General features: G+C 38.4%; 4 protein-coding genes across 4 annotated transcripts; 3 read left to right on the top strand and 1 right to left on the bottom strand.

The window, feature by feature from the left end:
* The first annotated feature begins 6,142 nt into the window (after positions 1–6,142).
* Positions 6,143–15,622, top strand: LOC104609353 (omega-amidase, chloroplastic-like). The gene is made up of 10 exons (XM_010275644.3): positions 6,143–6,477; positions 7,097–7,213; positions 9,005–9,229; positions 9,317–9,410; positions 10,437–10,511; positions 12,616–12,694; positions 13,950–13,965; positions 14,745–14,825; positions 14,997–15,079; positions 15,306–15,622. Exons 1-10 carry the CDS (start codon positions 6,202–6,204, stop codon positions 15,391–15,393), a joined length of 1,134 nt encoding a protein of 377 aa, XP_010273946.1. The 5' UTR covers positions 6,143–6,201; the 3' UTR covers positions 15,394–15,622.
* A 16,766-nt stretch (positions 15,623–32,388) lies between these two features.
* LOC104609352 (protein BIG GRAIN 1-like A) lies at positions 32,389–34,335 on the top strand. Its single transcript, XM_010275643.3, has one exon. It carries the CDS (start codon positions 32,887–32,889, stop codon positions 34,234–34,236), a length of 1,350 nt encoding a protein of 449 aa, XP_010273945.1. The 5' UTR covers positions 32,389–32,886; the 3' UTR covers positions 34,237–34,335.
* Positions 34,336–51,723: 17,388 nt separating this feature from the next.
* VPS2.1 (SNF7 family protein) lies at positions 51,724–56,237 on the top strand. The gene is made up of 5 exons (XM_010275642.2): positions 51,724–52,040; positions 52,923–53,053; positions 54,259–54,363; positions 55,568–55,828; positions 55,968–56,237. Exons 1-5 carry the CDS (start codon positions 52,004–52,006, stop codon positions 56,103–56,105), a joined length of 672 nt encoding a protein of 223 aa, XP_010273944.1. The 5' UTR covers positions 51,724–52,003; the 3' UTR covers positions 56,106–56,237.
* Positions 56,238–59,584: 3,347 nt separating this feature from the next.
* On the bottom strand, positions 59,585–60,121 carry LOC104609350 (RING-H2 finger protein ATL1-like). The gene has a single exon (XM_010275641.3). It carries the CDS (start codon positions 60,119–60,121, stop codon positions 59,585–59,587), a length of 537 nt encoding a protein of 178 aa, XP_010273943.1.
* Between the last annotated feature and the right edge of the window lie 2,456 nt (positions 60,122–62,577).

The following is a 62,577-nucleotide window of genomic DNA, read 5'->3' as shown; positions in this document are numbered from 1 at the left end:
AAAGGCAAAGGGTTCGAGTGGACCCAAGACTGTCAGCTCGCGTTTGACGAGCAAAAAGGTTACCTCGCCAGTGTGCCAACCTTAGCCCGGCCCGAGGAGGGCGAAGTCTTAGAACTGTACCTCTCGGCAAGCGACGAGGTGGTCAGTTCGGTACTAATAAAGGAAACAGACCGGGTCTAGCGACCCATATATTATGTTAGTAAAATTTTGCAGGGAGCAGAGACAAGGTACCCGCAGATAGAAAAGCTAGCATATGCACTGGTAGTAGCAGCTCGAAAACTCCGCCCGTACTTCCAGGCTCACACCGTCATCGTCCTGACCGACAAACCTCTGAGACAAGTTTTACTCAAACCCGAGGTTTCCGGTCGATTGACGAAGTGGGCCATCGAACTCAGCGAGTACGATCTCCAGTACAAGCCAAGAACTGCCTTTAAGGCCCAAGCCTTGGCAGATTTTATCGCAGAATGCACGTTTAGCCCCGAAGCCCCTGAGCCGGTCGAGCCCGAGGTCCCCAGTTCGGGTGAGCTCGGAGCTCCCAAGCCAATCGAGTCCGAACCCCGTGGAGTAGCAGCCAGTGTAGCATCTCTCCTGGTTAGACCAAGCGCGAACTGTGATGAGGAGCCTTGGATCCTTCACGTTGATGGCTCCTCGAACCAGCAAGGCAGCGGGGCTGGAATAGTGTTATGCGGCCCGAGCGGGACAAGGTTGGAATACGCACTACGCTTTGAGTTCGCGGCGTCCAACAACGAGGCGGAGTACGAGGCACTGATAGCCGGGCTGAACCTAGCACACAAGGTTGGAGCAAAGCACATAGTTATCTGCAGTGATTCCCAGCTCGTGGTCAACCAGGTTACGGGCGAATATGAAGCACGCGAGCTCACTATGATTGCATACTTGGAAAAAGTAAAGGAGGCTCTGCTCAACTTCCAGTCACACTTCATCAAGCAAATCTCGAGGTCAGAGAACTCCGAGGCCGACACCCTGTCCCGGTTAGCCAGCACGAGTCACAACGCCATGAGAACCATGTACATAGAGGACTTACCTCGGCCCAGCATTCTCGGTGGGGCAGGAGAGGTCGCTCCTGTCACTGAAGCAGAGCCGAGCTGGATCGACCCACTCGCGAGCTTCCTGCTAGACGGAACCCTCCCCGCAAATCGCAACACAACCAAGAGGGTGCAACGCCAAGCAGCCAAATACGTCATGATAGACGAACGGTTGTACTGACGATCCTACACGTTCCCCTACCTACGGTGCTTGCGCCCAGCTGAAGCCGAGCTGGTACTCCGCGACACTCATGAAGGCTTGTGCGGCGGACACCTGGGGGGTAGAGCCCTCGCCCAAAAAGCACTACGACAAGGATACTATTGGCCAACGATGAAGACAGAAGCCATCGAGCTCGTTAGAAAATGCGACAAGTGTCAGAAGCATGCCAATATCCACCATCAGCCCGCTGCCGACCTCAAATACCTCACCAGTCCCTGGCCCTTCGCCCAATGGGGCATCGACCTTCTGGGGCCATTCCCACCAGCGACAAGTGGGAGAAAATTCCTAGTGGTGGTGGTAGATTACTTCACAAAGTGGATAGAAGCTGAACCTTTGGCAACAGTTACAGCACGAAACATACAAAACTTCTTTTGGAAGAACGTAGTATGTCGCTTCGGGCTACCTCGGGTACTGATCTCCGACAACGGAAAACAGTTCGAGGATATCAAGTTCCAAGAATGGTGCCAAAGTATGGGAATTAGTCAGAACTTCACGTCGGTTGCACACCCGCAGGCAAATGGCCAAACAGAAGTAATGAACAGAGCCATCCTCCGCAGACTGAAAGCACGACTAGACCGAGCCAAAGGGTTATGGGCAGACGAACTACCAAGTGTTCTATGGGCTCACCGAACCACGGAAAAAACCGCCATAGGAGAGACCCCCTTTAACCTCACCTACGGCACTGAGGCGGTGATCCTGGCGGAAATCGAAGTACCTACGCTGCGACTAGAAGCATAGGACGAGCAGACAAATGAAGGCGAGTTACGCACCAACTACTGGACGAGGTGAGAGACCTCGCGCACATCCGAACTGCGGCCTACCAGCAAAAAGTAGCTCGGTACTATAACGCCAGAGTAAAGAAGAGGAACTTCCGCGTCGGCGACCTGGTTCTCCGTAAGGTCATGGTGCCCAAACCCGGCATAGGGAAACTTGGACCAAATTGGGAAGGACCCTACAGAGTAAAGAAAGCAATCGGGGGGGCATACGAACTTGAAACTCTAGAGGGAAAACAAGTACCCCGAGCATGGAACGTTGTCAACCTAAGGCGATACTACCTATAGACCAACATGTACACCGAAGCCGAGGTAGAAAACGAACTAGTAGAGGACTAAAATAGTCTGTTTGGCAAAAAACACAGCTCGAAGACAGGACAACCAACACTTAAGCAAAAAGGCCATTTCATTTCAGATAATGAGGTGTACAAAAAAAATGATGATGAGCCATTTCATTTTTTACTAGTCCGGGGCTACTTCTTCGTTATCAAAAGCCACTTCGACGATTCCCGAAGGCCCTGCCTCCCCCTCGGAGTCTGGTTCACCATCCGCAACGTTGGCCATCTCCTGAGTAATACGCGAAGTGGATATGGCGCTGATGTCGAGCTCGGGGTACGTATTCCAGATCATCCACCGGCTTAGCTTGAAACCCCTCCTGTAGGAGTCCACCATCAGATCATCGAAGTCCGGCGAAGCAATATAATCACTAACAGCTTTCTTCTTCGCATCTTCGATGCCTAGAGAGAAGATCTGAGTCCTCTCCCTGATATCCTCATGAAGATACTCGACCTGATGCTATAGGTCCAGCTTCAATTCCACCATATGTTTCACAACCACTCCCATAGCCTCAGCATCTTTCTGAGACCTCGCCTGCCTAGACCGCGCGAGGTGAGCCGCCTCAGCAGCAGCACGAGCAGCCTCCTCAGCAGCTCACGCCTGCCTTGAGCTCCTCTCCACCTGGTTCACCAAGGCGTGAATAGAAGAGTTCACCTATCGAAAGGAAGCAAGTGATCAGAGGAACGAATAGAAGAATAAAAGCCGAAGAACTCTAAAAAAGGGAGATCACTTACCACCATGGCATGGGTAACGGCACGACAGGCCACTTGGTGCAGAGGAAGATCGGTCCACGCCACGACTTCCTCGGGGAAAATGGCCTCCTTACTCCTCTGAAGAGCGTGAGTAGGCGACAACACACTCCTAAAGTCCGCCGGGGCCCCCGAGCCTGATGGCCCAGCTCGCGTTTGGGCAGACCCAGAGTAGGCGGGAGCCCCCGTGTGAGTAGTTTCGGCGTAAGGAATCCCCGACGACTCCTGCATAGGAGGAACCATCTCGAGCTCCATAGGTTGATCCTCCGCCGAATAGTCCGGCACCTCGGGCTCCGCACCCTAGGGTAGCTCGGCGCGAGTTCGCTTAGCCACCCGTTTTCTCCTCTTCATGCCCTAGAACAAGTGCCCACCTCGGGTCCCTCGAGAGTCCATCGCACCTGCGAAAAGGAGTTCGGCATCAGTAAAACAAGCAAGAGAAGAGCAAGACAGGATCGCTAGGGGAAGAACCTACCCGAACTCAAGCCAGCAGCAATGAGCTTGGCCTCCGTCAGATATTGTTGACACTTCAGCCCAAGCCGCACCCATTGACGGAGGCCCTTCACCGTCTCTTTGTCAAGTGTGACGCCAGAGTCGGGAGCGGCCATCCCCCAGCCAGTCTGAAACGGCCACCCCAGCGCACTTCGCACCCCGAAATAGTCCCGCTTCCACGCCGGGACCTTATTAGGGAGTTCGTGTAAGAGCTTGAAGCCAGGGCAAGGAGACAGGTAGTATGCCCGCCTACGCTCAGGAAGGGGACCCACTTGCTTTTTAAGCATTAAAATAGAAGAAAAAATCTCCAAGTCCAAAGAAAAGTTCTCCTCGCAGAGTAGGGAGATTGTCCCCACTAAATTCCTAATGGAGTTCGGGTGAAGCTGGCCGACCGTCACACCGAAGTGATTCAGGACCTCGACAAGAAGAGGATGGAAAGGCAGCCGCAGCCCCGTAGCGAGCTGCTCCCGGAATATCACGATCTCATTAGGACCGTGTTCCCAAGGAAAGCTACCCGTAGGGATAAAGTAGGCGAACTCCCCGGGCAAGTTATAGTAGTTTATGAGGGATTGGAGTCCCTCAGGCGTCATGGTCGAAGGTCCGAACTGGTTTGGAGCCCGACCCCGACGAGAGGTGGACGCAAAACTACACGAGGTCCCTCGACCTATGGGTTCAACCTCTTCCTCAAGATCTACATTAGGCTCGCTAGAACTACCGGGGGATGCAAAATGATTCGTAGAACCTGCATCAGACCCGCTTGGACTGTCTGAACCATCTGAGCTAGACATCAGGGGGTAGAAGACGGGTTCCAGGAAAAGAACTCACCCGGGAAGAAGATTGGAGTAGACCACGAAAGCTCGAACAAGAGGAACCTGGGACGCGAGCTGAAGAGCCTGGACGCGAACTGAAACTTTGACGCGAGCTCGAGAGGTACAGTAGCGGCGACTGGGGTCCCCCCTCGCTATTTATATCCACAGCAACCGGAAAATGACGATCCAGATCGAAGCCGATCCAACGGCCCACAATCGCGCTGACCGCACGTCCTCCGTAGCCGAGACGTGACCAGCGCACGCCTTTTCGAAACTGACAGGGTGTCAGCGCACGTCTCCTCACAGTAAAAGCGGCTATAGCACGATTCCCAAAATTTGAGAAAAACGGCTACCATCACGTCTCCCAAACGCACGCCTTTTTGAAAAATCAAACCAAAGTGCGCGCCACCAGTTGAATAAAATTCAAGTTACGGGCCAAAATCCTCCCGCCTTAGGAACTCCCCGCATCAAGACCCTTGGCGCAGGGAGTGGGGGGCAATTGATGAAGGAAAATTTGGCCCGACCTCGCCATCACTCGACGCGTGGCAAAAGCGAACAGCTTGGGGCAACAAAGCGCCCAAAAAACCAAAAGAAAAAGGAGCACGAGCTCCCTACTAGGAGCCCGAGCTCCCTACTAAGAACCCGAGCTCCCTACTAGGAGCCTGAGCTCGCTACTAAGGACCCGAGCTCCCTACAAGGAGCCCAAGCTCTTTGGCCATAAACCTCGAGGCCGTGACCCGAGCTGGCCCATGGAAGCTCGGAGCACTCCCCAAACCAAACTCAAGACTTTGTCCCCCCCCGTTACTCCGGCACTTCGCCTCCGAAACGCCAGACTAACCAAGCGTACCATACCTGACACCAAGGATGTCCGTTTCCAAGGGCGGCGCACCTAACTGATTTGGGATCTGACGCTTGACAGCTGCACTTCAAACGGCCTCCTGCCACCGCCACCTGCCACCGTCGTCACCAGCCGCAGAAACAGTTCCGACAAAAGGTGCAGTGGCGGTTCTGCCCGGCCAGAAGGGATGACATCCAAACTGGCAGGAGCTCAGAGATAGTCAGGCCCGATCTGACAGAAGCCTGGAAGTAAGTGTGCGAGGTGGTTATAAAAGGCTCCCTACCTCCCAAGAACGAGGTATGCAAACTTTGCGCTATCTGGTTTATCTTGCCTTGTGAAGGATTCTAACTTGAGCTTCGGAGCCTTTACACCGGGTTCTCCCCGGAGCTTCTTCATCTCCCCCGTTTCAGGTTCCCAGTTACTCAATTCAGAGGCGAGGTCATTGACAGTTAAGACCGGCCGGATTGCGCATCATCATGTTTGTTGAGAAGCTTAGATTTATTAATTAGCCATTCAATTGGTAAACAGTGGATGCATTCCGGGGCATTGTAGATTTTGGACTAACTCTACTATTTACGGAGCGAAGTCAATAAATCTCTAGAGAAAAATGAAAGCTACCCGTCGAAGGCACACATTTTGGATACACCAGGAGAATGGCAAGAAAAAAGAAAATAGAAAAAGTTTAATAAGATATTTTGGTAATTTAAAGCCTTCCGTGATCTAATTTAACGGCCGGGGCATTTATCGCAACGTAAAAGTTAAAGTTGAGGGGTCTTTGTCGCAAATTAAAGTATAGGTTTTTGTCCCTGACCCTATATTATAAGGGGTTTTTTGAAATTTACCCTAGTTTATTTGTCGTACTGGGGCCCATTTCTCTTAATGCTTTTGTTCCTTCTGGTTCTGGATGCGGGGGCGGGAGACGTATCAGGTCCCACGATCGAAAAATGAAAGCCGGACTGGCCTTGTTATCGTCTACCTTCAATTACAATCTCTCTGCTTCTATTTGTCAACTGAAAACCAGCGTCACTTCCTTCTTTCCCTTGTTCCGCTCAAATATTCTCTTCAATTATCCCTCTGCTTTGAGGGCCAAACGCAATACCAGCAGCAATAATCTCTCGAGGTCGATCAGAACCGTATCTGCAAAAATGGCGTCTGATTACAAGCCTGAGCAAGCTAGGGTTCCTCCTGCGCTTCCTTTGCCTGTCCTTCCTGTAACCAAGGCAAGATTTATTTATTTATTTGTTTACTTTCTTCTTTCTTTCTACTCCGTTGAATTTTTTTGTTGGATCACCTTCGGTTTAATCTCTTACTATTCTTCTAATCTATTTTGTTTCTCCATTTTATTGTTTCTTTATTCGCGTCATTTTTTCTTTCAGTTTGAAATCCCTTTATGTAGCTTCAGGTTTAATTTGTAATCGTAAAAATTGCTTCTCGAGTGGTAGTTGGAGCCGGCAATTAATTTTCGGTTAATAGGTCGATTTGAATTAGGACCGAAGAACTGACGCTGTTACATAACATGTCGGCCCGATTTGCTCTCCTACATTTTTTTAGTAGTCTTGATTAGCGAGATTTTTTTTTTTTTTTTAAATTTTCAAATTTGTGAAATTTATGATGATTTTTATGAATTCATTTGTACGAAGTATTAGCTGGGAGAAATCGCGTGATTATAAACCCATTTGGTGGTGACAATCGTCCTTTTTTTCTGTTTTTTTTTTTAGATTTTGCTTCTTGTTACGCAATGATAGAGAATATCTTCTTTAAGAAGCCTCGGCAAGCCTCAGCTTAGATTCATTCTTTCTGAAACTATGTTTTTTTTTTTTCTTTTTTAAACAATTTCAGTTCAAGATTGCTCTTTGCCAACTGGCTGTGACTGCTGATAAGGAGAGGAACATTGCTCATGCTCGCAGCGCAATTGAGGAGGCTGCTGAAAAGGGTGCTCAACTTGTTCTCTTGCCTGTAAGTTAAAACAACGTATACAGAAGTACAAGTAGCATAAAGAGAACTGCTAAGGAAACTCAAGTGAATTAGTGATTTCCTGGTCGAGATCCCTATTTGTTAATACGTCTGCAGAAAGGACGGTGAACCAGGGAAACTTTGGTTAATAAAAGTGCCTGCTGTTTTTGTCCTTTTTCCCAGACGTCACACTGTTTTGGCGCCACTGAAGTTCCGGTAGCACACTCCCCATTAACCTAAATAACGTTTCTGCTTCTGAATTCTGTTTTGTTTCTGCTATTCATTAGACGACAGTGCTATTGTTCTCATTTGAAAATGTGGAAAATAGTAGGGATGATCATCTCTTCCCAGGCTTGCATTGCCTGGCTATGGTAGGCCCGGAAAGCCTGGCCAGCCTGGAAGTTTAATATATTTATATATAGTATTTACAGTTTACGTGTGTATATATATATATTTATTTATTTATATATTAACATTTAACATATGTATAATAAAATTTTATATAATTTTCTGTAAATTTGAATGTAAGCTTAGATATAAGTTTTCTTTTTTAAAATGGTTTTATTAACCCATGAGCGCAAGCACAGATGGTTGGTGGGGCCTGGCCCAGGTCCAGGCCCGGACATATATTATCAGGCCCGGGGTGCGGGCCAGTCTTGAACAGCTCAGAATTCTCTCTACTATCTTTAAAAACTCAGCATAACCCATTATCATCCCTAGAAAATAGAATATGCTATCTAACTGTTTTTTTGGATGCTTAGTAGGTGGTAATGCTATATTAGAAAATCTCTTTTTGGACTGGCAACTGACCTTTGATGGTGCATATTAATACATTAGCTTCTTTCCTTAGTTCTGCCTGGTTTGTGCATTTCAAAGTCAAGAGAAAAGGTTGTGTCATGCTGTATTCTCTAGGGCCTTTAGGACCCTCTGCCTCATCAGATATTCTCATGGTTTTCTTGACCTATGAATAGGGCCTGGTAGTTTTATTTTGGTTGTGTTATCTTAATTTTAGTTAATATATTTGTGTTTTTCTAAAGAAGAAGAAAGTCTGAATCTAAGCTTTGTTCCAACTATATAGTGTTGGCTACAAGAATCCTGTTTCACAATTCCTTTCTGTTCAGTGAAGGGAAGGAAATTTGGAGCATAGAAGTTTACCACTTAAGTAAAATCTTTACCATTGGGGGAGCTCCTTGCTGATTGTTTGTGGTGGTATATAGTACAGTAGTAGAGAGATCATATTGAAAGACCAACAATTCATTCATGTGCAAACAGAGTGATAAATATTATCCTTTTATATAGGAAGCTGAATGAGTTGAGATTTAATGTGTAAATGCTAATTTGAAATTCTACCTCTCGCAGAATGCTGATTAGCATGTATTTAAGCCAATCACCAAAAAGCTTTAGAAGTTTGAAAAACTGACCTCAACTGCTGACATATTGGAGATTTTGGTATTGATATTATTACTACAGGAACACCTCTCACACTACTTGATAGTTTACATTCTATGCTAACATGCCAAGGCTTCTAAGCATATCATCTTTCTGTCTCTGTTCTACCAGTGCCACTGAGAATAACAATTGCAATTCATTTTTCAAAATCGGAAAAAAAAGAAAGAAAAGAAAAAATGTGCTCTGGTTCAGTGTTTCTAGAAAACACTCCTGAGGCTGGTTCATGTTGGCAGCTTGGCACTGTCACTGTTGCCAGTATGTTACATGTCTGATGTGTTTTCTGTGCAACAATAATATCATTCCACTTCTTAATTGTTTTGTATTTTGTGGTATGTTTGATCTTAGGAAATATGGAATAGTCCATATTCAAATGATAGCTTTCCAATATATGCGGAAGATATTGATGCTGGTGGTGATGCATCTCCTTCAACTGCAATGCTGTCTGAGGTAGCTCACCGTCTGAAGATCACAATAGTTGGTGGCTCCATACCAGAACGTTATTGTGATAGGTTGTATAATACCTGTTGTGTCTTTGGTACAGATGGGAAACTGAGGGCTAAACACAGAAAAGTATGTTTATCAGCATGTTTATGGAGTATTTTCTTGGGGAATCAGGTTGGTTTAACAAAATTTCTGACTCAAAGCATCTCAATACAGATACATCTATTTGACATTGATATCCCTGGGAAGATTACATTTAAGGAATCAAAGACTCTCACAGCAGGAGAGAACCCTACCATTGTGGACACAGGTATACTTTGCTTGTTTTCATGCATACCCACTCTATATTTTTTTATTAAATGTTACTTAGTAACAAAGGCAACATTTTTGACACATTTTCTCCAAGTATTCTATGTTAGAATTGAAAAGATAAGCTATTTTCATATTGTATACTTTTCTATAAATGTGTGCATGAGTCCATGTTTTCTCATCTTGCTGAGTCAGACTCTTGGACAAATTTGATTCTGACTCTCTTGTCCATGTCCATGCAAAATTGGTCTATGACTGTTGTGCTTATCCTGTTTCAATGTTCATATCATTAGGGTTTCGTTTTAAGCACCAAACTCCAATAAGAACTTAGAAAGGCTCTCTACAAATGTTTATGATCTAAGAAGAATAATTTATCTATTTATTTTCTGATTTTAGTTAACTTCTGCTGCTTTGTTGAATCTCTGAAACTTTTGATTTTAAACATGTCCTTTTTACACTCGATACTCCTTCAACCACTTGGCAGATAAAAGTCAATATTAGATGATATCTCACGTATAAATGGTTCATCACAATTTTGATCTGATCAACCTTTGCTATTCCTGTCACAACTTAAGTTTCAATCTGATTGCGTGTTTTTTTTTTTTTTGGGGGGGGGGGGAGGTAAAACATGATTTGTACAAAAAGCATATAACCCATGTACAGTGAGTGACTATAAACTGGGAATGCAGTCCCCAATCTCCCCACTTCACAACTTTACAAGCACACTATTCACAAATAAAAAAAAGGAATACATTAACAATACAATAAAAGACCTCATATAAGAAATAAGCGTGGTGTTTTCTGAAGGCATTGTGAAAGGGGAAAAAGGAAATAAATATTAACATACATAGATTGTATAGCTGTGAACATTCCCCTTGCCTCTATGTTTTTTTTTTTTTTTTTTTCTTTTTTTTTTCCGGTTTAGATATTTGAATCATTTTCTGGATGGAATTGTAGTGCATGCATGTTTGGTGCATCCAGCTAGTATAATATCAGTTGCAAAATAACCATGGACTTGTTCATGCAGATGTAGGACGTATTGGTATCGGTATTTGTTATGATATTCGATTCCAAGAGCTAGCAATGTTGTATGCAGCAAGGGGTTAGTTTCATTTTTACCTTTTGTTTTCAATATCAATTTGTGTGATATCTAACTAGTTACTTCTAGCTGTGGATAGTATTCTATTGATTTATTTTGGCAGTTATCTTTGCAAGCAGATCCTCTACTACCACAGTAATCATATTGTTTGGCCTTTTAAGATATTGGGATTGGTTGCAATGCTATCCCAGTGGTTCTTTGCAATTTCAATTCTTAGAAATTGGCTAAATTCTAGCATCTTGCTATATTAATCTTATGGAAAAAATGGATCGTTGGGGATGTGCTACCCCCTGTATTGTGTAGCCTTTTGTTTATTTCCAAGATATCAAGAAAGGGACATTAATGATATTGTCAAGGGTTTGATGTCCATGACGAACTCTTCCTTGTTGAACAATGACATAGAGGAGGTGTAATATGTTCCTTAGGAGAAATAACTGTTTGGAAAATTCTCAATTTTATCTGTGGAAGGTGTTCACAATTTTGATACTGAAAAAAAAAGAACTGATGGCACAAGGTCTTTGAGCATCAAATTCTCTTTGAGGATTAAACATCTCTAGAGGGTTTCCTCTCTTCACAAATGGTTTCTGTAAATCTGTTAACTTGGGCATCCAGAAAGATGTCTCCTTGAAGTCTCTCTTATTATATTTGATATTTGAAAGTGTTATGGATATTAGTGTCGTTAGTGTAGTAAGACAATGAATGGCCATTTTAACCTCCATGGGTAATTTGGTGGCTAGTTGGTGCCTAGCTTCTGGCTAGTTGACCACAAAGCAATAGCTTCTTATGTCCTTAGGTTAGTATGGACTGAAAATTCCTTTGTGGGCTAAACTTAGTTAATTCTTTGAAGAAGTAAAATTTATGAGGGAAATCACCAATACTTGGGAGTGTTAGGCTAAATTAATAGGAGGATTGAGGGCCAGCACTCTATTCATGAGGTAGGTTTCAGCTTGAAACACTTGCCAGATGTCCTTGTTAAGGCCTTTTTTTTGAATAACCTAAGTGAGCCCTAATCCCAGCTATTTCGTTGGCTGAATGCTGGAATTTGGAGATATCGTAGTGTAATAGGACTTAAGGACAGTTGTGTGTTTTTGGGCATATAGGTACTTAATGAGAGAAGCACTACAACTGGCAAGGGAACTACGAGCTACATTTTATTGACTGAAGATGTGCCAACAACCTAGCTGATGCATTATTTTGGCAAGTGGTGATTAGAAGAAATGTTGTTTGGAAATTATTCCCCATGAAATCATGAATGTATAAATTGAATGAGGGGATAGGCAGCTGGGACTGGGCTATTATATAAAGGGGTGTGAAACATATTTGTATTCTATTGTAAATCATTTTTTTCACATATTAATAAAATTTCAAGTTACAAATAAAAAACTATTTTGTTGGATGAACAAATCCTTTCATGCCAGTGTGTTCTATCAAGAGCCATGATATGGCAAATTGTTAGCTAGCCTTTTGGTTCCAAGACCGGAAAAGGAGGGTTATTTCAGGCTGTATTTGGTATAAGACCAATCTTTTTGGGTTCATTTTATATTATAAAATTAAATAAGTGGCTAAAATTTATGGGGGAAATCACCAATACAAGGTAGGTTGTTTGGATAGGAGAATTAGGTGCTAAGCCAATGATCATACATATGGGGGATGGTTTAGATCTGCCATGCCATCCTTCCAGGTGACACAAATAGGGTTGAGCATGTGGAAATTTCCCTTCTTTGATGTATATAAGCTTTCCTGCATGGTGTACTCTATTTTATCCACATGGACAAGTGATCAATCCAGACTGTTGAGCATTAGGTGACATTCCAGACTGGCTATGTTTTGAATCAAGCAGTCCATGTCAGCTCAATTCTAACCTTAGGTTGGAGTATTGCTCAATTAATAGTATCCTTCTAAATTAGAAAGCTATATTATTTTTGTTGTTACTGTAAACTTCCTGCCATAGTTGATGTGCCATTTCCTTTTGTGATTATATATGTTCTACATGCCCTGCCTATATTTTATTCCACATAAGCTGATTATCAAATTTCTATTACTTACCTATGATTCTCATGTTGGTATCATTTAGTACTAATTGAGGGTATGACAATCTGGATATCAGGGGCTCACTTGCTATGCTATCCTGGAGCATTCAACATGACCACTGGTCCCCTGCATTGGGAGTTGTTGCAAAGGGCAAGGTAATGATGCAGTGAATAGTTAAAAGATTTGGAAGCTGAAAAGAACTAAAGTAATTGTTCTAGAAAGGTTTAATTTCTAAATTTTACTGCTTCTAGGAAGATTGTATGTAAAGTGTTAGAAAACATTCATTTCCCTTGTTAATTCTGAATGTTTATTGAGTGTCATGTGACTTATATCTGCAATTACATCAAATAGTAATTTTGAACATGTTTCAAGAGAATGATTTGAAGCGGGAATATGATTCACTCATGGAGTGATAACTACATTATGAGTAAATAACCATGCTGAATTCTTAATGAGTTATTGTCATATCTGCAATTGAGGCAGGAATATGATTCACTCATTGTTTAGTAGTATCCAATTATTTATATTGGATACTCTTCTAGATGGCAGGCAGTGAGGCCTTATAGCTCCCTTATTTGCATTTAGTCCCTTTGCTTTGGTTCCATTTTGACATCATGTGGTGCAATCATGTAATCATCTGTCATGGTATGTTGTGCATGGGCTGCATATTTCAAGTTTTATGAATGTTGAGTTCCTGTTGTTTGAGAATATGATGAATATCCTCCCCAAATTTATATATTTTTCATAATTACTTTTTACTTTTCAGATGATTTCAAGTTCTGATAGTCTTTGCATGCCATCTATTATATTGAGCATGTGATGTAGGACCAACTCAATTCTAGTCCTGAGAGAATGTTGAATGGTCTTGAAGGGATGGAAAGTTATGGCTGTTGATGGCTGTAATGGCTTCTTGAAGGGATAGAAAGAAGGGAGAAAATACCCGGAATGGCTGTAATCGAATCAATTCAATTGAGACCTAGTTCTTTACTTTCGTGATTCCTTTGTTTCTTTTAATCTTTTCAAAGGATACTTGTTTTGCAAGTATGATCTTATGCTTATTGCATACAAGTGGTAAGCTCCATTATATTAAGTACGTATATGGTAAATATGGATTAAAAATGGGATAAGATCAATTGCCCCCCCCTCTTGAAAAATTTAAGAAAAAAAAAACTTAAGATTTTAAATATAGTTCTCAATTTGATTAGATTCAATGTTCTCTAGGATTTACGATATGATTGTGATTCTCAGAAAATTGGTTGGTTTCTTTTGTTATACTGTTGTTTAATGATTTGGATCTCTATTTATGAAATGTTTCAGTGTTGAAGCATGTGGCTTAATTAATTTATAGCTTTTCTAGGATTGTAGTCACTTAATTTTTACTGATACAAGTTCCCATGTTTCCGTTTGCAGGGCTGTTGATAATCAGGTATCTCAACAGACTACTTCTGTGTATCTGTTCAAGTGATGTGCTTCTTGTGTAGCTGGTCTTGGAAATTTATAATTCTTGATAAAGAATTAGAGTCACACTATCCTGGTTGGATTTTAATTGAGATACATGTGTTTTTTCCAGTTTTCTATCTATATCTACACAACTACTTAAGTCATCCGAATATCAGAAACATGAAACTTTGGTGCACATCCTTTTGTTTGATAGAAGTCCCTTGTATCTTGTGAATTATCTTTTAACTTTTATGTTAAAGGTATGCTAATTTTTATTTTTCTGATTGATATATTTTCTATATGTTAATTGCCTAGTCTTAATAGAACTTGAACAGTTTTTTAATTCTCTTTGCTCCTCTTATTTAACTAAAAGGAAAATTTATTTGTGAATTTTCTGCAAGTTTCTAAGTTCATATATTTCAGATTACCTTGCTGGTTTGATGGTGTCTTGATACTTTTTTCCCAATAGAGGGTTGGAGGTATTCTTTGAAACATTGAAGCATAGTATGTTCTCATTTATCAAAAAAACATGGCCTGTTCTCTCGAGCTTCTAATCTGTAGATTATTAAGTAAAATTTCCTAGCATCTCATTCTTTCTTTTTCTTTAGAAACCATCTGGTCACTTTTTAAGAGAAAATTGTTACATATATTTATATGTCCTTATGAATGAATAAAACAATATTTGAGTCAAGGTTTCTGCATAACAATGCCTCTTAACCTGTTCTCCATGTGAACTTGATTGGTTGCTCATTTCTGAAATCTCAGTTATATGTGGCTACTTGTTCACCTGCTCGAGATGCTGGTGCTGGGTATGTTGCATGGGGCCACTCCACCCTTGTTGGACCAGTAAGTACATAAAAGTCACTCCAAAGTCCAGCTTTACATCACATCTCTTAAATTTTCATGAAGTCATTCCTAGACAAAGGTGGAAATACCTATCTTGAGGCATTTGCAAATTGATAGGAAAATGCTTGTATTAAAGGTATTTCTAAGTGCTGAAATAATGAAGTATGGCAGTTTGGTGAAGTACTTGCAACTACGGAACATGATGAAGCTGTAGTCATAGCAGAGGTTGATTATTCATTTATTGAGCTCAGAAGGTGAGACACCTGCTAACCTAGAAGACTATTTTGTTTTGAAAAACAAAAACCGTACATCTTGGCAAATAGCCCCTAAGGTGTTCTTAGAATCAACGGAACACACACAATATACAGAAAAAATTCCCATAGAAGCAGCAATTATTATTATTATTATTATTGTTGTTGTTGTTTACTTTCTATGCTTGTCATTATTTTCTTGTCAGTTATAATTGTTTTGTAATTGTAGAACAAACCTTCCACTTGAGAAGCAAAAGCGTGGTGATCTCTACCAGTTAGTAGACGTCCAGAGGCTGAATTTGCAATCGACAAGGTAAGGAAATTTCAGAAACTATGGCTCAGTTTGGGAGGAGCACAAATACAAATATGTAGAGTACAAAACTTTGTATTTTGTATTATTTTACATGTATTTTCACTGTACATATTTGTTTTTGTACTTCTAAACTGAGCCTAAGGTATTATGTGGTGGGTTGGATTTTGATGAGAAAGGATGCTCACATTTTTTGTGCTTATCCAGAAATAAGAGTAGTTATTGGGCTTTAGACATTTTCACAAGAATCTTGAAATACTTACTCTCCTGCTACCTTTCCTTGTGGGCACGTGATGTACAAAGGCAGGTTGCCTCCATGCATCCTATATGGTTGATATGGAATAATAACATTAATTGCAGTAATCAATAGGCCTTGTAGTGCCCATATGGGGCCCCCACGAGTTCGGATCAACAGCTGAGATACATGGGTGGAGATGACGTGCATTGGCATTCCTCCTGATACTCACTTGATCTAAAAAACGGGACCCACACTAATATAAGGTATTTGAGTTAACCTAACCTAAATTTAGCACATAGATGATTTATGTCTCGTGTTTTTTTTTTTTTTTTGAGTTAGGAAACCTAGTATGTATAAGATTTCTTACCATACCCACTTGATCGATGATTTTTTTTTTTTGAGGTAAACTGGATCGATGAATTGATCTAAAAAACCTGACCCACTATCCATGAATTATAATAACATTTTTGTGGGATCTTTTATTTGATTTGTGGAATCTAATATCAAGGTTCTAAATATCGACACTGGCGTATTGGCCTGTATTGGTGTTTTTTTTATATGTTTTATTTATTTATTTTGTTGAAATCGGTTCAGAGGGGTTGGTTTAAGGCCAGGTTACTCTCTGAACCAGTGGCTGACCTGATACAACTCTTATAGGGGCATATCGGGAAGCTACCGGCATGATACGTATCGGCCATATACGTGTCAATACTTTGAATCTTGTCTAATATATCAGATAGGCGATACTCGATGTCTGTGTTCATGCGCTTACGTTACTTTCTTTGTAAGAGCAGTTGCGTTGAAATGTTTCGTTAGTAAAAGTGTAAAACCAGTTTTGTTATAATATTATGATTTCCATTAACATACACATGAAGGTAGTATCCAAGTTTCCCGAAAAAGGGGGGATGTGGCCATGTGGGGAAGAAATGTCCCAAGGCCAAGTGAAGACCGGGCCAAACGGGTGATTTTGCGCAGGCATATCAAGGGAGAAATGTTCCTACTCCCTAGTCCCAAAGCATGACGGATTTAGGCTGGGATCCAATAGACAACTTTGAGGATATGTGTAGATGTTATGCGGATGATGGCGTATGCCTTGCAAGTGATAAAGGAAGCAAAGGGCCAGGAAGATTTACCTTTTGATTGGCTTCAATTGGAGATGTGCTTCATAAAAAAATTATCGGTGGCAGGTGTTATAGAGAAATTAGTAGCCGAAAAAAAGGAATGTAGAGAAAAAACTACATACTATATATGTAACTCAGTGCTTGGTGTGGCAGGTTGGTTTCAAATAGATATTTGTCCGGGTGAGGTGGAAGTGGAATTGGATCATAGGATGTGATCCCTGGTCCACGGTAGGCGATGTTTCACAGTTTATACAAATACAATAGGGAGTTTTATGTAGGGATGCCCAAATTCGGATAATAAACCAAAAACCGAATCTAATCAAACTGAATAAGCTAGTTTAATTCGGTTAATTTGGGTATTAGCTTGATTTGTTTTTTGTTTTTTAATCAGTTTGGTTTGGCTGAGATTTTCAACCAGACTGAACTGAAAACTGAACTATGGGTTTTTTTTATTTAATTAAGTATATTAAATATATAATTTTTTATTTAATATTTTATACTTATTAATTATTATTTTTTCTAATTTGGAAATTCCCCATTGGGCTTTGGGCCCATTCTAACTTTTAATTAATAATAGTTCATTAAATTATTTAAATACTCTAAATGACTAAACCCTGAACAGTAAATAAAAACAATGGTGTACCACCTAAGCCTAGAGTTTGGAGAACTGCATTTCATGATTTCATCGCTGTGAGCGACTGTGAGCTTGTGATCATTGACCAAGTGAGTGAGTGGCCAAACGTGGGGTGCATTGTGGAGACACTGCTGCCTGCGATTCTCTAAAACTCCATTGCCCATCTTTTATTCTTCATTTATGCTTTTATAGCCATTGAGAGTGAGTCATGAGAATCCGAAGACCTCATTGAGTAATCTTCCTTCAGTCACTAGAGATTCCATCATTCCAATTTTAGTTCAGTGTAGCTGTATTTTATTATTTTATATTTGTTTAATCTTTATTGTTTAGTTCATAGTTCGCAAGAGGGGTTAATTGATGAAGCTTATTAGTTTAGAATCCGAATAATTTAATGTTTTTTACTTTAGTTCACAGTTCACAGGTTTCCAAAACTGTGAATTGGAAGATCCTTTTATTCCCCTGATGGAGGGAGAAGGTAGCCCCATGGTCTTCAAAACCGGACCGGACCGGATGGTCAGACCGGAAAACTGGTCACCTGACCGGTTCCATTTTACCCCAGAACTGTCATTTTGTCCAAAAACTGTTGATCTGGGCAGTCGAACTATAAAGTAGTTTTTGGCCGTTTTTATTTTTTATTTAATTTTTTTGTCAGAACGGGGACCGTTTGACCCGGGAACCGGACCCCTTAACAGTTCATTGTCCGGTTCAGTTTTAAAAACCTTGGATGGCTCCTTTGGCGAAGGCCTAACCAAACCGAAAACTAAACAAAAATGAACTGAATTTGGTTAGGATTGGTTTGGTTTTGAACTCCAATTGGATTTGGTTCCATTGGAAAAATGGTCAAATCAAATAACTGAACCAAACTTAACTGATTGATTGTACATCCATTGTTGCGTTGTATGTGAGCCCTTCTATGGTTTATAGTCTTTTTTTTTGGTGAAAACTGATGCCATTTCATTAAAACCAGAGAAAGGAAAGGAGATACATCTGAGACAGGCAAAGAAAACAAAACAAAAACAGAACCTACTGACACAAAAAAACTACTACAGTCGATCACAAAAAGCTATATCCAGATTTACTACATTACATAGACATAGAGGACTTGCAATACTAGACTCAAAACTTCCAGAATAACCACATTTGGCCGCAGCATGTGCTGCTTGATTCTTGAATATCCTTGCAGCAAAAGAGGATATCTGGGTCTTCACAACCATCAGAATCATTTAGCATTTTAACTAGATATTCACAATCCGATTCAAATCAATGATCTGATTTGTTCATTTTATCTGCAAAAGCAATTGCTTCTAAGGGGGCTTGAGCTTCCAATTTCAGAGGCGACGGTGCTTTAACTGGCCCAAAACTCGCACCCCAAGTGATCTCTAATTATGAAACCAAAAGAAGCCTGTCTAGATGATTCCAAAAAACCACCATCAACATTGATTTTCATATGGTCTTGATCTGGTGGTATCCAAAAATTGTTCTTCTTGCCTTGGTTAGTCTTGGAAGAGCTTTCTGATCTTTGCTGCCAGAGATGATATCTATCCACTATTGACCTGTAAATGAGAGAGATAACTACAAAAGGCTTTGAATTTTCATTTTCAAAGTAAAAAATATTTCTATCTTTCCAAATGCCCCATAACACTAGGGCAATATCTGCTAATTTTTCCAGATAAGTCTTTCCTAACTGGAGGAAAATATGCATTAACCAATCTTTGAAAACTGGAAAGTTTTGACCACAGTTTGGGTTGATACCAACACTTGATCCAAACCAGATGCATTTTGATTTATCACACGGGAGCAAAGAATGTAGAACTGATTCATGTTCTTTTCCACATCTTTGACAAGTACTAGAATCTCCCAATCCTCTTTTAGCAAGATTTTCTTTGACTGCTAATACATTAACGCAGCATCTCCATAAGAATTGTTTGATTTTTGGTTCAGTTGGGAGGCTCCACACAAGATTTCAGAATTTTTTATTTTGCATGAAATCCACATTGTCTTCTGAACTTTCTTCTTGCATTTGCTTAGCTAGGAAGTAAGCTGATCGAACTGAGAATTTTCCATTTTTACTACCTAACTAGATTAATTTATCATCCTAGGGGTTAGAAAGAATCTCACTGAATTTTTTTGGGCAAAAGCAGAAGGAATAATGGAGTTTATCATTTCAGTATTCCAACTTCTGTTATCTTGATTTATTAGGTCAGACACACCCCAAGGTTCTCACTATTTTCTTGCCTTGGGCTCATTAATTTGAATTCACTTATGTTTGGTATCCAAGGATCATCCCATTTCACCCATGCAAAGCTAAGAAATTAGCAGCCTTCATGGGGATGGAGGAATGTCTTAGAAGGGAAAAAAATCCTAGTACTGGAAAGTGGGCAGTGGAACCAGCATTGAAATCTATGGTTTATAGTCATACTCATACATATATGAGTGATGAACACTTAAACGGGTTTCCAACTTTGTTTTGTGGGCAAAAGGATGACTTTTAGGATTATACATGGCATTTGGATAATGAAGACCTACGAACAGTTTCTAAAAGAATATATCGAAATGTAAGCAGGAGATAAACAATAATTCCTCGTACAAATGTACCTACTTATTAGTTGACACTTTACTGGGTAACGTTCAATCTTCTGATACTCTTATTCGTAGACTGGTTGATTGGTGTCTTGCCACCTAATTGTGTACCACAGGTATGAAATTGCTATTGTACATTCCAAAGAATATATATTTTTCTTTTTTTTATCGATGTCCAATAATAGTTGATTATAGGATTGTAGCTAACAGTCACCAGATCACAAGCTAGCTTTCTTATATTTTCGTCTATGCAATTTTTAGACCGTTTCAACTTTAGGTTGTGTTTGGTTGGATAGATAGTAAGAGAAAAATAGTCTGTTAATAATTTTTCCTATCTTAATTTTTTTATGTGTTGCTGTTTGGATAGGGATGGCAAATCCCCCCCCCCCCCTCCTTCCCCTCACGGGAATGGGGATAGGGAAATTTTCATCTTCATTGGTGAGTATGAGGTGGGGAGGGGGAGAGCACTCCCTGCCCCGTGGGGACCCCAATCTCCACTAATATATGTATATATATATACATACATTTATATATGTTTATATTTATATATGTGTCTATACTCTATATATTAATATTTTTAAAATAATATGGTTGGATATGTTTGAATCTTTTCTAATATGATTGTAATTTTTAATTATTTTATTTTTATTTTTTTAAATAAAATAAAAAACAAAAAACAAAATGACTGACATTATAAAAAATCATAGGGACTGGGGGATGGAAATCCCCGTAGGAATGGGGATAACGTTGTCCCCTTAGCGGAGACGGGACTCCCCATCCCTGCCCTTCCCCGTTGCCACTCCTATGCTTGGATATGCAACAAGTATGAGATTGAAAATGACCTTGAGATTATGATGATCTACGATTACAAGAACATTAGTCCTCTTTATTCAATTGTCGATTCCATCATAAATGTTACTAATCTTGTTGTGCATCGGTGAAATCCATCTCACCACCAGCTTGTTGCCACATGGCATCTTCTGACTCGTGGTCGGTTTTGCCATGCCACTAGCAAACCAAATGTAGCCTAAAAGCAAGGACTAAAATATCGATATGACTGTTCGGTATTAGTATGTATTGATAAGAACGATAATCACTTTTTTAAATCTTATATATAACCATTACAGGGTTGGGATAGAATCTTGGGTTGTTTTAAATGTTAAAAGAACTAGTGTATCACTGTATCCAATCATATATAGGTGCATCAATTTGGACATAATACCTGGTATATTGTATCCATATTTTAATCCTTGTCTAAAAGTAATAAAAAAAGCGTAAATGATTGGTTCAATTTCCTTATGATGTACACGTTGCATGAACTACAGATTTTTTACCTTTAAGAAATAAGAATATGGTATTCGTTAGTCTAATGAATTCAAAAAAAAAAAAAAATTCCTTGTTTGTATTTTGGTGATACGCCTAAATCCCCCATAGGGGGTCATTTCAATAACGCAGATCCACTCCTTCTCTCCCTTTCACTTCTTTTTTTGGAGTTTGGATCTTTGAACCGTCGCATTAGTGACTTAGCACATGCATCTCCTCAGAGTCTCTTTCTCATGTCTCTAATCACAAAGGCTAAAGAGGAAAGGCCCCATTAACAGATAAAGAAAATTTTATAGATTCTGAGTGAACAATGCCAGTGTTACTAACCAGACGCTAGGGTAGTAGGCGACAGAAAATGGGTGGGGGCTAGCGAGGGGGGATACCATCAATCTCTTTAGAGCTGTGAATGGAACACATTGAATCAGATATAGATTTGTTTATACTCGAATTCTAATTGTCCATCAGATTTGTATTAAATTCAAATCAAAGTTGGATTGCAAGCAGATATTGGATAGTAAAAAATTAAATTAAATTAAAAATTATTAAGTACTATATTACTAATAAAATGAACTAAAAATGATTTTGATATTGTATTTTAATGAACAAAATGAAATGAAAATGATTCGTATGAAACTTGATCCAATGACAATTTAATAAAAACATAACCACAACATTCAAACCAACTTCACCATCATCATCCATGCCTTCTCCCAACTATATCCCAACTGAGGGTGTGGCTCAGCATGTTAGTTGGTTTGTTCCGGCAGTGACATGGATTCGGTTCCCTCAGGCACCTACTCAGGAGTCTGGATCTGCTGAGCATGCTTCTATGACCATATGGCGGTTGACCACGCATGAGAAGATAACATCTGTCCATATACATGCTAACTTTTTCTGAAATTTGGAGACAGAGACGGGGTAGAGGGATGAAAAAAAGAGAATTTTTTTTGAAATTGAGTTTGATTTTTTTTTTTTTTTTTTGTAGCTAACGGTGGGGCTTAACACCCCTCCATTCAATCAGAATTTATAAAATTTTCTTTATCAGTTAATGGGGCCTTTCCTCTTTAGTCTTTGTGATTAGAGACATGAGAAAGAGACACTGAGGAGATGCATGTGCTAAGTCACTAATGCGACTGCTCAAAGATCCAAACTCCAAAAAAAGAAGTGAAAGGGAGAGAAGGAATAGAAGAGGGAAAAAAAAAAAGAGAAACTGAGAAGATGCGATCTCGTCCTGTGTGTTGTGTGTTTGTGAGGGGAAAAAAGAAAAGGAAGAAAAGAAGTGTTGTTGTTTCTGTTCTCTTTGATCACAGCTTCCTTTCTCGGGATTGCTAACCACAACTTTCTCGTTTTTTGCCTCTCTCAAACCAAAATACTTTAGCAAAAGCTGACCCCCTCTCTAGTTATTTTTATGGTCCTACGTTTCATATATAGATGTATCTTAAAACAATGAAAAACTATTATCTTGAGTTGTGCACAGCCTCCAGAGTGTACAATTGTTTATTTTGGACTCCACAATTACTTAAACTAAAAGAACTTCTCAGTATAACAGGCGGCACTGGACACCCTGTACCTAAAAGCAAAATCTATTGTAGAACACCCACATTCTTCCCAGTATTTCACGGGTCTCATCCCTCTGCTGATAGCTAGTTTGGACTCATTTACGTGTTATGTTGATTAATCATTGGTAGCAACTTGATTAGCTGAGTCAATTCAGCTCAATTCAACCAAATTAGGGACGTTTTATTAAACAATATCTACTCCACCGTGCTGTGTTTGATTTGATAGAAAATAATAGAAAAACAGAAAGTTGAGGCCTTGAGGGGAAGTTTTTAGGGATTTTTTTTTGGGAGAATGACGGTTTAACCCAGGGTCAGAATTTTTAGGCTCAAAGTACAGTTGAAGTGGGTGCTAACTCAGAATTGATGCCAATTCACGAGCCAACATTAATGTGTAGAGTGAGAATTTTTGACATTTTAAATGTTTATAGCTCTACAGTGGAAATCAGAAATCCTGTCGGTACTCCATTTTTTTTTTTTGGCATAGTGGTGGCACGTGTTCTTTCAAATGACAGCTGACAACCAACCGGATTGTTATAGGGTATAGAAGTTAATATATGATGATATGGAGAAGAGAAAGAGGAGGATAAAGACAGAGAAGCAAGGTGAGACGTATTACAGAGACATGTCTCAGACAAGAGGGGACAGTGCTTCATCTGCTAGTGGTGCTGTTGGTGGTCCTTGTCTCCTCCCTCCCAAGTCCCAACCTCACCTTCCACTCGGATTAGTGTGAAAGAACAAACAGAACCAATCAACCCACAGGCCACAGAGCCACAGAGCCAGAACCCCCTCTCTTTTGTTGATTGCTATATTGTCATTCTTATTATGGTCGTCGGTCCATGTACAAACAAGTATATTGTTAATGGAACATCGTCAAATACAGCCAGTCACATTACTCATCGTAGATGAGAGTTAATATGATATAGGAATCCAACGGTTCTAGCCCAATGAAGGCAGCCTATGCACTTTCAGGGTTCTAAGATTGACCCCGATGGTTGGACTGTTTGGCCTGGAAATCATCTAGACAACTGGTTCTGTTTTATTTTAATCCTAGTCTCTGGCTAATAGCTGTTGAATTGGTCAATGACTCATTGATCCAAACAGTCTAATCGTTGACTCATTTAACCCGTTTAATGGTTTTGACCTTTTTTATTTTAATTATTATTATTTTTGGACAATCACACTATCAACCGATAAAACGGTGACCAGAATAATTCTAAATCCGGGTCAGTTTTTAAAACATTGATCCCACTTAAGACATTACCTGTGCCTATAGTAAACAGGACTGAAAATCATCATCTTCACCGTCTAATGTTTTACTTTTATATCCAAGCTTTTCAAGGCCCAAAAACACATATTTTCCTATTTATAATCTAACGAACCTTCCCACTCCTTGTGACTTGAATCCTGCCTTGCCTTTACTCGGATTGGAGTACAGCCTATTACCAAAAACAAAAGATTTTTTTTAGTAGGAGTCGCGCAAACACGTACTCCCACTACCACAAATTATATGGTACATTCTCCCACATGGGTATAATTTAGATAGACACCCTTCCTAACTAAGTGCAACGGAAGCCACCCACCTAGGCCATGGGCCCAGTGAATTGAGGAAGTTATTATCTCTCTCTAAACCTTATATTAAATAAAAAACAATAATGCTTAGTTGGGGGTGGTTTGTTTGTTTACTAATATACATGCTGGAAGGGTCCGGATTCATGTGCTGCTGCTCGAACGTGCCCTTCAAATCGAAGGTTTAATCCGAATGTCAAATCTGGTCTGTTTTTTCGGAAACAATTAATGGAAATAATCACCGGCTTTGGCTAGATCCTACAAAGTAAACGATAATAAAACTGTTAATCCACTAAATGCAAAGGAGAAAACAACAAAGATGAAAACGTGGAATATTTCTCTACCTTAATTTGATTACCTGCCTAATTTGGACGGTAATTAACTAACTCATCTTGTGGTTAGTAATATCTGATGGGTGTTCGTTCCTTTTTATTTTTTTCTAATTAAGGGTGTTGTGTTGAAAGTGATAGATCAATCACATCGATGAGAAGCGTGGTGATGATTGATGAGGGCAAAGAGTGAGTCGGATTAGGTTTGTAGTATTGCACAGTATGAAATCTCAAAATTTGGCTTTTTATGAAGTTAAATGTGGGATCCCCATTCCCCACTGAGGCCTGTGGGCTCCCACGGAGAAATGGGGGGTTGACAAGAATAATGAAGCTGATTCTTTGTCTGCATTCTTCCAAAGTCTGTATATGGGTGGAAATAATAGAAGATGGCCCCTATCTTCTCTAATTAAGATTTATATAAGCCACCAAATTAATGATATTTCAACCCCCCCCCCCCCACCCCCTTTTTTATTATTATTATTATTATTTTTAGTTTCCTGTCTTCTGGACAGATGATACGGTCAATCAACACTTACCATCAAATAGAGAATCCTATAGAGATTGGCCATGATTCACATCACTAATTCAGTGATGATCGACATTTTATGCGAGTAAAAGCAGTTTTAGTGCTCTAAAAGATGGGAAAAGAGAGGTAAGATTTGATCAGTAGATGAGGTTAAGTTGTTTGATCAATTTAGAGTGAATATAATTTTGGTAGTAAATTAAGCACTGGAAAAGAAAAGAGAGGATTCGTTAGTTAGGGAGGGTGAAGCGCATGATGAAAAAGTCTTATTGGCCCACACTCCACAGTGCTCTAAAGTCTAAACAAAGCTCATGTAAAAATTAGTTATAAGAACAGGACGCAGATCAACCTGCGGGTGGATAGGCAAATTGATAATTGCTTTCTGAGGACAGCAAATAGTTTTCACGCAGATTAGACATTTTGGATGCACGTCTGATTGTGTTAACAACAGCTATTTGATTTAATATCTTGTCGTCTACCAAATTAAGCCTAAGCCTCATGTTATGGACCTATGGTGGTGTTCCATTATCCACCTCCCATCAACGATATATATGCTTCCTAATATCTGACCTGAATTCCTTTCCTCAGAAGGCTAAGGGTATGCTTGATGGGTCCTCCCTTATTCCAACATTGCCCATGATCTGAATGGAATCTATCTACTCAATTTGGCCTCTCTCTCACAAATTTTCAATAATTGTTGCCAATGAAACAATTTGTATACCACATTTTTCTTATTAAACCCACGCTTTATTCAATTAAATGCTCGAGTACATCTCACCATCTTTGTAGAACATGTTTTGCCATGATATGGGTCCCCAATAACCTTTACAGCAAGGTTTCAAACTATGGATAAGATACATACCAAATACATCTCTTTTTCGGACTCAGTGTCATGATACATCCATTGAAATATTCCAGTATGTTAGGTTAGGCCCATTCCACCGTTATATATATATATATATATTAATGATTTAAAAATATAAGTAAGAAATAAATATCTTGCACATTATATATGCTGATGTTGGTTTTTTGTTTTCTTGTACAAATAATAAATTTATCATCATCATCTAAACCTTATTTCAACGATATGACCATATGAGATCGGCTACATGAATCATGTTTCACCATTATAATGTATTATTTCACATGAGTGGTCAAAGTATATATGTCGTTTCTTTTGTGTTTATTCCGTAACATTCCAATATTTTTCCAAATGTATTAATTTTATTAGGGGTGTTTTGAACCGTGGCCATATATAATAAATTTGATCGCTATGGTGCGTTTTAGGCTATGGTATACTTGTAGTACAGTGGTGTGGTATGTTTCGACTTTCGAATCATTGAGATTTGAGATATAAATTCCTTTGTCAAAATTTATATTAAATCAATGTATATTGAATATCCCAAGATATGATATTATGATATGGTCTAAAACCACACTCAAGTACTAGTTATTCCAACATATTTGCCATGATACATTCCAATACCAAATGAAATGGGTATAAGACCACCATTTATGTTTTGCTTGACACTTATACTGCATTAGGCAGTAGGTAATTAAAATGAAGGTGAAAAGAATCATCTTCTTTAAATATGATATTCAATAGGAAAACAAATATATTTTTCCTAACTTTCTAGATATTTAGTCTAACTAGAAAGGCAAAACATAAATGGTTGAGAAGTGCATGGATAAAACAAGATTTGAACAGTGAGAGAGAAGAGTGTGTATCAATTACTGAAACAAAACAAAAAAAAGAGAGGACCCAATTTTTTGTTTGGAAAACAACTTTTGTAAAATCAGAAAACATGTCATTTTCCTACAATCACTAGTCAGCTTTTTGTTTTCTACTCTTTGATTTTCTTTGCATAATCCATGACAAGCTACACAATGTCCCTACAGGATAAAAGAGTTGTACCACAGATTAGAATGCCTTTGAAAATCATATATACAGGAAAATTGGATCTAGGTGCAATTCTATACAGAATGGATTGGATTACTTTTTTTTTGTTCTTCTAATTACAAACAAACACAAACCTCTTCCACATTTATAAACCAGTAAAGTATCATGGGCTGTCACCTGTGAATACCATAATTGAATCATGTATTTACCCTAATGGATGGAAATCAAGTGTGTATGTGTTAATGGATGAAAATGCAGTCATTTTGACCACATAAAACATCTTGTATTGTCTTGCTTGTCTTTAGTTTATTTAGAGACCTTTTTTGTTTTTTTGCTTAGACTACAAAACCCAAATTTCAGAGTCGTAGTAGAAGTTTAAAATGAATTTACAATTAGTTTTATAATATTAAAGGGTGAGCTAGTTAGGATCTGCTGCCCATAAATATAAGATCACCATGCATATCCATGAAACACTACAGAATATTTTTCCATGAATGACAATTGAGATGTACTCGATACCTGACTGTACAACGTCTTGCTGGTAGCAGATCTGGACTCATTAAGGGTCCCTAGACTAGCTTGGTCTATTCCATATATGCATGGGAAGGGTGTGATCAAATCGGGTCGGATTCTGGTGGTGACAATGCTTATCATAACCCGACCTGTTTGATTACTTGATCATGGGAGGTTGAATGAATTGTAAATTTTATATTAACTTGAAGGAAGATAATAGGTAGGCGGCAAACAGAAGATAAATGGATTGTGGAAGTGAACAAAGAAGACGAAGGCCCAGCTCATCCGCATCTCTGCTTTTACAGACTTCTTTATATTCAAGTTTTAGTTTTTAAATTTCATTCTCTCTTTCTCCCTCACACACAAACACACAAAAGAAAAAGAACGGTGCACACACATATAATAATCGCTCTTCTCTTTAATCTTAACACATCTCTTCTAAATCCTCTCTCTCTCTTCAAAGGAAAAAAGGATGAAGATTAGCCACGAGGGCAATCATTAGTGCATCTAAACCCACTAACACAAATTAAAAACCTGACTCCTCTTTTCTCTCTCTAGACCCGAGGAGGGTGCAGGAAGACAAAGACTCAAGTTGTGAAACTCTGTATTTACTCCTTTTAGTTAGTCTTAACGGAACCTCATCATCACAACTTACTTTGGTTTGAACATTTCTCAACAATCAAAATCTATCTCTCTCTCTCATCCCATCATCTCGTAATTAGTAAGTAGTAATATCGCACAGTTTTAACAGCATTCAATAATTATAACCTATTTTGGCTCCCTAAAGTAATATTTACAATATGGGTAATAAGCTGGTGGAGTGGATTATATATAGTGTGTGTAAACCATTAAATGTATCTGTGCCCTGTTATCATAATTATTCATAAATCACACATCTTCTTCACCTTCATTATTTAATCCTAAAGTTGACAGGTAACTGTCTACTCCTTTCTAACATCAAATTTGCAAAGTTCAAGCAAGTGGAGTAACCCTTCTTCCTCCCTTTCTCTTCCTAAGTAAGTGCAACATGTAACATAAAGAGTCTAGATTTGATAAGCATACTTTGTAAATATACCGAATAATCAAGGATTAAAATATTGATACACTTATACTAAAAATTGGTATTGATCCATATCAATATATCTGATACATTTAAGGTATTTATTTAATTATTTTTACTTTTTTTTTTTCATTTTAATCGAATTAAAGGGATGAGATTAATCATCCCAAAATTTTAAAACTTTTAAAAAGTTTGTCTTAATGTATCCATGTGCATTTGGATGTATCGACATAGATAAAAAATGTATTATATCGATATTTTAATCCTTATAAGTAACTACATAATCAATGTATGCCACGCGTATTGTTACTTCTTCACTGGATGTATCAGAAAGTATATATAAATACGGGTCATGTATTGTACACAGTATGTGCTTATTAGACATGCTCATCAACGTCTGCCTACGAAATCCAAACTCACAAAAGAAAAATAAAAAAGAAAAAAAGAACAAAGGTTATTCCCCAGCAATCAATCTTGACACGACTATCGTCACCCACTGGGACCATTAACTATAGATGAGGCAACGGAGGACTAAGATGGAAACTACTTGGCTTCATAAATTACATTTAACTCCAAGAAAAACTTGATAATAATAATTAATAATGTTAAAAGAAAAGGAGTTATAATTTGGATCTCACCAAGGCCATTGGAATGCAAAATGTAAATAGGAAATAGTATCTCCATGTTCTAAAAGGCAGAAAGATTATGTGGGTCAGCTGTCCCTTCACACAGAGATAACATCTTCTTCTCTCAAAAAGTAATAAAGGGAGAGAAGGGAATTAAAACTTTTTCTTATTTACGACAAACCGAAGAGAATTTTGGTTTGGGTCCTTCCCTAAACCCTTTTTAACATCCGCACTATGTATTGAGTAATTCAGTTTCTAGGCCCATGGGCGGGGCCTTCTTTCAGCCTGTCTAATTCACTTTTGACACCGCCCTTTTAACTTAAAAACTTCTCTCAAGCACAGCCACAGCGCTACAGCGCTACAGCACTACAGCGCCACAGCTCAGTAAATGGGAATCTATGAATCAGGGAACCCATTATTCTGTTTATGGGCTATCCGTTGATTAATCCAATGTCTCAGCTTTTATTTTTTATTTAATGGATATGATTTTCGTCCTGTGGGTCCATGTACATCAGAGAGGGGGTGAGACACCAAATTAACGGTCTTGGTCAAGTGGACCACATCTTGCTCTTTTATTTCCTAATTTCTTTTCTTTTCCTTTTTTTTTTTTTGAATGGTGGGCCTGGGCCTGGGCATGGGCTACCACCTCGACACAAATAATATGTGTGTAAGAGGTAGTACCTTAAGTAATGATGAGGTGGCTAATTAAGCTAACCCATGGGTTTGGAAAGTTAATTAGTCCACTGAGAAATGAGAAATGAGAACTCCTAGCTCCCTCGTGTGTGCTGGCGTCGACACTTCCCCCACTATCTCTCGTCTCCTCCTCCTCCTCCTCTGTCTTCTTAGTTCAAACATTGTGTTCTTCTTTCTCTAATATAATATCATAATATCTTATGTATATGGGAATACAAGGATTGGTGAATCGGTTAGCACGTGAATACGGTACGGATGCCTTTTTTCTTTTCCTTTCCCCCCTCTCTCTCTCTCAATATATATATATATATATATATTGATAGAGATAAGACAGAAGAACTTGTTAATGAAGATTTGTTTCTGCTCACAGTTTATTCTTAGCTAATATTAGCTAAGTTTGTTTACGATTTGGCATAAAATGTGGGTGCGCCAGCTCAATAACCCCATCTCTCCACCAAACCAAACCAGAACCTTCCTAGTTCCTACCGCTTGTTCTATTACCGCCTCAGAGAGAGAAAGAGAAGTATGGGTTAGTTGATATTGCGTCGTCCACCACAGTGTATTCCACATAGAGAAACTCTGGAGGAGTATGGGAGTCAGGACCCACCTCAAATGGGACTCCTCTCCAGTCTCCTCACCTTCTCAAACAGTTGATCATCATTAAGACTTTGTAACTTAACTGGTTTTATAATTGTTTGTATGGCATGTAAAGCAGTCTAAATAATTTCTTGGATTTCGTCCTGGGCAGAGGGTCTGCTTCTAGACCTAAAGCAATTTGCATATACCTAGCTACCTATTTAAATATGTATAAACGGCTAACGAATTAAACCGTTTTACTTGATGGTCCCGTTGTCTTGCCCCCAAGTAAAAGATAAAAGATATGGTTTACTTGAAACGGTACGTGTACGTCTATCGTATCGAGCATGGGATAATGAACCATCACTGTTTCAGCTTCCAACACGTAGAGTTGCTCACGCATGTAAACACTATGCATGTATAGGCCAAGCTTTTATATAAAAGTACAAAAATATTAACAAGTTAAAAAACAAGCTACGTACCAATACCCCCAATGACTTTTTCTAACTACCCCCGATACAGTAAATCTCTTGGGAGCCAGGCCGGGGAATTACTTTATGGGTTGTTCATATTTTGGCATATCGAGCACTGATGAAAGGGTTGAGATTCTTTGTCTCTGCAACCAAGAATTGATCACCTTTGCCCAAATCATCTCAATTAATAAAAATCAGTGAACCAAGCAAAACAATTCTTAAATAAGAGCAGTATATATATAAGAGTATGAAAAGGATAAAAACTATGTAATGTCTCATGGCGGGGCGGTTGGGTTGTTGTAATCTGCTATTATATTTTTTATATACTTCAAAGATTATTGTAAGTCAAGAATAATTAGGTTTGTTCTTGGGTGTGTATCCCCTCTACACATGTATACTTTTGTTAATGGGTAAATCACTCATATCTTTCCTAGGTTTTTGTTCAAATATTTATGTCCATACCTTGGGTTGGGTTTATTTTCTCATAATTTATGTAGGCCGACCCCATATTATAGGCCTTGTGTTGGGGTTTACTATTAACTCACCCCAGCCCCTTTTACCAAAGTGTCCTTAACAATAATAAAAAAAAAAGTAAATATTTACCTCTAATATATTCACAAAATTACTCTCACTTATAAATATTAAATAGTGATAACCTTATCAAAAATTTGTTCTCTAACTTCTCATTCCCACTTTAATATCATGGCAATAAAAATTGTCCCCTCTACAGTCTAGACTACTAACATAATATTTAAAAGAATTAATGTTATTCCTATGCAACTACTACTCGCTTTTTGAAAGTTGGGAAACACTGTAAATTAATTGACAAATTTGAAACCAAACAGAGCTATAACCTTCCTTAAAAAAAAAAAAACAGAGCCATAGATGTAAATCATTTTAGGTAGATCTTCGAAAGCTATCGAAAGCTCTCGATAGCTGATTTTTAAAGATCAGCTAGTGTTTGGTAGTCAGTTCTTTTTAAAAGATGTGAGGGAGAAGATGAGGTTCAAATTCAAATTGAGAGAGTGTATAAAGAGAATAAAACTTTAATAAAAAATAATACAGTTACGTCATCTGCAGAAGGCTCAACTCAAACAAGGGGGGGGGGGGGGGGGGGTACAGTGAGTAGAATGTAAAAGGAGGGAAAATGTAAAATGAATGTAAACATGCGCGACGTCATCCAAAGGCCAACCAGGAGGCAGGACTACACAGTACTGACTACTACACACACGCGCGTGTGGCCACGAGGCATGACATGAGCCTTCCCTTCCTTTAAAAGGACACACCGCTCACTCTCTCTCTCTTGCCTCTCCTCATTTCTCTCTCCCTCGTCTCTCCCGTCTCTTCCAGTTCAAGGCGTGGTATATGCCTTTCATTACTTTTCTCTCTTTCTCTCTCTCTCTCCTCATTTCTCTCTAAAAACCGGTAAAAGAACAAGTCCTCAAGCACACCATCAATTGCACTGTCTGCCCATGTTTCCTTCTCCTCCACATTCTCTCGCAGTTAACAGATAGAATTAGACAGAGAGAGAGAGAGAGAGAGAAAAAAAAAAACAAAACAAACAACTGATACTCTGCTCAAGAAATGTCTACTCTCTCCGTCTCTGTTCTTTCACATGCCCTCGTTTGATTAATCTCTCTTGCAGCTTTTGACCCTTCCGCAGCAGACAGCCAGACACTAAAGCGAGATTAGCCCCAAGGCTTCTCCTGTTTGTTTTCCCGTCCTCTCTCTCCCTATTTTTCTCGTTTCTTTTTTATTATCTTTTCTCTCTATAAATCTTCTGAGGATGGATAGGTGGCATAAGTCGCTAAGAGAAGACAGATTTTGTCAAGAAAGGAAAATCCCATCTTTTTCTTCCACTCTCCTTGACGCGATTTACCGTTCCATAGACGAAGACGAAGGGGGAGAAGAAGAACTGGTTTTCAATAGAGAAGCCATGAGGAAGAAACAGAGCATCGCAACAGACAGCAACGTTAGAGGAAGCAGTTTCTTACAAGAAGATAGGGCGAGTCTTCGACGAGCCTGTATGATCGAGAAATGGATGGAGAAGAAGGTGACCGAGAAGGTCGTTTTCAGGCGGAAGTCTACCCCGGATTTGGACCCGAAGCTACCGAATGATCGAAAGTCTGTGCTCCTCAATTCGACTTCATGCTCTTCCGATTCTAGCTCCGCAGGTGGGTTTTCTTCCTCGGAAGCGGAGTCTGTCTACGGAGCAAGATCGAGGTCATCGGGTTTCACGGCGCAGAGGCCGAAACCGGTTCGAACTTGTATTCCGGCTTGGTCGGAGAAACCTCTGCAGTACTACGGTCATCAAGAGCAGAGAAAATTGCATGCTTTTGATGAAGCTAATCTTCGTCATCACCAAGAGAGAGATTCTCTTCCACAGCAAAAGCCTTCAAAGAACGAAGGTGGTCGTTTCATCAGGACCAAATCGAGAGCATTAAAGATCTACGGTGATCTAAAGAAGGTGAAGCAACCAATCTCGCCGGGGGGACGGCTTGCCGCGTTTCTCAATTCTCTGTTCACCGCAGGCAATGCGAAGAAGGCAAAAATCTCATCTTCGGCTTGTGGTGGTGGTATGGAAGATACGTGTTCGGAGAGGATTTCGAAATCGGCACAGGCGTCGACATGTTCGTCGGCGTCGTCATTCTCGAGATCGTGTTTAAGCAAAACCCCATCTTCGGGTGGGAAATTGAGCAATGGCATGAAGAGGTCGGTTCGATTCTACCCAGTTAGCGTGATCGTGGACGAGGACTGTCGGCCATGTGGGCACAAATGTCTCTACGAAGACGATCCGGGCCTGATCGTGAGACAAATGGCGGAGCCCCGTTTGATGAATGAGGATCTCAAATTCCACTTGATGGAGAAGAACAGGCGAGTCGAACAAGCAGCACGAGATATTCTCAGTAGCTACCAGCAGAAGAAGAGCGGTTTCGACATTAGAGACGCTGAAATCGATGTTTGTGACGAAGAAGACGATGAGGGAGATGACGCGGCGAGCTATTCAAGTTCTGATCTTTTCGAGCTCGATAACTTAGCAGTAATTGGTATAGATAGGTATAGAGAAGAGCTGCCAGTGTATGAAACAACCCATCTCGGTACCAATCGCGCCATCGCTAGTGGCTTGATTCTGTAGTTGTTCAACAGTATGTATTATAAGAAAGATGAAAGAAATATTGTCATCCTTTATGAATTTTAATGGATTGGGGGTTTATTTTACACCATCAGAGAATAATTAAGTGCTTACTTTTCTTTGGTTTTTGTATGAGCCTTTCTTCTGTTTTGGGTTATTCTTTAATTTAATTAGCGTATAATCAACGTTAATAAAACAGAAACAGGGGCCAAGGGCCTCCTTGGTTCTTTCCTTGAAAGAAGGAAGGATACAGTAGTCAATATGTTGATGAGAAGCGAGAGAAGGGGGACGCTGGGTGCTGCTTATAAGAAAAGAAAAGCAGAGTAGTAGCAGAGCAGAGCAGAGAAGAGCAGAATGGAAGAGAAAACTAGAAAAGTGAAGAGGAAGCAATATAGATTCAAGATGCTGTTCACACGCAAAATGGGGAAAAGGTTTGGGCGGAAGAAGACGAATTAAGGCAGGACAGATCTCTATCTCGATAGCGAGTAATGAAGCTTTTGCTTTCTCTGCGGCTGCGGGACCCTCACCCAACTTCCTTCGCTGTCTGTAGCCACGGAGTTGGGATGGCATTGGCGTCAGAGAGAGAGAGAGAGAAATGAATAGTATCTTACAGTTACACACATTCCTTATTTTATTCAAGGAGATCATGTAGGATTAAGCCTGTTTCTCATTCGTCTTATTTCGTCGGTCAAAAAGAAATTCCTGGGTATCTCATTCAAGCTTTTATATACCATTGTTCTTCTTTACTTTCAAAAGAATTACGAATATATACACAGATTTTGGGTGTCGATTTGCCGGGAATTATGTATCATTCTACCGGCGGCCATCATTCAATTAATTCCCCTCCCCCCATTCCCAGAAGTTTCTCTCGCCTGCGGTTGGGATGAGGGGGTTAATGTAGGTGGATGGTCTCAAATGTAGTAGACAAAAGACCATTGAACTATGCATTGATTCATTGAGACGAATGTTCTGACGTCCTTGGTTCCAAGTTGGAATCTCGGATTTTGAGCTTTTTAAGCTCAACGAACGTGGGCAACCCCTGACTTCACTTTTCCTCAAGTCATAAGATCTTAATACACTTGCGTATTAACCAAAGGTTTCAGAAACCGAGATGGTCTTCGGCTGGTTCCTCCTGGTTGTGACGGAGAGGAGACTGTAGGGATCGAAATCGAATCCATCCCCATCATGCCTTCATCTACGCATAATGGGCAATTGATGGTGATTTTTTTTTTTTTTTTTTTGTCCACAAAACTCGCTATTTTCACCTTTGCAGGTGGTGGCGACTCTGGATGAGCTACTACAAGCTACAAATAAAGGAGTGTGTAACGGGCTACAGATCCACAACTAGGGATGAGCAAAAAAAGCTGAACAACTGAATCAATTGAAAAATTCGATTGAAACAGAATTAAAAAATCGGTTGATTCAGTTTTGGTTCGATGTTTTTAAAAAATCAAAGGTATCGGTTTGATTTTGGTTAATCAATATAGAAAATTGGCGATTAACTGAATCGACCGATATATATATATTTCTATATATTTATGTATATTATATATATTTTATATATTATAAATTAATAAATATGTATTATATATATATATATATTTATAATACATATTATAAAAATAAAAAAATCAAAAAATTGATGATTAATCAAACCCATCAACGATTAACCCACTAATTTCAATTCGATTTTGATTAACAATTTTCCAAAAATCAATAATACCGATTCGATTAAAAAAAAAAACCACGATTCCATTAAACGAACCGTGAGCACCCCCCACAACAATCAAATAAAGGCGTGAATACACAAGTATTGTTCCGTATACATGGGTCCGGTGATCAGTTCAACGCACCTTTATTCATCCCGTTCAGTAACACCTGGGCCCAAGTAAAGTAGATAACTAGATATAGCACTGATGACTGAACAGAGCGGAATGGTGAACGGGATTCAATCCCCTTGTAGATATGGCACTGATGACTGAACAGGGCTTAATTCAACTGAGGTGTTGGTGTTGCATTTGAGGTATTGATTGCTTACTACTTACCATGCATCCATATCTTCTAGCTGATTAATTTCTAGCATTTTTTTTTTTTGTTTTTTGTCATTAGTGTAGAGTGGTTTTCACCATTATTAAGTGGCCAAAACCCACACGAGTCTAATTGTCTTGTAATTACGCAGGATTTAGTGATCCTACTACTCCACCTAAATTTGTTAGACAGAGACACTTGTCTTAATCTAATTGTTGCGGGCATACACCTCTTACATTTTGAGACCATCTAGTCTGATGTATCTCACCCATTTACATGTAGATATTAGTTTTTTAGGCCTTTCATCTTATCTCATCTCTTTGAATTCACCAAACGTGCCGTTCTTGCAAATAAGCGTGGACTTCCCACTAATTGGATGGCAATTTTCCCATAAAATTGGTCTCCATCCGTCCCATTCTGAATGTGGCAGGTTTTCTCTATCTTAAATGGAGATGAGGATTTTTTTTTTTTTTCTTTTGCCCTGAATAGGAGATGGGGTCTGCATATAATTTTTTGGACCTATTTTAAATCAGGTGCTAAATTATTAAAATACCCTTAGATTTAATATTAATTTTTAAAATATTCTTAAAAATATAAAGTGACTTAGGCTGCATTTGGTATTCCTTATTTTAAGAACTTACTCCTTTTTGCAGCTAAAATGTGTCTATGAACACTGAGTTTTTAATTGCAAAGAGGAAATAAGTCCTTAAAATATGGAATGCCAAATCTAGCCTTAGGGTTCCCATAATCTCATTTCCCCTAAATTCCTAAAACCTTAGGATCCCATAATCTTATTAATAAAATACCTTAAATTTCGTATAATCTCATTTCTAAAATACCCTCCAAGTGTGATGTATTTTTAGGTGATTGTCTCAAAGCAGGGAAAAATCGGAGATTTCCCATCCTGGATGGGGGCATTGATGGAGATAGCAAAGGGCAAAGTAGGAGATTTTGGCTATTGGGCGCAGACGGGGAGGGGGTCCATGTGCTCCATTGCCATTCCTATTCACTAACATCTCTTTTGTTTACTTAAATTTGATTAAGCCCATGAACAGAACCATTTAGTCCTCTTATTAATCAATGTACCAACTCCCCAACTAGAAATGATAATTCAAATAAATTAGATTTACGGGGACCACCTCAATCATAAAATTGAGATATGCTTACTGATTTGATCTAGAAATCTCTTTTAACTGATTAATGATGTTTACTTTAAAGTTATAAATCTATCCCGAATTAATATACATACACATCAGGAGTTCAGGACCATGTGTTCAGCTTGACCTCTAAACCAAGAAAAGCCAAAGCTATGGTCTTTCACTCTCAGTATCATAAACCCACAATTTTGACAAGGGGTTTCAAGTTCAAGCCATCATTTTTCTAATCTCATTAATAAATGAGATGAAAGATTCTCACACTCAACGATCAACAAATGCATGGTAGGATGAATATTTCTCCCATGGATCCAAATCATTCATTTATGATCTTTTGGAGCGGTGGAGATAAATTAAAATTATTTGAGAATTTAGTAGATTAATCAACCAAATTATTAGAAATATCCAAATTAATCAAGAGTTGTCCATTGAGTGTTGGAATGGTAGGAGAATTAAATTGAGATGATGGGAATTGATGCTTCTTCATTTTCTTAATAGATATTTAGATATGGGGATCGATCGGAAGTTGTCAAGGTGAAGCAAGGGTCATAGGTTAAAAATAAATAACCCCTAAACAGCCTAGGAGTTGACCCCCAATAATTCCCATGTCAATCATAGCCATAGCCATCGGTTCTACCTATCTAACTTGTTTTATATTCCTTCTCGTTATATTCTTAATTAATATAATAAAAAGGAATTTGGAGATGTGATGAGCTTATCTTTCTTTAGTTTTAATGAATTCAATTCAAATTGATCGTGGTCCGAGAGGGGTGTGCGTCAATGCTTAATTATAAAAGGACTGCACATCATCAGCAAAAAAATATATCTCAACTTACGAAGGTGACATGCATGTTCCCCGACAACTTTGAACCATACAAACTAGTTGTTTAGGGAGGTTGCCAAGAAGCCAAGGATACACTTGATGGCCGGTTCAACCAGTAAACCCAATATCTGTAGACTTGGAGAGGAAGGTTTTGGGAGATTGGTATGGGCCGTTTGATTATGATATCAAAAATAATTTATAACCAATCAATCAGTATCATAAAAGTGACAATCAATCAAGTGGTATTTTATAGCCGAATCAAAATATTTCCACCATGGATTATTTGAGAACTGATATGACTCTTAATTAATTGATTTTCATGGCACCACCTGCAATCATGTAGCCAGTGACCCGGTTGTTGAGGAACCTTGATTCGTTTGCTCGTTATGCTGTGTATCAACTGTGGCATACATGATCAATCTAATAGGCATAATATAGTAATGAGCACTTGATAAATATTATAACAACAGGCTGGGGATATATTAAACATGTTTACAACTTTGTGACTACCCGATCCATAGTATTCCCTCGTGATTGGTTATATAGTAGGTGACACATGTACAGCATGACAATCAGCAAATCCCGAATGATCAATACGAAGGATGTGCCTTACGACCAACTTAGACATCAAGTGGTTGGCATATATTGTGACCATACATGCATGCATGTATTGTCATAATGCATGATGAGTTAAAAGGCCGACCACGCACTAAGAGGGTATTTGACAACAGGGTCGCTTTTGTTTTTGTAAACAAGAAGAATTGCTTTATTTTCAGAAAACAAAACCAACATATTGTCCGGCCGTTGCAGGACAACCTTCTCAAGTGAAGCTGAATTCTGGGCCATCATCGATCCGGGGTCTTTTACTCTTATTTAGATTTACTTTCAGCTGTTCTTTTTTCTGATGCAAATTAAAACTAGCTCTTCTTGAAGGCATTCGATGAACCAACAGAAATATTAAATCGAAAGAACAACGTTCACCCAATTTCCTTTTGGGATGGTAGTTTTTCCCATTTCCGACGGGGATCCAATTTCCTTCACCCAATGGGGTTGGGATAGGGATTGTTTTGGTGGGACGGGGATTAATAGAAATTCTTGATCAGGGTCAGGGTTGGGGTCGGGGATGGAGATTGAGGTCATCGCCCCGCCCCAACCCCAACCCCAATTATATATAAATATATTATTATATTATATATTATATATTATATATATATATATATATATCAAAATATTATTTATAATTTAAAATTTTTATTTATTTTAAGTAAATTTATTTAAAAAATACTATTATCTGTAATTTAGTAGAGAATTTCTCTCCTAAATTATCTCTAATTCTTATTTATCTTCTCCCCCACTTTTTATCTATATCTATCTAAAAAAAGTTTGAATTAAAAAGTTTAAGAATTATTTAAATATTCTAACAACATTATATAATAACTTTAAAATATTTATTAAAAAGACAAAAAATAATTATAATCGATTTAATAATATTCATATTATTAATAATTATATATTTTTACAAAGTTCATCACGAAATTATGTATAAACAATATAAATTATGATTTTCTGGACCATTCAATCTAAATGTTATTCAAATAATAAAAATCTAACATTAAAAATGAAGTATTATTTAAATATTTCAATAACTTGTAGGTTGTGTGGCTAACCGAATTGGTTTGGGTCAATTTTTGGTTTGGTCAGTCGGTACAAAAGATTTAAACTTAAAAAGTTAAATTTAAAAATTAAGTTTAAATTAAAAAATTACAATGGCATTATTAAAAAATTAAAATTATGACATAAACTATTTTAACCTAAGAAATATTGGAATTTTTCCACTTTCCCATATTTAAAATATAAAATATTAATATATATATCTATGAACAGGTCATTCAATTTTAGTTAGGTTACAAATGGCCAAAGCAAAACTGGTCCAATCCAGTCAGGATGGGAAATTGCCAAACCAAAGCCGATTGGAAATAATAGAAAACGGGTTGGTCAATTTCATTAATTTGATTCGGAATGACAATGGGGCGAGGCGGGGACGAGGAGCCTCTCCCCATCCCCGTCCCCATGAAAATCCCCATCCACGTCCCCGTCCCCATCCCCATCCCCATCTCCACGGGGATCCCCACTCTCCGTGATTCTTTATAATGTCTACCATTATGTTTTTGGTTTTTAATTTATTAAAAAATAAAAATAAAATAATTAAGAATTACAATCCTATTATAAAAGATTCAAATATATTCAACTATATTTTTAAAAATATTAACATATAGACGTATACATACATATATAAACATATACGTATATATACATATAGATTAGTGGGGATTCCATATATGGGATGGGGATCAAGGTCCACATGGGGCAGGGAGTGCTCTCCCTATCCCCACAACGGCCTACCAATGGGGATGAAAAATTCCTCATCTTCGTCCCTGCAGGGGAAAAATTGAGAAAATTGTCATCTCTAAATTCAATAAACAATCCTATCTAAAATTAATTATTGTTAATTTTATATTATAAAAAATTATATAAAATATAAATAATTATTAATTATTATATAAAACAATTATACTTAAACAAATCCCATTCATCGTACAGATCAAACATTTAAAACAATATCTATAAACACCCACGTAACCAAACGTAGTTAATGGCATCTAGTGGTCGTTTCGGGTTCAAAGTTGAATTCCAATAAAATGGAAAAGGATGGAGTAAGAGGTGGTACGTAATTGATGTTACCCTTGTTTAGATGTATGCAAACCACCTCCGGTGTCCGGACGAGACCTGTTGGATCAACGTTGAGTTGTCAACCACAACCACCGTATATGATATGGGACAAGTGGACAACTTAGTGGAGGCACATAATAAGTTGGGTCACCTCATAACTTGTACGTACGGTGGTAGCTACTAGCTAGGAGCAATTGACAAATTACTTTTCCTCTCCTCTTCTGCTGCTTTTACTGTGTGCATCGTCGGTATCAGTTGGTAATGGATCTCTTTAACTTAATTTGGAACCTGTTCCTCTCCTTCTCTTCCAACTTCCACAACACGTATTCACTGCTTTTCTTATATTGAAAACGTCTCTCACTTTCACCATTTTATTGAGAGTGAGACAGAAAAGCTTACTTTGATGACTGACGGAAATACTAGTAACTGGCCTTGCTGCGTAACTTTTGTATCTATGCGTTGTTCCTTTCTTTATATGCCAGCACTCTTAAGAGCAAAATTAATTAACTTTTTTTCTTTTTTGAGTTTTTAATGTATTTGCATTACTTTTAATTAGTTATTCCCACCCCTAATCATAATCAATCGTAAGTAAATACACCAATATTTCATATACATACGATTGGTGTATATGATGCAGGCCCCTTCTCAATTAGAACATTTATGTGTACATATACGTGTTTTTAAAGTGAGACTCAATTTGGAAAGAACACAAATGTTTATTGTATAAATACATAAAAATTAATATAAAATACAAAGTTTTGCACTCTATATATGAGATCACAATGAATGTCCCATAGAAGGCGCTCCACATGCACATTTTACCGTGCATTGGGAATATCTTTCGTACTTGTCATGGGGAGATGTTCTTAATACATGGGTGGGAGGTGCTGTGGGGCGCTTATGGTGCATCAATCTGATCTCTCTACGTATTTGTATTTGTATTCTTTTTAAATTAAGTATGATACTGAAAAAGTACATACAAAATATAAGGTTTTATATTTTATATATTTGTATTTTGAAAGAATACATACAATTACAAATATATACAAAATAATAGAAAATGCAAGATTTTGTACTATACATATATGTATCTATTTCCAAACTGAGCTAATTCACTAATATCAATTTTTGATAAACCAAGCAATGGAAACAAACGCTATCTATATATGGTAAGAGGTCTCTTCCCTTCAATTGCCATGATTGGAGGGGCTGCAACTATCATCAAATATGTCTTTATCTAAAAGAGCAGGAATCAAAAATAAAAATATTTATGTAATCACTTCACGCTATATATGATGTATGGAATGCTACCAGTTCCTTACCCACCAGTGGATAGAATTTAACTTTCATACTCAGATTATGTCAATTGTGCTGTTTTTAGTTTTTGAGTAATTGTTGTTTCGCACAAGAACCATTTAATGCTGGCCCCAACCTTCTTTACTTCAACACGTGGCAGCTTAAGCCGGAATTACATCAATACTGTTGTGAGGCCGTCTTCATTGTAGCATCATGAATTATGAAATAATTAAGGAACTATTAACACTTAAAAAAAACCATAGGCAGGCAATTCAGTCCACCATATTGTTTGGCAATAGTGTACAAACTCTGTTTTCTGTATGTGAAATGTGGGAGAAATAGTACATAGATCTCTGCAATCAGTGACGATAAAGTGATATATCTCTCTCTCAAAATATAGCATGGTTTTGAAAATTGGATTAGATTGGATGGTCGGATTGATTGATTCGGGAACCGATCAGTCAACTGTTTCACCTTAATATCGTTTTTAGGCCATAAACCGTTAATTTGGTCAGTGATCTGGTGGTTGAACCATCGATTCAAACAACAGTTTTAGGATGTTTTTTATATTTTAAAATCAGAATGAGCCATCCATTCAAAGTGAACCTTCTGAGAATCTGTCATCAAAACAGTTCCGTAACCAGTTCTGATGAAGGAAGATTTGGCCCGACCTCGTAATCACTCAATATGTGGCAAAGGCAAACAACTCGGCACAACAGTGCGCCCAGGGCGCAAGCATCAAGGGAGGAAACCAGCAGTCCGAACTCCCTACAAGGAGCCCGAACTCCCCACCAGCAATCCGAACAAGGAGCCTGAACTCCCTACGAGGAGCCCGAACTCTCCCTTAGGCCCCGAATTGGCCCGCCTCATGGCAGTTCGGGACACTCCCCTATCCGAACTCAAGACTTCACCTCGTTCGCCACTCCAGCACTTCGCCTCCAGGACGCCGAACTAAACAAACGTACCATACCTGACACCGAGGAGGTCCGTATCCAAGGGCGGTGCACCTGACTGACTTGGGATTTGACGCTTGACAGCCGCACTTCAACGGTCACCTGCCACCGCCACCTGCCACCGTCATCGCTAGTCGTAGAGACGGCTCCGACAAAAGGGAGCAGTGGCGGTTCTGTCCAACAGAGGGGATGACACCCGAACTGGCAGGAGCCCAGAGGTAATCATACCCGACCTGACAGAAACTTAGGAGTGAGTGCACGAGGTGGTTATAAAAGGCTCCCTACCCCCCAAGAACAAGGTATGTAAACTTTGCGCCATCTGGTTTTATCTTGCCTTTGAAAAGATTCTAACTTGAGCTTCGGAGCATTCATACCGGATTCCCTCCAAAGCTTCCTCATATTCTCTGTTTCAGGCTCCCTGTAACTCCATTCAGACGCAAGGTCGTTGATAGATAGGACCAGCCGGATTGCGCACCATCAAGTTCGATTTTTAAAACCTTGCAATATAATAAATGTGAAAGATTGGGATCACAAGCCATTAAAATGTCTTCCTTGACTATGCGAGCCTTTCTATGAACAAAATATAAAAGAAACCATGTACAAAATAATTTACATAGAAATTAGAAGTTTAGAACGACATTAGGCAGGTATCGCCATTCGCCAGAAAAGAACCCGATTCGGCAAGACTCGTACCATCAACAAGAACGATCGATATCGCCATTTGCAGGCTCCACCTCCTCTTTCAGTGCCTAAATATGAGTGTGTGCTCGGTAGCCTGAGCCCTGCCAACTGGGTTCAGTCTTTTCCAATTTGAAGCTTTAATGAGTTGAGAACGAGCAAGCAGCCTGACTGACTCATTCTCAATCCCAAAGTCCTCATCTAATCTATGTTTTCCCGCTTTCTTTTTATGTTTATTTGGCATTGGCATGATCTCCTACGCTAATAACAACTTTTTGATTGGCCTCATTAGTTGGGAGTTTGTAAGTTCTATTCAACCAAAACCGTACCAATTTGAGGAAATTGAACTAAAGATTTAAATCCAATTAATCAAACTGACGGTTAATCTAAAAAAACCTACAGTTAATCGAACCAATCGATATATATATATATATATTATATTATATTATATATTTTTGAATACAATATTTATAATTATTTATTCATAATATTATATATTTATTTATAATATATTATAAATATAAAAATAAAAAAATTGAAGAATCGGACCAGTCAAAAACAATCTATCAAGGTTAACTGGTGCTCGGTTTTGATTTACGAATTTTCAAAAGTCAGTGGTATTAATTGAGTGCATGTGAAAGGAAAAAAAAAAGTAAATACCCTTACCAGGTAGAATCAAAGTCGTTGTTTAAGCCTGTGTTTGGTTTGGTAAATTCTAACTACCTTAGCTAGTCTATTTCGCCCGAGAAAAACGGTGGGGCCTGTGAAAAGACACGCAATCGTTGAATGTGTCCTTTTCGTGATCCCACGAGGGAATAAATCCAAGGATTTCATGTGTTTGATTTTGTTGATTGAGGCGAGGGTGAGGCTCTTGCATGCATCAATTATCTGTCACACATAATTTGAACACGTGGCCCTCTCGGGATGAGAGGAGGTTTGCAGCGAGCGGGCCAAATCCCAAATGGGCTTCTATTCTAGGCCAAGGCGCCGAGTGGATTTTGGGGTTTGAATCTACTAAAGTGGGGACCATGATATTCTTACAGTTACAAACATGCAATCCAAATTTGTACCACGGTCTCTCAACAACCCCTGTACAATTAGTAACGACACTGTTATGGTAACGAATGGAGTACTTGTTTGTCCTTGCTCAGACATTCTCCCACGCCCAACCCCAACCCCACGTCTTTTTGTGGCATTCGATCGTTGAGCTTTTTGCTATGCCATTTGCTCATGTGTTCTCTCTCCCCGTCTCTAGAGTTTAGAACTCTAGATAGATGGTTTAGTAAAGGAGTAGTGTAGTCTGTAAAACTCTCGGATGCCTTTCCCCTACAGACAAGGTGGGACCCTTTGCTCCAGACCGATCTTGGAGCAGTAGAGGACACAACGACAATAACATTAAGGGGTTTTTACACTCCTCGATATCTGGTCTTAATCTCTGTGACAAATATTATTGCCATCTCTGTTTTTCATATATATATATATATATTGATTGTTTCTTCCACTCCACCAATATTTGCAGAATATGTCTTTCGCGATTGGTTTTCATTGATTTATTTACTTATGTAACCGAAATGAATATTATGATATTGTCGGGTCAAATGGTTCGGTCTTCATTTTCAGATGTCACCATTTCTGATCAGTTCACGTACGTTTGGTAATTTATTATTGGTTTGTTGTTCTCGTCTCGGATGAATAAATGAAAGTACATGAAGTTTCAGTCATCTCAGCAGTGAAACCGGTACTGTAGCATCATGGCTCCACCAAATAATAACTGTTGTTTGGGCTGTTGGGCATTAACAAATAACTAAATTAAACTAAATTGGTTGAGCCAAATGCTTAACATCCTAGATTATTATCGGGAGAATGACCAATCAATCCAGATCAGAATTTTATAGCCCCATAGTGTAGGATGAATGCATCCTGATCATGAATTGAGTCAAATTTATACAGGATGTGGTTTATAGGGAAGGGGGGAGAGGGCTAGTAATAGGGGGGCTAGAATTTAGAATTCTGCACTGCGTGTTTTTGTACTTTTCCGGTTATTATTTGGGAGAATTAGTTTTAACATCCCGTATATAATTCTATGCCCTCTTTGGAACTGTATATTTTTAAGCATTTATTTTAGGCTGAGATTACATGCATAAGCACTTACAAGTCTTACATGCGTTCGGGAAAAACAAATCTGAATAAATGCTTATTTGGGAAAATAAGTATGTTTTGAAAAAGCCAAAAAATTTTACTTATTTCTAAGTTAAGTATATTTTCAATAAGTAATTTTTTCACTTAACACTTATTAAGATAAACACTTGTTTATCCAACAATTACTCCCAAATGGGGTCTAATTATTTGCTAAAAGCTCCGACAACAGAGCCAAAGAACAGGAAAAGAGGGATAGTATTTAGGAGCGAATTCGGCTTCAATTAGGGCAAAGCCTATTCGGACAGTTTTTACTGCCTAATGCAAGTTGCAAAAGGCTGTTAGAATAGTGTGGGCACAGATTTGCCCTGATAGGAGTCGATCTCCTTAGGAGCATACTAAATTGTGCAGTTGTGCTGCATGGACCCCGCACGTGCGCTGGCGTACTGGCAGTGTCATGAATCAAGCAACAGTCGCACTGTACACAGCGTGGAAATCACAAGGGAGGCGCGTGCATCTGTCGTCTCAGCGCTGCGACAGGCAACGTCACAGCACACGTGACATCCTGGACCCGTCTGTCTCTCTGCGCGTGTGGGCCCCACAACACGCACACGAGTGTTCTCTGCAACCCGTACTCCCTCCCCCGCTACGCTGTGTTTACATTTGTATGTAAATTGCTGGTCGTCCCACACACACACACACCAGTTTCTCCTATAAGGTAAGCAGACTGCGCCCTTTTCCTCCCTAACACATCTACATCATCATTCGTTTCCTTGACACGTAGCGCCTTGATAATTGTCCATCCACGTCATGTTGTTTCATCCGGTATGAACTATGAAACCTATGTTGTTGGTTTCATCCGTAGACCTTTGTGTGCGTTTGTGTGAGGTTGAGCTTGAGTAGTCAGTCTCCGACTTCCGTCTTTGAATGAAAAAAGCCCCCCCACACTCCCCCACCCCACTCCATTGTTGTTGTGTTGTTCCTCGCCTTTTTTCTCTCTCTCTCTCTTGCTACAATTTTTTCATTCACAAAAGAAGGTAGAATTACGTTTACATTGCAGCCTTAGATTTTCGGTTTGAGCTCCATTATATCACTCTCTGTAAAAATAAACTAAAAATAACAATGGGAAGGATGTAACAAATACTTTCTCGTTTTCACTACATGTATATACAAGATATGAGAGTGCTCTTTCTTCTTGAAGCAGAGTGCTCGTCACAAGAAAGCTTTTGCTCTTGTGGTGACTGGTGACCAGGTTACCCTCTTTCTTCCTTTTTCTTTTTGAATTTTATATATTGGGTAGTAGGGGAATTGAATAGTGGAGATATTCATGGATCCGCTTAAGTTCGTTTTATGACCTTAGTATGTTCTTCACCAGTGTATAAAAAGGACAATAAACCTTTTTGCATTTGCCTGGCCTTAAGTAAAAGAGAAAAAAAAAAAAAAAGGTCTAGTCTAGTTCAATACGGGTCCCCCCACAAGAGTGAATGCTCTTTAAGTTTTAATTACTGAACAAGAGAGTGGTGGCCCATCGAGGCCGTGGGAAGGGGCCGACGTGGGCAGCTTTTGTTAAAGAAGCTAAGCTAGAAGAGTAAAAGAGAAGAAAGGCATGGGGCAGTTGGCGATCCCGAGGAGAGAAAGAGCAGAAGCTAAAGAAACTAAATTGTGTACATGTGTGTGTAACAGCTTTTCTTTTTTCGTTTGCCTCTCACAAAGAGAAAGGGAGGCATGATTATATTTGATCGGAACAATCTACTTTTTTCACTTGTCTGGTTTGAACAAAAAAAATGTGCACTTCTACTAATACTACTACTATTTGCTTTGCCAATGGCCAATTGCCAATTTCATTGCTTTCCTACTTAACATAAGACATTGCAACTGGCTCCCTCTGAGCTATCTTTTCTTCCTAGCTAAAATCCTCAGTTGCGCAAGTGCTGAGGGCAATGTGGTCCTTTCATCTCAAAGAATTATTTGACACTATCCCTTAATGGGCCAATGTGATCCTGCACTAGCTGTTAGGTCCACCAGATCCATGGATAAGAATGAACGAAGCCTTCTTCTCTCTCTCTCTCTCTTTGTGTGGGTGTGGTGGTGGTGGTGGTGGTAGGGGGGGGGATATTTTGCTCAAACTCCAAATTTCTGGCATTACTAAATAATGCTAGAAAACTAACTATAAAATGAGGGAGGCAGCTGGAAGTAATATATATATATATATATATGTCCAAGTTCAAAGATTCAAAGGCAATAAACAAGGAGCCAACACTTTTTAAAATGAGGTTTGGCCTTGAATAGTTATGTCTTGATTCTATCGTCAACTAATTCAATCAAGCCAGGGCCAGGGCCAGGGCCAGGGCCAGGGCCTGGTCCAACTAAAATGGCACTAGCTTGGGTTTCCAAAGCTGGGCCACCCTGTATCCATCAGTTGAGATGTTACGTCTGCACCATAATGAGTATAATGCCACTGGGGTTATGACATTAATTATTTATTCCTTCCCCTATATCTATTGTAGAAATGCCATCTAGTGCTTGCATTGTTCATCAAGTATCAGACTTGAAATAGGAGCAGCCACAAATCACAATGAATGATTGGAGAGGTGAACTGAAATCTGCTACGCTTAAGGGCGTAGATTTGGAATCATGGCCTTTTGATTTGAGGCCCCACCTTAACATCATTTCATCCAATTCAAGGTGGTGGGGATACATCATACATCAATGCAACCGGGGCTGTGATTTACGGCTGTAGTCCAAGGCTATGCCAATGGGCGTAGCAGATCGATATCTCTCCAATAATGTAGACACCAATCAAAGGGTTGAAAAAGAGTTGCTTGCTTCTTTTTGCTTTTTGTGCGTAGTAAATGAATAGTTGATGAGTAGAGGAAAGAAGTAAGAGAGATAAACAGTAATTAATGAAGGAAGAAGTTGAAGTTAGTGAGAAACTCACCCGCCACCACTACTACTTTCAGTTTCATGCTAATGCCTAATGGGCTAATGGTGGCTGGCTGGCACCTCTACTAGTTGCTTATCCATTTTGGCATGTCTTCGATCCAATATTTAGGGTTTCATTCAATGTTGACGCGAGAAGCCTGAGTGGGAAAGGAATATCCCCTCAGCCTCAGCTTAAGAACGTACGACGACAAAGGAAACATGGAGAGAGGTTAGGGACTGAAGCTAGCTATCCTCATTGAGTTGCGCTTTTGACCGTTTCTTTCTTTTCGTTGGCTCCACTCCTCCAGTAAATGCAGTCAAATGAGGAGGATATCTGGAGAAGGCAACCAAAGTTACAGATTTGCTGATGCCGGTTTAGCTGGGTGGGGAATGGGGATCACTTGTGCCGCTAACTATTACTCCTCCCGCCCCACTAGCCACTACCTCAAAAGGCAAATCAAACAGACTACACTAAGGTTGTGCTTGGTTTCGTAAGGAATTTTGGCAATTTTCTTTACAACTTACTTTCCCTCAATTTTCTGTTTCTCTTATTTTCAACCAAACCAAATATAGCCTTTTATTTTCCTAAGGAATTTCGTAACAAATCCCAAGGACATATGGCTAGCGTAACCGGCTCTTGACAAGCCTGGCCCATCTAGGCCCATCTTTATACCCGAGGCCTTTTATTTTCTGGTTGTGTGGGCTGGACTATTTATCAATACCCTTGGTTCAGTCTCAACTCTTAAGAGTCAAGACGATAGGTCCCACAGGCGCAACCAGCACAAGATTTTGGCACCACCGTGTCCGTGATATTATTGTGTCAATGGAGTTGGGAGTTTAAGAATTAAGAGCCATTTTGATAACGCTTTGAAGTGGCTGAACTTATTTAAAGAATGACAACTACATCTACATGGGGCCTCCGACCCATTTAAAATTGGATAAATGCTCTCCCCAACCCTAACCGGACCTCACTCGATCCCCACATCAGCGAGTTGATGCCTGTTCTTGTTTCAGATTCAGAAGACTGATCAGGATATATTAGAAAGATAAAATATCAATATCGGCACTTTAACCTGTATTTAATCGAACTTTGGATTCAACTTCTGAAATTGTAACAACAACAACAGGGATTGAAAGTTGTTGCAGCAGAAGAAGGACTATTGTTCAAATCACAAAATCTCTCTCATGCTTTCATGCACTCTCCAAGAGAAAATGCCTTTGCTGTGTCATATCAAAGAATGAAAATATAAACGCAACAATATTTTTACTTTACATACACATAAACCATCTGTCATACATGTGATATTTATGATCATCCCGGTTATGGTCAGACTGAGGGTGGATGTGCTTAGCAGTTAGCCCATTTGGCTCAGTTTCTTTCTCCTAACGACCCTTGGTCGTCTGCATTCTGCATACACGAAGAAACATATAGCATCCGGAGAGAAAATCCATTCATGATTTTTAACATTATAAGTAGGTTGCAGAGAGGGATCAGGATGAGTTAAGGCCTGCTTCTGCCTACGTCTTAAACAGCCCGCCCAAATGGGCCTGTCCTAGCGTTGGAAAAACTAAAGAAATCCCGGCCCACTTTTATAGTAGTGGAATAGGGCCCAAGATCGATCTACCCATTAATTGCTGGCAAAATCAATCTGAGCCAGCCCAATGGGTTGTTCATTATCCACTAAAACTAAAGGACTCTACTTTCTCTCTCTCCATCGTGTACATAGAAAAATTTGTCCCAATTGGTCGGTCCAGCCCCCTTATGAGTTGCATATCAGGGTCCATTGGGGCAGTCTAATTTAGCTTAGGCCAATCCATTTCAATAGCAGTTTGTGAGGAGGCACATCTCCAGCCTATGGTCCCCACAGCTCATCCAAGAAAGACCAATAAGCCGATAGGCTATAAAATCTTATTGGCCCATCCTAGCCCATTTGCACCTCTTATATCACATGTGAGCTCTAGTGAGTAGTACTAGTTCATGAACTACTCTCTCTTGATAAACTCAATATTGGAGACTGCTTAGAAAGATAAAAAAAAAATAATAACAATAATAAAAGTAAAAAGTAAAAGCTTGAGCTTACTTGCTGTTAGGAATGGCAACGAAATGAGACAGGGACGAGAGCCAACGAGGATAGGGATTTCCCCATCCCACAGGGATCTCCATTCCCCACCAAATGTGTTTTTAATGATATCAAATTCATTCTATTTTTTATTTATATTTTATTAAAAAATTAAAATAAAATATATTCAACTATATTTTTTAAAGATATTAACATAAATTCATTGATTAATTCATGATAAAAACATAAATACTCAACAAAGAGTGTTCTCTCCACAGGATGGATCAGGGGACCCTTGGGGCAGGGAGTGCTCTCCCATCCCAACCAATACAAAAGAAGATTTCTCCATCCCATCCCTGATCCCTGTGGGGAGAAAATCATCCCTCTCTGTCTGTCCCCAATCCACAAAACTGGGAAAATTACCATTCCTATCCTACCGTTGATATTCGGTAAGATTACAAAACGGAGTCATCAGTCATGGATATCGGAAGATCCGTGACTCCCGAGCTGAAATTGAAAGGCTTAACGGGTCGAATCCAAAATTCCAAATGCGCGGGCAAGGTGGGTCCAACTGTATTTTCCACGTGTCAATAAAGACTAGAGCCACTGAGGACTGAGCCCGGCAGCCAGCCACCCAAACACAAACAGGAAACAGCCCAGGCTGCTGTTTTTAGGGTTTTTATAGCAAACAGCCAAACAGCTAAAGATTTCCCTTCCGGGTTCTGTTTTTCCCTCAGGCTTCAGCTACGACTTTACGAGTACGATGCCGCTTAACAAGTTAACAACTAATAACAAATAAAACAAAAGAAAGTCGGGTGATGGAAGCAACCTTCTCTGATTTTAAAAGACGATGATTATGTGTTGGATAAGAGAAAGAGGGAAAGAGGGAGATACAAAGAGAGCTTTGCTGCATAGCGCATACGATCGTACCAGAACGATATTTTCATTGCAGTTGGGCACGTTATAGCATCGCTACTTCGCTAGAACAAGATGAGTTTCCTGTTTGGCAAGAGGAAAACCCCCGCAGGTATATGTTTCGATTGTGCTATACTTGGTTTCTTTTTTTATATTTTATTATTTGGCTTGAATGTTCATTCTCAATCCATTTTTCACAACTTTTTTCGGTTAAAATTTCTGTAATTTTAGCTCATACATATTTTAAATCAAGAGGGCCCCTTTGAACTGAATTACAGAGAAATTTTAATCATCGCTAGGATCAAAGGGCATTAAAGCGATCAAGTTCGATATTTTATCAATTACGCCAACGAAACTTAGGGTTTCCAGTTTCCTAAACCACATTTATTTTTTCTTTCGGTTTATTTATATGTATAAAGTTTTGATAGAACTTTTATGCTAATTATCATAAGTTTCAAAAGGACTTTATGAGGCTAACCAAAGTAATCGTGGTCAAATCTAGTCTTTTTTTTTTTTTTTTGAAGCCAGTGGTGGTCAAATTTAGTCAAACTTTGGTATATCGTATTTTTCTGTCGCTTTTCTTCTACAATTAGATTCCTGAGTATGATAAACCATACATTGTATTTATGCAAAATCTTGCACAATACGATATTCTATCATTGGGTTACACGATTTTGTGATCCAATAATTGTTAAACATAAAAACGGAAAAGATATTCTAATGCTGTAAAATGAACTCTAGATCATGTTGGTAGATTAGAGCATGATTTTTACTCAAATTTTGTAGGAGGTAATTTATTGTAAAATGTAAAGCGACAACCAGACACTTAATAAGACTATAGAGTCAATTGGGCATTTGCTTGATCAACTACATGGAGGTCCACGAGAATCTAGATCATTACTTTGATTCATCCTTGCTATTCTTGTTTCAGTTCCTGCCTAGACGTGAGATAGTCACCTACATGAGCACCTTTAATAATGGTTGTATTTTGTAGAGCTTCTGCGGGAAAATAAGAGGATGCTAGACAAATCCATTAGAGAAATTGAAAGGGAGAGACAAGGGCTGCAATCACAAGAGAAGAAGCTTATTGTGGAGATAAAGAAAAGTGCCAAGCAAGGACAGATGGTGCATTATTCTTTCCAACCTATTTATTTTTAATGCTTTATCCAATTATCAATTCATTTTTATAGCAGTTTGATCGCGCATATGATCTGTCTACAGTTTGGCACAGCAGCCCTAAGTCATTCATCATTCCATCCAACTTTGCTTGGGCTTCTATCTTATCCATCATTTCATCATTTGTTCTATCTATTGAAATATATTGGATTTTCTTCTTGGTTGGGTTCTCAAAATCCTTTTCATGTTGTTATTTCCAGGTACTATTTTTTTATATTTTATATGTAATAAATCGTGTGGTTATGATGCTGTTGGAAGGTAGAGGATTGATCATGTCTTGCACAGAGAACACCAGTGAAGAGTAATATGATGCAAATGGAGGGTTCTGAAAGAGCTAGAGGAAGGATGAAAGGATGTGGGTTTAAGTAGTGAAGCAAAGATTTGAAAGCAAATAACTTAACAGAGGATGTGGTCCCTTATGAAATGAAATGGTGAAACATAATTGGTCATTGGCCATAAATAAATATGAAGGCATTTCGGCTGCTGACTTGAAAGGGAATCTATTTGAGAGCCTTCAATATTCTCCTTGAGGCCCCTTGCCCCATTGGAAGCATTTCCATTCTCCCTCTTGTAGAGGGATAAATCAGACTTAAGTTTGATTTGACTTGAGGCTTAGTTGAGTTGGTTTCATTTGATTTAAGTTGATTTATGCTTGGTACTTATTTAAATCAGAGTTTTTTTTAAGGAAATGGACAATGTTCCAATGGGTGACTAAATAAGGAAAAGTAGAATAAATGGTTTTGTCATATGTGAAAACAAAGACAACGATATCACTGATGAGGATGATTGATATTCTGAGTTTTCTTTTGTTTCCTCATTTTCTTGTCATGAATATGTTTATTTTCTATGTTTTGATATGAAGCTTATACTTATTTGATAAATATTATTAGTAATCATTAGTGAAAGATGATTGCTGATTTCTATGAAATCTAGGGAACTACTCTAGGATTCAGGTTCTCATTTAAAAAATTTATTGCCTAGGTGGCATTTAGGTGGGTGCCTAGGCAACAAGGTGCTCCCGTCACTTAGCATTGCCTTAGAATGTGCAGTAGAATATGTGAGTAGTGTGATACTGTGATTAAGGACCAAATGGGAAAAGCTTCATGGCCATCTGAACCAAATATTTGCTGATATTGAGGTCTTTTCTTTTTCAGGGAGCTGTGAAAATAATGGCAAAAGACCTTATTAGAACGCGGCATCAAATTGAAAAGTTTTATAAGCTTAAGTCGCAACTTCAAGGTGTTGCTCTTCGAATTCAGGTAAATTTGGCACATATTGTTTTTTTCTATTGCAAGTTATAAAGTATCTTCCTGGGATTTATCATCTTTCCTTGCCTTTTAGTTTCCTACTTATTATTGTCCGCTTCTTATTTTTTATTTTATTGCACTTGGTGACTGGATATAGTAAGCAATATGATGTCTGTGGATTGCTAATTGTTTATGATGTCAATGTATAGCTGTTAAGTATGGTTTCTTCCCTGGAATGATATGACTAGGTAAGTTACATTCTTTTGGTAATACACCCAAATTAGAAAAGAAAGGTTAATTCTCATGGGTCCCTAGTAGGTGTGGTTAAACCATCCACTTCCAGAATCCTTCATAATTGAATTAAATTTCTACTTTAGTGCCTACTTTCCCCCACTAATAGAAGCCGCTGATGTTCAGATCTGCTTTATCCACCTATGGTGTTTGCTGGAGAATTAACAGCAACACTGAAAGAAACAGGAAGAGCACAATTTGAATATCATTGGAAGAACAGGAAAGAGCTTATAACTGGGATTACAAAATGATTTTTGAATTCTTTTGTTTAAGATTGCTGAATGAATTTGATGAGGTAGAAGGAAAGGTTCACTTGTACCATAAATAGACAAAAATAATACTGCTGGATTTTTATCGTACTCAGGCAGCTTTAAGGTTAGAGCTTCTGTTGTTTGGTCCTCGCACAACTGATATGACTCACATTACAAGCCAAGTTTTTTCTAAAAAAATTATACATATAAAAATATTTTTTATTTTACAAACAACAAATAAGAATTATAAAAATTATTTACTATTATACATAAAAAATAAAATTATTATTATATATATAATAATAATTATTTATTTATTATACTAAGCTCATGAGCCGAGCTCGAATAGCTCATGAGAAGCTCGGCTCGTGGCCACCCCTAATAAGTCTATTGGCCTGGATCTAGAATTTCTTTACCAGCTTTAGACTTGGAAAGAACTTTGTTAGTAGAGAGATGCTTGTTTATGTTTAGAGCAACTTCTAACTTAAGAAGCATTAGTTCCTTAACACAAAGAGGTGCAGTGACTGCTTAGCAAATGCGCCACCCTACATTGGTCTCTTAGGGGCTTCTACATGTTTTAGTTGCTTTTACTAGGCACACAAATACTAGTTACAGGAAGTTTCAATAAACTATCCCTGTCATGTTTGAAAGTTTACATGTATGAAAATTTTCAGACATTGAAATCAACACAAGCAATGGGGGAGGCCATGAAAGGTGTTACAAAGGCAATGGGGCAGATGAATAGACAGATGAACTTGCCATCGTTGCAGAAAATAATGCAAGAATTTGAAAGGCAAAATGAGAAGATGGAAATGGTAACAGAGGTAATGGGAGAAGCCATTGATGATGCTTTGGAAGGGGATGAGGAAGAGGAAGAATCAGACGAGCTTGTGAATCAGGTGCTTGATGAAATAGGAATTGACATCAATTCAGAGGTATGTCTTTCATTTCACTTGTTTCTTTGTTTCTATGGTGAATATGGGCAGAATGGTTTTCTTTTATGTCAAGTGTACCTAAGTGACAAATAATGATAATAATTTTTTTCTCTCTCTTTTGTATCTAATTTATGTACAGTTATTGAATGCCCCCTCAGCAGCAGTGGCTGCACCAGCTGCAAAGACTAAAGTTGCCCAAGCTGAATCAACAGGCAACGAGGATAGTGGGATAGATGATGAGCTACAGGCAAGGTTAGACAATTTAAGAAGAATGTAAGTGTTATCCTCATTATGAAAGAAGCACGAGCTCTACTGTGAAATGAGAATATAAAGTCTCTTGTAATATGAGTGAAATTATGTCTGATTATGCAGATTTTGAAAGTTTTCCCCTTTAAGTTCTCTTTGTTCAGTCTTTGACCATGCATGCATTTATGCATGTAAACACTGGTACAAGTTGACATGCTTTGTTTGAAGGACTAGGAAAAGACAAACAGAGATGTTTAATCTGGAAAGAGGATGTGTCATTGGCCTAAACTGGGACGGTGTATCAAACCCCATATGATGGATCTGTTCATGTTATCGCATTAGGTCAATTACAAGGTCCACTAGGTAGCCAACAGCCTATCCAAAAATCAAAATCAATGGTTTTACAGATGCAGAAGTCCAGGGCGATGCGCTTGAACTTCTAGTTGCGTGAGGTGTAAGCCTCTAGGTGTGATGTATTACCATTTTTTAAGAAAAACACCAAAGCATTACTGAGGAAAGTATACAGGTAAAGCACATAAACGAATAATGATCAGACAGAAAGGAAGGAGTTGAAAATATTAGGAGCAGGATGTTAGTCATACTCTCGTTATAAGGATTTGAGAGGTTAGGGGCCGTCCGCATAGCATTCTAAAATTTGGTTGGGATTCTGAAATTCAGAGTTGAATTTATGACCACGTGTAATTCATGTGAAGTAAAAATGCCAGAACCTGGTTGCAGGTGGTTTCTAGTTATGTCCAGATTATAGAATTTTTTTTGGGGACAAAACAAGAAAAGACCAAGAAACCACTAAAACAAATAAAACGAAGTTCACCCGAATATGTATCATCATCACCAGAAGGATTAGCGACTTAGCGTAACCACAATAAGCCAATCAATGGGCCGCTGCATTGGCTTTTCTATATAACAACGGGAGTAGTAAACGTTGAGACCAAAGACCCGGTGTAAAACTCATAACAATTCTCAATAATCGATCTGAAACTCCAAGCTGGAACAACAATATCCTAGAGGGAGTCACATTCTCCATTACCTTTTGATTTTTTATAACAGAATCAACAGAAGCAGATCACTTGGGAAATGGATGGGCTACCTTCCCCACTGATAAAAACTCCAAATATGTTGTTTGGCTTTTTTACCTAACAGGACAAGGAGGGGAGATACAAGTCCCTATTTTTAAACACTTGATTATTTCGGTTTTTCCAAATATGCCACAAGATCAAGATTGGGGCAACGAATACGGCAGATGCTTTACCGTCTTATAAAAAGAAAAAGAATTGATGATAGAATGTACGTGTAAAATCCAAAACATGACCAGTTATTATGATTAGAATACGCACAAAATTGAGTTGTAGAGCTGAGCTGCGCTGCGCTGCAACCTGCAACTGCCATGCCCACATATATTAGAAAGTCAGCGTGATGTAACCTAACCTCAGTAGAAAGTAGAAAGTAGAAACAAGAGGAGCGAACTTCTTGGTCCATTTGATCTGATCCAATAAAAGGTCAGTTTGGGTCTGGTTCAGGTAAACCACTAATCTTTATCTGTTATCCGATTCCAAATGGGTTTGGTAGTGTGACACTGAAGCAAAGTCAGCTTTTAGTATCATAAAGAGTATTGAACATAGGATTTTAATATATATATATATATATATATATATATATATATATATATATATATATTGGGATACACTTAGGACAAGAGTATGATATCCACGAACACACACACGTTAGAAATTCTTATAAGTTATAATTCCCATGAATGAATACATAAATAACACTAACAAATAAATGAATAAATGCATGGATACACTTACTAAACCAGTGTAGAACTTATTAATACTTAGAAACACTGATTTCAATAATCAATTAAGACTTTATTTTCTCTACAAGTGAAATTATACAGATACCCCAGCATTCCACCTGTACCACATGTGGGTCCCTTCAAATCAAATACTGCATAGTGCATATCTTATGTTACTTTAAATCTTTTGGTTGATACAAAGGTGGTCCAGGCTTGAATTTGAAGTTTGAAGCAAGTAAAGGTTGTTTGTGTTAGGCTTAGGCTCCATCAGATTATTTTATTAATTTAGTGTTATAATTGATATTATTATTAGATGTTTTTTTATTAAATAAAGTCTTATCTGCGTGAGTATATATGAATCCAATAGGTTGTATTGGTTTACCCACTAACCACCCACCCTGAGTTTGACAAGATAAATGAGTCACTGCACCCTGCCCTCCCCTCCCCTCCAATAATCTGATTTATATCCCAGTGTCCATGTATAGGGTTATTATTATTATTATTTTGGAAGAGGGGGCTAAATCATCAAGTTGGATCTTGGGGAACCGGCTTTATCTCGTCTTTAGGACACGTGGATATGCTCATAAGGACAAAACCCTAGTTCAAAACTTAAAAATAGAATTTTTGGTTATTTTAATCAATAAACTGGTATCATAAAAGTGGTAACCAATCAGCTTGTATTTATCAAAATTTATCTGTGCATTTATTTCCAGAAGCACAGATTTCCCTAAATCAAAATATTTAAAATTTTGGCCACATTAAACTGTAACTTACCGAAATATGGCTGCAAATATTTTGTTTGTCTGAATTTGACTTCAAATTCAATCAGGTTAAGGGTGATCCAAATTGGATTCTTTTATAATTGAATTAACGCAAAATGTATAGTGCATATGCTACATCATGCAACAATAGACATGATTGGTTTAATGTAATGGCAAGTACATTTTATGAAATATAAACGAATGAAAAGTAAATTAATATAATTGGTTGAAATCTAGATTTAATGTACAACCAATATTAATGAATTTATCAAGAATCGAACTCTTGAATCAAATATGGCTAGACCCCTATTTAAACCAATTCCATCTGATATAAACGTATATACTTAAAATCTATGTTCTTTTTTTTTTTTTTTTGATAATAGAGTAAAATATGGACTACATAAAATTTATGTTCTATCTATTAATAAAGTTGGTTTAAATATTGTGATTTTAACAAGGGTCATTGATCAATTTTTCATAAATTTGTTTTAAACATATTTTGTTCGTGATATACAATATTTAAAGTTAAGTCATTTTATTAATAATATATAACATTTTGATCATTTTCGTTCCGATCGAATTTGATTCAATATCGGGTATAAATTTTAAGGATAAGATTTGATTTGAATCAGAATATAAATGAAAGTAAATTTGAATCGACCTTATGTCTGATTTGATCCCATCCCGTTTGCAGCCTATACCGAAACTGAATTTTCAGCAAAATTTAGAATCGAAGAATTTCATTTTCCAATATCCAAAAAAAAACCACACACACACACAAAAACAATGTTTGATCAGTTTGCCTTATGAAGGAAAAGAATTAATAATCACTCCGTCAAAGATCCACATACACCATAAATTATTTTACAGAAGGAAACTATACATGAACAAGATGGACAAAAGAAGAAGAGAAGAAAGGAACTCAAGAGTCAATCAGACTGGGCTGGCGGAATTCGGCGAACTTTGTCGGGACTCCTCTGTCAATAATCTCCGGGGATAAGAAACCGGCAGCTCGAGGGCGGTGCGACAAAGTGGGCAATTGGAGTGAGAGTAGAGCCACATATCTATACAAGGAGCATGGAACAAGTGCTTACACAGACACAGCTGCCGAACATCTTCGCCATCTTCGAAAACTGACAAGCACACCGAGCATTCAGTGTCGGAAGCAGCAGCTGGTTCACCCTTCTCCCCTTTCTGGTACTTGAATGTTGAAATTAAGCCATTGTAGTAGTAGTAGTAAGGGTTCTGGAAAGTCTGGCTTGTTTCTTGGGGTGGTTGGCTCTGGTGCGATGATCTCCAGAAACGCAGTTGTGTACAGCATCCCATGATGAATAAGTTGTATGCCACGAGAACCACGGCAGCCGATCCGATCACCACTAGGCTGTAGTAGAACGGGACCAAGTTGGTTTTCTGATAAAGTGTGGGAGGGGAAGAAGATGCCATTAAAGGGCTTAGAGCAGTTTCCTCCATATTCGATCAGATTTCAGAATTCAGAGGCCTGCTGGCCTGAAGCTTAAAGAGGTGTTTAAGATGGTGACTAATAATGAATGGATACATGTATGTATGTAGCCATGTAGCTAGCTAGGTAATTATTAATATTTAATTATTATTACCTGTAAATATCTGACTGTTATGGAGTCGAGGGAGCCCATCCAATAATTAAAATTTTAAATTTTAAAAGCCACGTACTTTCCACATAAACAGCCAAGAGAATGATGGATGAGTGAAAAGCATGTATACCATTTGAATTGAATTGAATGTATACAAGCTATTATTAATCATCATCAACATATCTCTCTCTCTCTGTCTTTTCATCACTTCTCCTTAGTCCTGACCACCGTCACATGACAAATCCAAGACCCTCCACTAAATTTTGAACACGCCATTGTTTTATTTAATTAAAAACCAATTTGATATTATATTTTGTCTTTCTCATTGAACACTGGCGTGTTCAAAATTTACCGGAGGGTTTCGGGTTGGAGTTCGGATTTGATCATCAGATAACCGTTTTCACAGCCTTTTTAAATCGTGCATTACAAACATCTCGGTCCTTATATATTTTTATTTTTGGGGAGATATTCTCAAATGCATTACTATAAAGTGCCGTTAGGATGGTGTGAGAACTAGGGGTGCTTACGGTTCCGTTATTCGAATCATAGGGCATATTTTGTAATTGATCTGATAGTATCGGTTTTTGGAAAATTGGTAACCGAAATCAAACCAAAACCTATTGGTTAATCGGTTGATTGGTTTGATTTATTGGATTTTTAGTTTTTTAATTTTTACAATATATATTATAAAAATATATATAAATATATAATAAAAAATTATAAATATATAAAGATTTATATTTTAAATAATAAATAATATTTCAATATATATTGTAAATGTATATTTATATATATATATATATATAATGCATATTTATTAATTTATAATATATATATATATATATATAATGCATATAATATACATAAATATATAGAAATATATGTATATTGGTCGGTTCAGTTAACCACTGGTTTTCTATATTGGTTAACCGAAACCGAACCAGTACTTTCAGTTTTTTTAAAAACACCAAACCAACTGATTCGGTTAACCGATTTTTCGATTAAGTTTTGGTTGGTTTTTTCTGTCGATTCGGTTTTCGATTTTTTTACTCCCCTAATGAGAACGGTTTTGTAAGTATTAAATTCAATTTGGCAGGCTGGTCACAGGAAACTTTTCAGTTTTCCCTCTCAAAAACCGAAGAAATGATCGACGATAATTTTTGGGACTTAACCATGTTTCAAGTTTTCAACTTAGCTGTGACGGCAGAGATTTATGTCACAAACGACCTTACCATCTTTTTTGTTTTTTAGTTCTGAATTGCAGATTATTGTCACTCAGATCTCGTTACCCACAAGTTGTTCTCACATCCTTACCCACATAGCACTACTACCGTGTATTGAAAAAATCTCCCTATGAATGATAAAGGAGATATTCCCAATGCACAACTATAATGTCTCATGAATAGAGATGTGGGAACAGCTCGTGGATAGCAGATTCAAGCCCGATTATTGTAAGGTCCTTATTTAGTGGATCTTGAAAAAATTGTCTAATAATCCACTCTGGATTATATAGAAAAATTAAAAAAAATTACGTCTAAACTGTTCAAATTACTAATTGGTATTTACTATTTATTAGGAACGTAATTTGGGTCGGATTAGCCCAAACTAAATCTAAAAATTATGAACCCATCCTAAAAATCAAATTGAATTGGGTCGTGTGGAAGTTTAGGTTTGGGATGGTATTGAAAAGTATGAACTGGATTTAACATTTTGACATAGGGATGAGATAGGCTTTGGGTAACTAAAACCAACCTCAATTTGGCATGTTTTCGTGTTTGTAGATATAAATATACATTTATGCATGATATTAAGATGATTCCTAAAGCACCATAACTTTGTCCATATAACAATGCTAAAGCATTTAACCTTGTTCTGCGAATCTTTAGTTCTTTTTAAATAATATTTTAGCAAAAAAAAAAAAAAAGGAAGATGGAAGAAATCGGGCCAATCCAATTCAAGTTTATTGGGTTGGATTAGGAGTTGAAGGTTCAATAACTCGGGTTGGATTAGAGTTGATTCCAACCTTACTAATTCAGCCTGACTTACACCCCTAGTATTATCTCTAGTTGATACTGATAATTCATATTGTACAGTAATGTATGAAATTAAAACTGCTGATCCTCAACAATACGCTATTAAGTTCTCTATGATGAAAAATTTTCAGAAATTTTCAGTTTAAGAATTTTGGTAACCGCCCATCCAGGAGTATTTCTTTTGGGGGCTTAAAAGAAATTATGTACCCAGTAATAGAAGTATCGCATGCATATTGACATGACTTTTAAGGGATTTCTTGAAGAGATATATATATCTGAGAGA

The sequence above is a fragment of the Nelumbo nucifera genome, chromosome 6, assembly GCF_055504915.1.
Source record: "Nelumbo nucifera cultivar China Antique chromosome 6, China Antique-T2T, whole genome shotgun sequence".
In the NCBI taxonomy this organism is placed as follows: Eukaryota; Viridiplantae; Streptophyta; class Magnoliopsida; order Proteales; family Nelumbonaceae; genus Nelumbo; species Nelumbo nucifera.
This window is presented reverse-complemented; position numbering and strand designations above follow the sequence as displayed.

Coding starts and splice junctions, on each gene's coding strand:
- LOC104609353 (XM_010275644.3), top strand. CDS start 6,202: ATGAAAGCCGGACTGGCCTTGTTATCGTCTACCTTCAATTACAATCTC. Junction 9,230..9,316: donor TGAGGGCTAAACACAGAAAA/GTATGTTTATCA, acceptor ATCTCAATACAG/ATACATCTATTTGACATTGA. Junction 9,411..10,436: donor CCCTACCATTGTGGACACAG/GTATACTTTGCT, acceptor TTGTTCATGCAG/ATGTAGGACGTATTGGTATC.
- LOC104609352 (XM_010275643.3), top strand. CDS start 32,887: ATGGATAGGTGGCATAAGTCGCTAAGAGAAGACAGATTTTGTCAAGAA.
- VPS2.1 (XM_010275642.2), top strand. CDS start 52,004: ATGAGTTTCCTGTTTGGCAAGAGGAAAACCCCCGCAG. Junction 52,041..52,922: donor CAAGAGGAAAACCCCCGCAG/GTATATGTTTCG, acceptor TGTATTTTGTAG/AGCTTCTGCGGGAAAATAAG. Junction 54,364..55,567: donor GTGTTGCTCTTCGAATTCAG/GTAAATTTGGCA, acceptor GAAAATTTTCAG/ACATTGAAATCAACACAAGC.
- LOC104609350 (XM_010275641.3), bottom strand. CDS start 60,121: ATGGAGGAAACTGCTCTAAGCCCTTTAATGGCATCTTCTTCCCCTCCC.